Raw genomic sequence first — 72,089 nt, 5'->3', positions numbered from 1 at the left:
AATAGCAATTTGCATTCAAAATTGCTAATAATTATCAAACTGCATTCCAAGTTGCTTATAATATTTTATTTCTAGGGTATCATAATATTGTTTATATTCGGTCGTTTCGCAGGGATTTGTTGGAAATTGTCGCCAATTACTTTTTCTTACTTAATAAACCATTTGCTATAGTCGTAATAGTAGTAGCTTTAGTTTTATAGTAACTGGTCTTGAACAGTACAATGACAATACCCATGATAAAGGGAAATAACCTAGCTAGTCATGTGACATACATGGAAGTTAGCATTTAAAAAAACCGATGCGTGCAATTATACAAAATGAAACATGTTTTGAATTGGAGAGGACTATCAGCGTTGTGAACATCATTTATGAACAAAACTTCATAGTAAGTATAAGACTTTTTGTCAACACTCTGTATCAATTGTTGTTCATGAACTAAGATGCATATGTTATATAACTACACAATTCATCGAAAAGCTAAACGATTAATGTGACATCATTTGTTCTGATTTCGTGACTGTTCAGGTAAACTATGAGTACAGGTAAGTAACGGCAATTTCTGAAATTTTCCAATTCGAATCTACATGCCGCGGAGTTTAAGATTTGTTTAAAAAAGAAATCATTATGGGACAAATATCTTTCAAAATGGACCCCCACAAAAACAAAAGAATAGAGAAAAATTGACAAAAATACACAAAATAAATACAAATGGCGTGTTAAAAGACAAAAGAAAGAAACTAATTTGACAAAAAATAATCAACGAGTTAAACAGATCAAAATGACATTAATGATTAAAGAATACACAAAGAAAAAGCCCCTATATCAATACCCTCTTTCTTTATTTAAAACGATAGTGGTGTGAAAAACCAGCTCTGTAAATACTTTAAATTACGCTAACCTGAATGAATATCTTCCAAACAAAACAAATTTAAAATAGATTTTTAAAGTGTATAATGGACACACCTGACTAGACATAAAAGGTATACAGGTTTACGTGTATCTTAAATAAGATCCACACAATACATAAACCTGCACATGTTGTGAAATGAAGTACATATTAATATCTAGCCTGATCTCCATATGTGAATAACGTTTCGGTGTTAGTATAAAGTTAATTGTACCAAAGCACATGTTATTTTTCCTTACACCTTTAATACAACTGGAAATATCTTTTAAGAATCATTAGGAAAAACAAACACCGTATACGTATTATTTTATTAATTTTAAGTGGCTTCTTTGTGCTTCATGTATTTGCTCATTTTAGGTCAGTTCTTCGTTAGACATTCTTTTGCCCCATTTACGATAGTAGAGGGGCATTATGTTTTCTGATCTGTGTGCCGTTTGTCCGTCCGTTCGTTCGTTCGTCCGCCCGTCTGTCCCGATTCAGGTTTAAGTTTTTCGTCAAGGTAGTTTTTTATGAAGTTGAGGTCCAATCGACTCCAAACTTAGTTCACATGATGTTATACTTTGTCCAAATAATACAAATAGTTTTCCCTGACTAATTATGAAGTCTTTACACTAACATTAATTGATGTTGAGTTTAAACTGATTGATTTTTTTGTGTTATGTAAGATAACTGTATTTTTTGTATAAGTTGTTATTGAAATTAACTAGTGATTAGCAACTCCGAGTACTCTCTGTTCTAATCTTAAAGTTTTTTTTCAGATTGTAGAAATTTATAAATACCCTACACGTCCAGTCTATTACTGCTTTGTATCAATCTGGAGAAGTTACACCCTTTTAAAATTATCTGAAATTTATTTTCATACAGTGTGCTATTACACCAATTTTTTGTGTGTGTCCGAAGTTAGAAGCCTGTAATGCAGTTGTTGTCTTTTGTTGCTGTATTTGTGTTTTGTTCTTTTTTTTTAATACATCGGGCATTTTTTTCGCGTGTGTATTGTTTCACTTTTATCATTTCGTGGCCATTTATAGCTGCCAATGGGGTATTTGATTTACTCTTTGTTATAGCCATATGATGACTTATAGTTGATTTAACTTATGTTTTTTTGGTCTTTATGTTGAGAGTTGTCTCATTTGCAAGTATAACATATCTTTTCTCATACTTAAAAAAATAAATAACATACAAACTATTTGCCTTTATTTGGGAGTTAGATGATAAATAACATTGAAAACTATGTAAAATCAACCAACATAAGACGAGAAATAGAAACAGTTAAACACATTTCCCTTTTTAGAAAATTGGATTTTTGTGAAAATATGATATCTTGGACCTTATAAAAAGCTTCAAAGTCTGTTTGAAAAAAAAATAATGTGATGGATTGAATGATCTTCATATCCATGTTATATATCTTACACTTTGTTCTATTGTATTTGCCCGTTATGTATAATAACTATGGTAGGAAATCAAAGATAAGTAATTATTATTGTAAGAGGAACCATCCGTATTACATAGGTCTCCAACCAGACGTACTGATTGTAAATTATGAAAATCTGAAAATTATTTAGTCAAACTCATCGATAGTACACATAGTACATCCATATATGCAAAGAATTGTGACCTAATCTATTTGAATCGTATGTGCAAACATGAATAAATAAAACTACAAATGGAACAAAAATAAGTTTGAGGTATTGATAGCAATAGACAGTTTATACAAAAAAAACCCGAGAAATCAATTGAAAGATGTGAATACGCGTTAATAATAATAATAATAAAAAAAATCTCAACCTATTATTTAGTTACATATAATAGACTTATTAAAAAAAATATTTTCTTTGGTTACATCTTCTGACATCAGACTCGGACTTCTCTTGAACTGAATTTTAATGTACGTATTGTTATGCGTTTACTTTTCTACATTGGTTAGAGGTATAGGGGGAGGGTTGAGATCTCACAAACATGTTTAACCCCGCCGCATTTTTGCGCCTGTCCCAAGTCAGGAACCTCTGACCTTTGTTAGTCTTGTATTATTTTAATTTTAGTTTCTTGTGTACAATTTGGAAATTAGTATGACGTTCATTATCACTGAACTAGTATATATTTGTTTAGGGGCGAGCTGAAGGACGCCTTCGGGTGCGGGAATTTCTCGCTACATTGAAGACCTGTTGGTGACCTTCTGCTGTTGTTTTTTTATTTGGTCGGGTTGTTTTCTCTTTGATACATTCCCCATTTCCATTCTCAATTTTAAAATTATATAAGTGGTTAAAGATAAATGAAGATGTGGTATGAGTGCCAATGAGACAACTATCCATCCAAGTAACAACCAATATCTTCTTCGTCAGTTTATTGCAAACGGTTATAACATGTATAACTAATTGCGGATAATTTGTCTGGCTTCAAATATTAAAATTTGATTTGTAATTAGCAAGCTTAAAAAAAATCAAATAAAAAATATGAATTTAATTTTCATTACAATTACCTTTAGATAAAACTATATTCATTACCATCAAAGTTAAGGGTAGAAATTATAAGTCAGAGCAGATTCTGGTATCACACTCTTAAACCCTTCTACTGTAAAGAATGAAACAATTCGTAGTGGCAATTGATTCAAAAATACAGTTGTACATGGATAAAATGCATGTTAATGAGTTGTTGGTATTTGTTTTAAATGATTGTGGATTGCAATGGCTTGTTGTTAAGTCTTATTGAATTAAAATGTTACATGTGTGGACTGTGATGATTAAATACATACATGCAATCTAGTAAAATAAATCGTCTAAATTTAAGTAGGTAACAATTCGAATCTTTTACATTGTCAGTGACTTAAATGGTGCTGTGTCAGGTGAAGTATAAGCTCTTAATTTAGGTGAGCCTATTATAAGGTTTCTTTGAAAAAAACCATAATGAAAAATTGCTTTTGATATCTGTGATTGATATGTGTAGCAGATTATAATTTATATTGAAGATACAGACCTAAATTGTTTGTAGAATAATTTTTTTCGAGCGAGTAACTTTATGAGTGATGGCAGTGTAGATCTATTATTTGTTTAAGAATTCATTGTCAACCATTGCCAATGTGCACCACTTATTGTAGACCCGTCACAAGTTTCCAAGTATACCATGTATACCAGTAGAAAAAATAAATGTTTCTGTATTGTTATGAGTTACAAGTTATGACTAAAATCAGCAAAGACCCATCGAAACAACATCCGCTACAGAAATTATAAATATAACGCAACAGACAGACATCTTATTCGTTCAGGTATTCTACATCTGTAATTTCATGTTAATATTGTTTACAAAACACAAAAATGTTGACATGCACTTCAAAAGCTAAAAAAACCCTTTAAACAGACTTATTAAGAAGAGATATACTAAAAGTTACGATACTGTTGTCAGGTCATGAAACATTGCATATATGGCTTTAAAATTGATTCACTTATGGTTTCTTTTGCATCGGGAATAAACACATTTATTCTACCTTCAGTTGTTGACATGATACGGGTTATGTTTACACATATATTTTATGATGATATAATACTAAATCCTTGATGGGAGAGATTATACTTGATACTTATATGATTAAGGCATATTCTATCAATCAGTTTAATTGAGATCTGGATCTGGCATATCAGAAACTGCTTGCAGTTCTTTGTTTATTTTTTAATCATTGTCATTTTGTTTAGTTTCTTTTGTTACCTATGCTGACTTCGTACTCGGTCTTCTTTTAAACTGAGTTGTTATGTGCGTATTGTTATGTGTTTGTTTTTATTAACATTGGCTTGAGATATAGGGAGGAGTTGAGATCTAAAAAAAATTATGTTGAATCCCCGGCATTTTTTATATAAAGACGTACATTATATATGTTATATTACACATTACGGTACTTCATATAATCAAAAATGGTTCAGATATCTACGACGACACCCATTTAAATTATACTGATGGTTATAAATGTTGACTTCAAATAAACGATCGACAGACCCCATATGCTTATGATGCAATACTGATCCCCACTATATTGTGTATAATTATATAAAATGTTTTATAGCAATCAATATGTGACACTTTAATAAACATTTATTTTTATTTTTATAACGTATATTTTTTTTCAATACAGATGTTCAGATTTGACAGGGAATGGTAAACTACTGGTAGATTGGCATATGATGAGGCAAAATGGTCATTCTACTGATCCTGGTAAATGTTTGATCAAAATTATTCTGTGAAGGATATCAACAATTAACTTTTTGACGTCGCAATGTTTTGATTCTAAGAAAAAAACTTGTATATACGAACTCATTTTATCCACTTTAATCTATATCTTCAATAGTAGTATCACTTAATGAAATATACCTTATTCAGTAATTGGAAATTGAAGATTAAGTCATAGACATTGGATGCAATAATATTCACGTATTTGTTACTTGATTAATTGACACAATTCATTTAAGTGTTCGAAAGTTATGTATTCTTTATCAAATGCATTTGTACAAACTAATATTCATATTCAACATGCAGCAAGCCTGATAGTGTTAATAACATCGTCATTATATGTTATTTATTAACTACATACTAGGTAAACTAATATCCGTTTGTGAAAACACGCCATCCTTGATCAATAAATACCAGATGAATACAGTTTACAGTGAAGTCAGTAGGCATTAGATACTTCTACAAACAGACATTACATTAAAGATTAAATAATACAGATACCATCGGCATATACCGCATACATATTTTTTATAAATGCTAAATAAAAAAAAAGGGAGCTGAAACAAATGAAATAGTACAACATGCTTGTTGTTCTGATTTTCAGCATATCACATCGTTTAATGCCATACTGGTTTTCCTTTAATGTAACTTCTTTGTTATATATTATGATTTAAAATTATTGGGTAAAAAAGACACATAGAAGTATGGCCAAATTAGGAAAACATTTTACAAACATTATTTGAAGTGAGGGAAATCGTTAATTCACATCTTTATTTTTAGATAATTGGAACAGTTACTGGATATGACCTCAAATGTCCAGCCAAGGCAGAATGGAGATTGAGAGCAAACGTTTCGTGTTATTCGGCATCCAAATACGTTTGTTTGCTCCATTTACTTGAAGGAAAATACGAGGAGAATTGTTTAGGTTTAGATCAAAGTGCTATAGGTAAAACTAGTTGACAACACGTTTTTTTTCAAATTGATATTTAGTAAATATAGGTCAGTTGTTTAATGGAACTAACTAGTTGTTTATTAATTATTCAATTGCACATACAAATTTTCATTTAGGGGCAACAACGATACATCCAGTTGTAATAGCCCTTATAACTATTTGAATTCCTTAGTAAGATTCCTTGTTTGAATTCTTTGCATGGTGTGTGCTGGTCGCACACGTTTATGTATTTATATAAATAAGGTTGGAACGTTTATTCCCTATAAAACATATGTATTCAATGCTAAGAATGTCTCTTTGTTTGAAATACGAATAAGGTATAAGTGTTAGGATAGCAACGTTATTATTCTTATAGAGCATGTATAAGCAAAATACTTCGGTTTCACCATATTCTCGGATGTTTCAACGTGTGTATCAAATTGGGCCTATGTTTGGAACTTGTTTTCCGGACTACAAATTGTCTCCATGACATTTTGTAACACAATTGTTATTCTGTCTCCTTTAAATAAGTGCCTTATCGACTCTGAGTTTGTTTTGTTATATAAATAGACAAATATAGACAATTGTATTTCGAAAAGGTTTCGAATCTGAAACTTGTAAAACAAATCTAGACTCAAAACAATACTCTAGTATCCTATCAATTTTTTTGGTTTTGTTTGTCACAAAAATAAAGACTACAATACAATAACACACAATAACAATACTGTGACATATATACGTTGTGTTAAATGTTATAAATTATATGGTGTTATTAAAGGAATGATTCAAAGCCAAATATTTCTTGTTTTTTTTCTCTAACATGAGCTTGGTTTGAACAACAGTCAACTAATGTTCTTTTTATTTGTATCATTTAATGTTGAATACAAAGTTAAACTTAATTATTGAAACTGTAACAGTGAATTGAAAATTGTACAGAAGTCTTCGACAGTACACAATCCACAATATAAAAAGAAGGTTTTCTACTTTAAGGAAGTAAGCTAGTGTTCCAACCGTTGTTTAATCTAGCAAACTGTAGTGCTGAAAGATATCAACCTGTTGTATTTACCACTCATGGAAACAGTGAATGTATCCTTAGAAAATCAAAGTGTGCTGGAGAGGGACAGGTTGTATACAGCAATGGGTCTTATAGCATTGATACAGCTTGTCGCTGTGACTACACACGGGGATATGCGTTTGTTTCAAAACCACAGAACAGTTGTTTTTGTATTCCATCCCTTGAAGATTGCTCTTGCTTCAAAATTGAATGTACACAACTATCAGCAGGTAAGTTGTTTTAAGAAAGGTGATGCATATTCATGAATTAAGGAGAATCAATGTATATCACATACAGTTTATTTCCTTATGAAATATCTTTATTTCATCAATTTAGAAATTAAGCGGATTATCAGTCGTTTCACTAGCCTTTGTACTAGTGCAAAGATACAAGGAACAGTTTAAATTGGAGAGCAAACATACATAACTTTTGCGTTAACCACCATTTATTAAAGTATTGTTTGACTATATCAAACGAATTCCATAATTATGAAAAATAAGAATGTGGCATGATTGCCGACCGATGTGACATTTAGCCACCAAATGAAGTAGATCAGTTATAGGCAATCGTTGATCACAGACATTAACTTACAACAACCACTTAACTGAAGGCTTCTAATTAACTTGGGTCTTAACTTATCAGTTCAATACAAAGATGAAAACATCAAGCAAATACTATAGACCGAACGGGAAGGGTATTTATACATTCAAACAACGAAAAAGACACTAACACAATTGAGAATAGAACTATTACACATCTGAGAGTACTCGCATTTTCAGGCTTCCAGTTCAAATAGAACAAATAAAAAAAGGTTAAGTATCTTAGACTAAAATATTAATCAGCACATATCCAACGTCCAACTAATTTTAAAAGTGTAAAACATCATTTACAGTCAAACCTTCGTGATACAAATCATTAAATGAAGTTTTAACATTTACATTCCATTTCAGATTACCAATGCATCCCTGACGGGAAGATAATAACAAACGTCAATTGTGAGAAAATACATCCGCACATGTAAGTTCACTTGTAATTTGTCACTATGAAAAGTTTCCCTCAGATATGGAAGACTTATATTTGCTGTATGTAAAAGGACACAAAAAACACTAAGAAATCATTGAAATCCACACGGAACATAATTAGTATTTGGACATGTTTTGTGCTTTTTGGCGACAAAGACAACTAAGCCAATACATATAACTTAAATATATCACGATAAGGGATACTAGTTCTTAGATATAAGTAAATGCGGTATGAGAAATAAAAGTGATAAAACTCTCCATCCAAGTCACAATTTGAAAACGGAATGATATATATTGCAATCCACTATAAATTGATATGTTTGAACTAAGTCACAATTTATAAAAGTAAATCATTACAGGACAAAGTACAAAGTATTCAACATACCAAACAGTAAGCTATATAGGACCCAAAAATTACTTGTGGTGAACCATTTAATCGGGAAAATCGACAGTTTTATCGGTATATAAAAAAACTAAATACACTTGTGAACCACATCAACAAACGACAACCACTGACCATCTGGTGTCTGAATTAGAATCAGTGAAATTCACATGAACAAAACAGCTTACCTATTCTAAAATATACAAGGAACTGTAGAGAGAACTGTTCTAGAACATTTCAGAAAATAGTTTTAAACAGTGTGTGATAGTCAGTTCTTTTATGATAGGTCATTTTTAATAAAAAAAAAAGAAGTTATTACTGTTTTTCATTTTTTGCTATATAACCATCTATTAGTACAAGCAAGTGCCACTATTTGTTTAAATAGCTACACATGCAGCATTACATAAGAGTTTATCGTGTCGAGTAAATCATTGTATAAAATTCTTTCGAGAAAAAAATGTTATTATACAAACCATTTTACCTTAAATAAATATTCCAAAAAGTTGTCCTGTCATGAGTACCCGCTCCCCTTTGTAAAATATTTAAACTTTAAATAATAAAAACAACTTCTTAAGTGACACAATAACCGCAATAATTAAGCAATTGTATTATTTATAACTATATGTAAGTGCTTTCTCAAAGAGACACTTGAAACAACCAAGTTGGAAGGCCAATTGAATAAAAAAGTGCAATTTAAAAAAACAGTTTTTCTGAGCAGAATATAAGTAAAATTATCGTTTAAAAATGTCCTGATAGGTATCTCTGGTATGAAGACGTTAAAAGGGCTATAGTTGTCGAAATCACGTTCACCGATTTGACTTAAAATCACCTTATAACATACTAAATAAACTCATCAAAGATACCAGGACTAAATTTAGTATATACGCCAGACGTTCGTTTCGTCTACAAAAGACTCATCAGTGACGCTCGAATCTAAAAAAGTTTAAAAGGTCAAATAAAGTTAGAAGTTGAAGAGCATTGAGGACCAAAATTCCTTAAAGTTTTGCCAAATACAGCTAAGGTAATCTATGCCTGAGGTAGAAAAGCCTTAGTTTTTAAAAAAAAATCAAAAATTTGTAAACAGTAAATTTATAAATATAACCATATCAATGACAATTCATGTCAGCACAAAAAGTGCTGACTACTTGGCTTATGATACCCTCGGGGAAATAAATCTCCACCAGCAGTGGCATCGACCCAGTGGTTGTAAATTAACTCATCATAGAAACCAGGACTTAATTAAGTATATACGCCAGACGCGCGTTTCGTCTACAAAAGACTCATCGGTGACGCTCGAATCTAAAAAAGTTTAAAAGGCCAAATAAAGTTAGAAGTTGAAGAGCATTGAGGACCAAAATTCCTTAAAGTTTTGCCAAATACAACTAAGGTAATCTATACCTGAGGTAGAAAAGCCTTAGTTTAAAAAAAAAAATCAAAAAATTGTAAACAGTAAATTTATAAATATAATCATATCAATGACAATTCATGTCAGCACAAAAAGTGCTGACTACTTGGCTTATGATACCCTCGGGGAAATAAATCTCCACCAGCAGTGGCATCGACCCAGTGGTTGTAAATAAACTCATCATAGATACCAGGACCTAATTAAGTGTATACGCCAGACGCGCGTTTCGTCTACAAAAGACTCATCAGTGACGTTCGAATCCAAAAAAGTTCATAAGGCCAAATAAAGTTAGAGGTTGAAGAGCATTGAGGACCAAAATTCCTAAAAGATTTGCTCAATACAGCTAAGATAATCTATGCCTGAGGTAGAAAAGCCTTATTATTTTTAAAAAATCAAAAATTTTTAAACAGTAAATTTATAAATATAACCATATCAATGACAATTCATGTCAGCACAAAAAGTGCTGACTACTTGGCTGGTGATACCCTCGGGGAAATAAATCTCCACCAGCAGTGGCATCGACCCAGTGGTTGTAAATTAACTGATCATAAATACCAGGACTAAATTTAGTATATACGCCAGACGTTCGTTTCGTCTACAAAAGACTCATCAGTGACGCTCGAATCTAGAAAAGTTTAAAAGGCCAAATAAAGTTAGAAGTTGAAGAGCATTGAGGACCAAAATTCCTTAAAGTTTTGCCAAATACAGCTAAGGTAATCTATGCCTGAGGTAGAAAAGCCTTAGTTTTAAAAAAAAAAATCAAAAATTTGTAAACAGTAAATTTATAAATATAACCATATCAATGACAATTCATGTCAGCACAAAAAGTGCTGACTACTTGGCTTGTGATACCCTCGGGGAAACAAATCTCCACCAGCAGTGGCATCGACCCAGTGGTTGTAAATTAACTCATCATAGATACCAGGACTAAAGTAGGTATATACGCCAGACGCGCGTTTCGTCTACAAAAGACTCATCAGTGACGCTCGAATCCAAAAAAATTTAAAAGGCCAAATAAAGTTAGAAGTTGAAGAGCATTGAGGACCAAAATTTCAAAATGTTTTGCAAAATACAGCTAAGGTAATCTATGCCTGAGGTAGAAAAGCTTTAGTTTTTCAAAAAATTCAAAAATTTGTAAACAGTTAATTTATAAATATAAACATATCAATGACAATTTATGTCAGCACAAAAAGTGCTTACTACTTGGCTTGTGATACCCTCGGGGAAATAAATCTCCACCAGCAGTGGCATCGACCCAGTGGTTGTAAATTAACTCATCATAGATACCAGGACTAAATTAAGTATATACGCCAGACGCGCGTTTCGTCTACAAAAGACTCATTAGTGACGCTCGAATCCAAAAAAATTAATAAGGCCAAATAAAGTTAGAAGTTGAAGAGCATTCAGGTCCAAAATTCCCAAAAGTTTTGCAAAATACAGCTTAGGTAATCTATGCCTGCGGTAGAAAAGCCTTAGTTTAAAAAAAAATTCAAAAATTTGTAAACAGTAAATTTATAAATAAAACCATATCAATGACAATTCATGTCAGCACAAAAAGTGCTTACTACTTGGCTTGTGATACCCTCGAGGAAATAAATCTCCACCAGCAGTGGCATCGACCCAGTGGTTGTAAATTAACTCATCATAGATACCAGGACTAAATTAAGTATATACGCCAGACGCGCGTTTCGTCTACAAAAGACTCATTAGTGACGCTCGAATCCAAAAAAAATAATAAGGCCAAGTAAAGTTACAAGTTGAAGAGCATTCATGTCCAAAATTCCCAAAAGTTTTGCAAAATACAGCTTAGGTAATCTATGCCTGCGGTAGAAAAGCCTTAGTTTAAAAAAAAAATTCAAAAATTTGTAAACAGTAAATTTATAAATAAAACCATATCAATGACAATTCATGTCAGCACAAAAAGTGCTGACTACTGGGCTTGTGATACCCTCGGGGAAATAAATCTCCACCAGCAGTGGCATCGACCCAGTGGTTGTAAATTAACTCATCATAGATTCCAGGACTAAATTAAGTATATACGCCAGACGCGCGTTTCGTCTACAAAAGACTCAACAGTGACGCTTGAATCCAAAAAAGTTTATAAGGCCAAATAAAGTTAGAAGTTGAAGAGCATTGAGGACCAAAATTCCTAAAAGTTTTGCAAAATACAGCTAAGGTAATCTATGCCTGAGGTAAAAAAGCTTTAGTTTTTCAAAAAATTTAAAAATTTGTAAACAGTAAATTTATAAATATAAACATATCAATGACAATTCATGTCAGCACAAAAAGTGCTGACTACTGGGCTTGTGATACCCTCGGGGAAATAAGTCTCCACCAGCAGTGGCATCGACCCAGTGGTTGTAAATAAACTCATCCTAGATACCAGGACTAAATTTAGTATATACGCCAGACGCGTATATATATATGAAAAAGTAAACAATGCACAACGCATTAACACTATAATATGTTTCAGCATTTCGTGTGTATTTTAGTAAAGTAAATAATGTTTAATTTTACATCATTACATTTTACTTTTACAATAAATAAATTATTTAAAAGTCTATCATTTTGTATCTTTTTAGGTTATACAACAGACATAACCAAACTGTGAGAATCATTCAAAATGAAATACATCGTAAGTAGAGTTTGCGCAAATTATTGTTCAGTACACGAATATGTGATGCTAGAAATCCAAAACATTTCGTGATAATTTTTGAGAGGAATTTTCCTATGATGAGTAAATAGAGAGAAAGGGTTTGATGGCTACCTTATATGTTATATAAAAGAGCCAATTTAACAACAGACATGTTACGAAAAGGTATATTCTCGACGCTGAGGTTGACAAATTAGACTTAAAATTTGGGGACGATGTCAAAACATTGATTATAGATTTAAATAGGTAAAATTTAAATCCTGTGCGTCTTGGGCCGTGTTCACATTGACCTAAATTCGGTGTTGTGTTAGTGTAACTCACGTGTAAACTCAACAACATTACGTTCCCATTGATAAAACTCAATGTTTACATGTAGTTTAAATCATGTTTTATCTACACACAGTCGATAGTCAATGTAGGCCTTGTGTAGGTTAAGTGTACACAAAACTAGGCATTTAGGACATTAGTTTTACACAAATATATATGCATTGTATATATTTAAGGAGGAAACTATTTTTGAGTAAAATTGATATTTTTTATAATTATTAGTATAGTTCTTTTCAGAAATTGTTGTCTAAGGCCGTGTTCACATAGACCTAAACTCTGTGTTGTGTTAGTGTAACTCACACATAAACAAAACAAAATTACGTTCCCATTGATAAAACTCAATGTTTACATGTAGTTTAAATCATGTTTTGTCTACATGCAGTCGATAGTCGATGTAGGCCTTGTGTAGGTTTAGTGTACACAAAACTAGGCATTCAGAACTTTAATTTTCCCATGTATATTTAAAAATGAAACAATTTTTCACAGAAATATTTGTCTAAACTTGATATATTCATTTGTTATAAAAAAAAAACAAACTTTACGCAGCCTTTTTAACCCCTAATCAAGACTCAAATCCATTATCATTGCCGAACACATAATTCATTTGAAATGGTCTTCCCGAATAGATTGGATGTACACACTGACAGAAATATTTGCAACTGTTCTTTTTCCTCAAACAACATTCACTCATAAATGCATTACTGAAAAAGGGTGAGGTTAATTGTTTTTTTTGTGTAGTATCTCAGATCCGTTAAAATACAATTAGAAATTAAAAATTAAAAGATGACCCCTCCCTTTGCCAAATACTTCTTGGAAGAAAAAAGATTCAGTTTAAACAAACAGAAATAGAAGTGGGACATTTAAAGACGTATCGTATCCGTTTCTGATACGTTGACGTATCTGAGAAAATATCTATGTGTTAATGTTTAATAGATTATTTTCAGGTTTAAATATATGTCTTTCTATTTTTGATATCTTTCTTTCATTTATACCCATTGCTACACTCTTTTTATTACATGATAGTTTTCAATTTATGAATACTCGTGTATATCTAATCACTCGATATTTAAACAATCACCACTTCTCCGTCGTGAATTTAATATTTATGAGTCCTTCTGTAGCCATGTGTATTACGATAGTGTGCAATAAAATCAAAACAGCAATGGTACAATAGAGATTTGCCATATGGTGCATATATACAAAGAAAACTTCGTTCAGAAAATCGCGACTTTGTGGCAAATATATTAAAATCTACAGACTTAAATAAAAAAAAAATATTACAAAATTTTAAACAGTTTACACACTTCTTAATGTGCTAGCGTTTATTGTTAACAAAAAGTAATTACAACTATTCAAAAACAAAACTCGTATTAGGTCCGAGATTAAGTCACTAAAGTCGAGCGCACCCTAGAAGGTGTACTTCACACTACATATTTGAAAAAAGGATTGCCTGCTACACTTTAATTTATAAATTTAGTTTAATGGTATCAGTAATCAATTCGACTCATATGATGTGGATGATTCAATTCCCTTTTATTAGCAAATCTAGTAAGTGTATGAATATTGTTAACGTTACTTTTATTTGTTTTAAATTTCAACTTCACGCCTGGGTAGTTCTAATGATTTAAATATCAAGTTTCAAAACATATACAAGTATATAGATTGACACGGAAATCATGTGATTGTTATATGTACGTAAATGTTAGCTTCTGTTGTCGTCCGTGCAATGTTTTCATAATTGTATTATAAGTACTGAAATAAAGTAGAAACATCACTTTTAGCGCAATAAATATAAGTAAGTCCAGATTTTGACATTCAAGAAGCAAGTATGTAAACATAACTAATACATACATTAAACAATTATTCAACATTATTAATATATCAGAAATGAAAGAGATAAAAAAAAATATACATTGCCCTTTCCTTTTCCCCCAATCTCTTTTCCCTTTTCTCGATTACTAATACTATATTTTAAAGCACATAAATAATAACTTGAATAATAACCCATATATACGTTTAGATACGTCAACGTATCAGATACGGATACGATACGTCTTTAAATGTCCCACTTCTAATGATAGAAATGCAGTGATCCTTAACATCGCAATTCTTTTTTTTCGTCTGTAAGCACGCTGATGGCGAGCCAACGTTTTAATGCGATACGACACATCTTTAAACTACTGCAACCACTTTACTTCCAAAAGAATTGGGGAGGGGGTATGAGTCAGATTTGTTTTGCGCGAAAGTTTATAATTATTTTTTTTCGATGGTACCAATTCAATGTTAAACACTGTAATGTATGGGGAAACTTTGGATTCAGAATATTTTTTCATTCTTATCATCTGAATAACCCGATTTTTTTTTACTCAATTTGTGGAAAAATCCACTCCCCATTTTTTCAAAGTCAAATGGTCGTTCCCTAACTGCTAGACAAGTTGTTCAATAATTTGCATCGGTTCTACGTAATGAACATTTAAATGACATATAGTTTACAATGTGAACAAAACTTATGTACAGGTACCTAAACAAGGTGTATAGATGTGAACAAATTTAATGAGAAACTAGTGCAGATTACATTAAACAAAATGTAAACATGTTTACCGTACACGGCGTTTGATGTGAACACGGCCTAAATTTTACACGTACTTTATTAACCCCTGATCAAGACTCAAATTAGCATCATTGCCGAAGAACCCATAAGGCAGCAACCAATTGATTTTACGGGGGGGGGGGGGGGGGCTATTATAGTTGAGTATAAAACATAAAGGCAAGGAGTGGGGGTGGTGAGCTAGGGATTTTGTTTTTGGAAGCAAAAAATGTTTCCAGTTTTTAACCCTGAATTTTTTTTTGTTTGTTTCACTCTCAGATGCCACTTTATATAATGCTAAAATTGATTTCGACTTGTCACCAAAATTTGTCCTGATAAAAGATCAATAGCCCACGCCCCTCTATCCCCCCCCCGCCCGCTCCCCTCCCCAAAAAATTAAGTTAATAGTTGCTGTCTAATTCATTTGAAAAGGTCTTCCCGAATCGACTTGACGTACACAGAAATATTCGCCACTGGTCTTTACTTAAACAACGATTCACGCATAAATGCATGACTAAAAAAAGTGTGGGGTAAATGATACGTTTGTCTAGTATCTCAGATCCGTTGAATAACACTTAAAATAAATAAAAAAAAACGTTGCCCTATTCTTTTACCAAATACTCCTTGGAGAAGAAATACCATTTGAAACAACATAAAAGATAAAAATGTAGTGATCCCTAATATCTCAATCCTTTTTTTCGATGCTGGTGATCAAATACATTTTTTTTCAATATTTAACTATAATGATTGGGAAACTCTTGATTCAGAATATTTTTTAATTATCTGTATGACATTTTTTTCTTTTATCAAATTGGGGATCGGAATATTTCCATTCCCACCAACACCACCCTTTTGAAGTCAAATGGTTGTTCCCTTAATGCTAGAAAAAAAATTGAATTCAGTTCTACGTAATGAACATTTAAATGACATATGGTTTACAAGTGGGAACAAATCTTATGTACAGGTAGCTAAACAAGGTGTATAGATGTGAACAAATGTAATGTGAAACCAGTGTACACTACACTAAACTAATTGTAAACATGTTTACTCTACACGGCGTTTGGTGTAAACACAGCCTTGGTTAATTCAAATAACATTTACCTAGAACATCATTATGTATTTAACATCTTATACGACAATTGCTTTTGTGATATCATTGCTGCCTAAAACATGTCATAAGACATAAAAGGTGTTACTGTACGCGCGTAGGAGTGGGTGGTCTAGAAAAAAAGGGGGGGGGCTGAGGGTTATACAAGTTCATTCAATTCTAGATCGATAATATTAAAAATAGTAAGCAATTTAATTTTATGTTTTTTTTGGCCAAGTTACTCATTCCGCCTTTTCTTAACTCAAAACTCCCGTCCTGCCCTTTTCAAATTTAATCCTAGTCCCCCTCTCCCTGAAAATAACAACTGGTACCTCCGTAGGGAAGTAATAGATACCCATTTAACAGATTTAATTTAAAAAAAACTAATATTTGTTTTAGAGATTTAGAGAAACTCCTAGCAGGAAAGACCCATCGGTCATCGGTGTCACTTTTTTTTCATATTCTCATTTTCTTATGAAACGGTTGGCGAATTTCCACAAATGTTTTAGGAATTTATGAAATACAAAATATCTGCATAAGGTGATTTTAAGATATAAATGGAAATTTAAGTCATTATGCGATGCTTTTGAAACTCTGCAGGGTTGTTCAACTGACGAGAAGCGAGTCATATTTTACACAAACCTCTTCTAGTTCTAAACATACATGACATATTTGCCGCTGAACGTTAGCAATCAACAATCAATCAATCACAAACTATTATACAGAAAATACAAAATGAACTGAATCTTTTGAAATTGAGACAAAGTTGGAAGGAAATAAAGAGAGTAAATACATGCCTTCGAAGCTATATGACCGGGCGAAATTTTCTATATAGTGCAACATGCCTCAAATTGAAATCGTGTTTTAGCTGTTTTAAAACAGACTCCGTTAGATAACAATTTAGGTGGTAAACAACTGGATCAAAATACATGCACTGTTTTTTTTTTAAACTACATAAAAATGATCATAACATAGATATTCACGAGAAGGTATACAGATTAAAATACTTAAGACTATTTGCAAGACAAGGGCTCGCCAAAGAATTCACACACGTATGTACCCCGTATCTCCGTTGCCCCGCACATCTACTGCATTAACATGAACTCCCCCCCCCCACACACACATTTGTTTTGCAGTATTATTATAGTTACTTAAACAGGTCGAGAACTCTAAATTTTCTGACGTCAGAATATATTTGCATAGTAATTTTCAAAACACAAGGCTTGCAAAACTGACCAATCGACTCAATGAACTACAATGCATTGTGGGCTACTACGAGTAAACTACTACTTAAAACACGTGGAATTAGTGGGAAAACAGTCAACTAATATATTGTCTTGGACTCTCATTACCAATGTTTTTATTCTGCAAATATATTTAATGTAAAATATATAACATAATCCTCAATGTGCATGCTCAGATTAAAAAAATATTGTTTACTGGCTTCACGATTCGACTTTCTTTTTCGCCTTGCAAAAGTAGTTGAACCGGTTTTGTGCATTGTTATGGATTGAACCTACATTAATTTCACGACATGAAACAGTGAAATATATCCAATGAAGTGACCACTGTCCAGTAAGAAAAATTTTATTGAAACACTTCTTTCTGTACTAAATGTGTAATTTTTTTTTTCAGGACCTGAACTTAAAGTAAAAGTAAAAACATCATAATATTCCGTATGCTTTAAATTAGTTGTTATGAAAGCGGCAGGAGCGGATCCAGCAATTTTAAAAAGGGGGTCCTAACCCTGGACAAAAGGGGAGGGGGTTCCAACTACATGTTCCCATCCAAATGCACTGATCCTTCAAAAAAGTGGTGTCCATCCCCCGGAAATCCCCCCCCCCCCCTGGATCCGCCACTAAGAGGGTACGGTATATAGCTCAATACATTTTTTATAGTTTCATCCATCGATAACATCCGTTTGTTGCTAATTTTATCACAACATATCTCCAATATTAAAAGTCTCTGGATCATAGTGGGTGCCATATTAATACCTATTATTTTTTTTCTAAAACGTGCTTTGTATATAGAAATAAGAAGATGATGTATGAGTGACAAATGAGACATCTTTGCAACAAAAAAATAATTTAGTAAAGTAAGCAGTCATAGGTTCAGTGGTGAAAAGTAAGCCATAATTGACCCAAAAATGACTTGTGTAAAACAATCCCAAAAAAAAAGGACTTAAACAACGGCCCAATTAAATATATAAAAGGAGAAAAAATCTATCCCATCAAAAGAAACATATTGTACATGAGCCTGTATTTCAGTGGTTGTTGTTTGTTTATGTGTTACATATTATTTTTTTTTTATATAGTTAAGGCCGTTATTTTTCTCGTTTGAATTGATTTACATTGTCATATCTGGGCCTTTTATGGCTGACTATGCGGTATGGGATTTGCTCATTGTTGAAGGCCGTACGATAATCCAGAAATGTTAATTTCTGTGTCATTTTGGTCTCTTGTGGACAGCTGTCTCATTGGCAATCATACCACATCTTCTTTTTTATTATAGATCCAACGCTGCAATTTTCACAAAACATATCAAATTTTCCACGTTGTCGCACATACACATGGATAACATCATTACAGCTTATTTTCTGATGCATGTAGAGCCAAACTTTGGTTAGCTTGCTTGCTTTGCTTGTATATTGTACAACTGAATATAAAATATACAAGTTAAACTATGTCTATTGTTTAAAGATGTCAATCTTATTTTCAAAGCTTGTATACACAACTATACAAACAAAGCAAGCAAGCCAGCCAAAGTTTTAATTTGCAGGTTTAAGAAATCAGCTGTAATGATTTTATTCAATTTGACATATGTTCGAGCCCGTTAAAAAACGAACAAACTGAAACTGCAGTTGCTGACCTTAACTACCTTCAAAACAAATGGAACAGTTTGGAAGTCCCATATACTGAAATGTGAAAAAAATAAATACTTATAGATTTTGTGAACACTGCCATGTATGTAAATACTTCTTCGTCTTTTTTACGAACACAAAATTCAAGAATCATGCATTTGCCTTTAATCATCTATACGAAAATTTCTGTACCCGTGAATTTCAGCACCGGCTGTTATCGACGGCTTACTTTACACTAGTAAGTTTGTCTTATGGGTAATTGTGTTTTTCGCTGTTGTTTTGTTGTTGTCTAGTGGACAAATACACGAAATATCTGTGCCATCATCAAACATGTTAATGGCTATATATCGGGTAATTCAAACCCTCTGTTCATCGCATAGAAACAACTCTTCGTTAATCTGAGCATGGAAGTAATACTTTATATCATTAATTATAAATGAGGATACACAAAATGAAAAACTAAGCGAAATTGTGAATCCCGCATTGCACGAAAAAATGTGATGTATTTCAGTAAATAACACGTGTTCTTGGTTGATTGTAAACACGTAGTAGTCCATCATGCATTGTGACTCATTTAGTGGATTGGTCAAAAACCTAGGTAAAAATAAATTGCGTCACATGTAAATAAACGATTACATGTGCGAGAACATTAAGTATGCTAATTTCTGTATTTCCATATAAGGTAGTGGTCCCGACCTGTTAAAAGTATAATGGAAAGTATTAATATCTATTTCTTTTATTTCTAATCGTATGAATGTAATTGAATATTCGTTCCATACGGAATTGCCTGCGAAAGGATCAATGCAGTTTTTAAATAAAATACAAAGTATACACAGGTAATATCTTTAGTGTTGTGACACAGTCCCCACATTTAAAGTGTAAATTGTCAACCTCAGCGTCGTGAATATACCTTTTCGTAACATGTCTATTATCACGAGGTGCGCTCATAAAGAACATGCTATATTTCACATCAAGGTGGATTGTATGAATATATGAGAGGTTTTATTGGATATCAGCCACATTGGGCATAATGCATATTTTCAATATAATTAATTTTATAAACTAAACAGCTTTGAAAGGTGGTCAGATTGACAAGCATATTCTTTGGTCAATATGTACATGTTATTTCAGTTAGTTGATTATGATGGCATGTTCTTTTGTCCTCGACGATCGACACCTTGTATATGTACGATGGCATATTTCAAAGCTGAGATATTTTTCACAAACTTCTGTTATTACGGGTTTGGGATACGAAGTGTTTGTAAAAAGTAAAAACACACAAATACTTAACTCCTAGGAAAATTAAAAAAGGAAAGTCCCCTATCAAATTGCTAAATCAAAAGCTCAAACACATCAAATGAATGACAACAACTGTCATATTACCGCTGTTCAAAACTCATAAATCCATGGAAAAAAAAACAAAATCGGGGTAACAAACTAAAACCGAGGGAAACGCATTAAATATAAGAGGAGAACAACGACACAACACTAAAATGTAACACTCACAGAAACGCACCATGCATCAGACGAAATCCCACGATAATAACAAATATAACATCAAAACCAAATACATGAATTTGGGGTAGACAAGTACCGTGACACGTCTTATTGCAATGTGAATTTACACTAAAAAATAAGAGAAAAATAACGACGCAACGTTAAAATGTAACACACAAAGAAACGAACAATAATATAACAATGATCATATTCCTGACTTGGTACAGGACATTTTTAAAGGAAAAAATGGTGGGTTGAACCTGATTTTGTGGCATGCCAAACCTCGCACTTTAATGGTAATGTTAAATATAACTGTTACATTGAAATGACAACATAATATTACAGGATATTAAATGTAAAGACATTTGTGATACATTCGTTTTGTACATATTAAGATTTACGAATATGCGGTTTTTCGCATATTTTACACCTGTATTATAAGGTCTTTGCTTATCAGCTTTGTACTAATAGGAACCTCTATCGCCAGGAAGTCTAATGCATCCTACTTCTGTATCGCTAGCCTGTCAACAACACTTATGCTGAGAGTTCGAATCAAGCATGTTGTAGGGGCAAACAACTCCAATCGTAAACTATGTTTGTCAGGTTTTATACCGGATGTCAGTTGTTTTTCTTCTGGCATTTTTGTTCCCTCCATCTGTACAAAGATAACAATAATGATACAGTGCAATGATACAGAAAGTGGCGATAATTTTGACGATCGATCGATTATCACAAATGGTTTAGCTTAGTCACTAGTTACACATTAACATATGTTATATATCACTGCACAGAGGTTTTGATTTACCTATTACATTTGAGTATCAAAATTTTAGGCGCGTAGGAAATATTGTTCTATATATATTTTATGCATTACAAAATACTATTAGTTCATTGACTATTCATATCTATCAATTATGTATGGTTTTGAAAACAAGAGGAATTTCTCGGCATCAATCCCATCAATCATGTCAAAGGGAGATGGCTCTGAGATGAGATGCAGTCGGGAAAATTCCTTGAATAAGAATACAATACAAGTATATAAGCCATGTATCGTTATTTTTGTGGAGAAAAAAAATACGTTAGCTAATGTCCTCGGCATGTTTACCCTTCTCAGTAGAGTAGCTTGAAATGGTAAATGATCTTGAAAAACGAGAAAAGGCAAATATTTAAAGAATAGCGATAAATCAAATTGCTCATCTTGAAATATTTATCATGCACTTTTAATTATATATACGAACAAAAAGGTCTTTACATTTTTCATTCACACACATTGGCTGAATAATATAACGTAATGGTGAATATTGTTATTGAGTTCTATTGATATAAAATAACATATTATGATTAAAGGATACTTCAATGCACGCCTTGTCAGTGACATCATTTGGATCTTTTTGGCTGGTAAGTAACAACACATATAACCAAAATGATATTCTCGTTTAGTTGATATACAACTGTAGTTGTATTCTTGTGAATAATTGGCTAATAAAAACATCAAGTTGTGAATTTTATATCTCTGAAGTGCTTATCTGGATTTACCTTCCCCATAAATGCTTTAAGTCGAATATTCGATAGCCAATGCTGTATGACACATGTTACCATAGTACATGTGAAATCTGCACACGTACATAATATATACTGTCAATGAAGATCACTATAATAAAATTGAGAATGGAAATAGAGAATATGTCAAAGAGAAAACCATCTGATCAAAGATAAGATAATAGGTGAAGGCCAACAATGGAACGCAGCGAGAAAATCCTGCACCCGAAAAGGGTCATCAGCTGACCCCTAAATAAAAATGTGTACTAGTTCCGTGTAAAATGGATGTCATACTAATCTTAAAAACACATAAATGAACTATATTAAAAAAACACCATACAAGATTAACAACGGCCAGATAATCCCGACTTGGGTCGGACGTAAAAACATGTTTTGTTCTATCTAAACCCTCGCCATTTACATCTTGCCAATGTAAAATAAAGAAACACACAACAAAAAGATGAGTAAAACTAAGTTTAAAAGAAGTCCTGGTCCGATTTCAGAATAGGTTACAAATAAACTCAGACGATCTGTCTATATTTTCAACTATAAAAACTCAAAATTTCTGAATGAACTTTTGTCTGACAGTTTGTCGGTCACATAGAGTTTGGGATATACTGCTAAGCAATTGGACAATGATACATAAATTAAGAAAGGACTACTAGCAAATACTGACATGCCAGCTGTAGACCTCAGCTAAACTGATTGACAGATTATGTCATATTATCATATGAAAATCAAGCACACTCTTTCCAGTTAGTGGTTTAGTATCATACCATTATATCAAATATTAGACGAACATTACCAATATCAAGCCAACAACAAGTGTTAGAATACCTTTGTTTATTTCCGATGCAAAGACGGTCACTTCTTAAACAATTTATCATAAAGTTGTCTGAAATGTAAACAAATAAATCAACTTACATTTTGAATTTTATTTTGCAGTTTATTTAATGGTAGCGGTGATAACAGTTATTGCCATTGGTATGATTGGTAAGGTCTCTCTTTTTATCATTCCAATTTACAAAATGCATACATGAAAAAGAGAAAATAATAGCTTTTAATAGACGAAACTGCTTTTAGCATGTATAATGCAAGCAGTCTTTGTTTCTCTACAGATACAATTTGATTGAAACAAATGTCATTGTCATTTTATTTAGTGTATACAGTTTTCAATTTTATCAAAACGAAGCAATGCATTTGTTTTACGCTTTATTTCACTAAAGGAGTATTGTTTGTTTCCCTTCGGACTCAGCCATATTCAAATAGATTTAGCAAATCATTATGGACCTTTAAGTTAATATGAAATTGGTCGTATAGATGCATATAAAGTTCATATGAAAACACTGTTTTTTTATATTAATATTATCTCTTTATCCATCAACTCTATATCGCATGAGGGAAACATGAGGCATAACACTCTTATAAGAATAACACATACAAGTATATATTAAACCTACACGATCCAAAAACTAGAGCTTTCTTCTGGGCATAAGTGATAGATAGTGAGGAGGTTCTTTAATTATTATTCCTGACGAATTTATAATCTTTAAATACGATAGAGGAAATAACGCATCAAAATCTAAGAGGCAAAAGGGGAGTGAAGTGACCTGGTATATACATATGAAAGGTCATCAGTTACATATAAAAGAAGAAGATGTGGTATGATTGCCAAAGAGACAACTGTCCTCAAGAGACCAACATGAAACAGAAATTAACAGCTGTAGATCACCGTACGTCCTTCAACAATGAGCAAAGCCCTTACCGCATAGTCAGCTATAAAAGGCCCCGAAATGACAATGTAACAATTCAAACGAAAAAACTAACGGCCTTATTCATGTACAAAAAATGAACGAACAACAAATATGTAACACATTAACAAACGACAACCACTGAATTACAGGCTCCTGACTTGGGACAGGCACATACATAAATAATATATTTGTTTTAAAACAAATATCACTGTTAAGAATATTGATTTTAATTTCAAACTCAACAATGATAAAAACTGCATCAGTTTCTTTACATCATTTTCACAAAAAATCAATGGCTTTAAACTATTTTTATGTGGGTATCATACTTTTTCTTATAAGAATATAAAGACAGAAAGAGTAAACATCTTAAAAGTAAGGGTAAGTACTTCTTGATTAACAATTTGTTTCGAAAAAGACAATGTCAAAAACGGGAAGCAATAAACATTGAGAAACAATTGATATGCTTTGATTCAGACATGAATGTTTAATATAAATACTTACAGGTATATAATATTTATGATTTGACATAATATGTAAATAAAGCGAAAGATATCAGAGGGACAGCCAAACTCATAAATCGAAGAGAAACTTAGAACGCCATGGCTAAAAATGGAATAAGAAAAACACACATTTTATAGCACATGGAAAACTAAAGACTGAGCAACACGAACCCCACCAAAAACTAGGGATGATCTCAGGTGCTCCGGAATGGTAATCAGACCTGCTACACATGCAGCATCTGTCGAGTTGATCATGTTATTACAAACGGGTAAATAGTCTAATTCGGTTGGTCACATTCATGAAAAGGGAACGGGATTAACTTACGACGCAAGAAACATATCCGATATCATATATCCGATATCATATATGATATCGGTTATATGATATCGGTTGATATCGGTTATATGATATCGGTTATTCCATAAGGGTCAAGCAAATCATGATGGCGTCCGTAAAATTTACGAAGGCATGAATTCAGCTTCACCATTTGGAACTCTTGGTTTAATAGCTTCCTTGTGAGAAGCAACACTCTATCAAGGAAATCATGATAGGAAATACAAGCATGGGAATATCGTATCAATTGGGAAATATATATACTCCGTATGCAGACGCTGTTGGAACGTTGCAACATAAAAATAGAAAGTTTACAATTGCAAAGCTGAAATCATTTCGTGTGTCGTACAGTTTTGTTTTCAACAGACCCTCATTGTCAATTTTGAGATGTAAGTCAAGATATGAAGCAGACTTAAATGTATCTCTTGTGTCCTTTATCTCTAGTTCGATGTGATAGATGCGTCCAACATAGTCATCAAATTTTGAATTATTTAGTGAGAGAAAATCATCTTTATAGCGGAAATTAAAGTTCAAGTATATAACTCTTATTTTGTCATCCTAAGAGATTCTGTATGAAATCAGCTTCATAATTATGTAGAAACAAGTCGGCAAAAAGAGGGGCACAATTGGTTCCTTTTGAAATGCCGACACTCTGTTAATAAACACGTCCTCCGAACGTAACAAATATGTTGTCAATCCAGAAATCAAGCATCTTGATTATGTCTGTTTCAGAGAATTTTTTGTTTGACTCAGTGTGATCTTTAACAAAGTAGATTTTATCCCTCCTTATCACAAGATGCTTGTATGTTCGTTGGCCATTTTTTTTTTATGAAACATAGTTTGTACATCATTGAACTTTCAAACTAGCTATTCGTGTATTCTCCCAAAATTACGGAAATCAACACCTATAATTGTTTTTTTTTTTATACAATTTGACTTAGATACAGAATTGTCTTATTGTCTAATTGCACTCGTTCCAAATCTTCTTAATTTTAAAATAAGACTTAGTATATTTGATAAAAACAATTCTGAGATTAGAAATTAGTGAACTGACAACAACATATCAGAAGTGAAAAAGACATACCCAAGTTTTTTTCACAGTACGGCCTTTATCAATTAGTAAAACACTCACCGTTTAGTATGGTTGATAATGCAACATAGAAACAAAGTGTAAAATAATTCCAACAAGACAAATATCGGCCTAATGTGAAATCAACAAACGAAAACCAAACATGACAAACAGTAACCAACGACCAAAACTGATGCGTTGGTCTGTGACGGACTCATACAACATAAAAGGGGGAGGCTTTGTTTTACATATTCGATAAGTTTTTATTATTTCTTATATTTTTACATTAGATGACGAGAAACAAAGGTTCATACAAGAGTTATTTCTAAAAGGTGAATGCGGAAAACATCATTTTGCAAGACTCATTTTCATTGGCAAAAATGGAGTAGGAAAAACTAGTTTAATGCGAAGATTACTGTGGAAGAATAAGAAAGATGTCATTTCAACACTGAGTACAGACGGCATTGAGGTTGAGAAATGCAATATAAATATTAAAAATGGAAAATGGAGCCCATGTGATGGTAAGAAGCTTTTTTTTTTATTTCATTTTAGACTTATCCTTTCAAAATCTAACTTTTTTTTAAAGTCAGGCTTTTCTTTGAGTTCTATGGTCGTTGTTCATAAATTCTATTTTAACAACAAGCTTTTATTGCTAACATGATCTATAATTGAGACATGTTTTGTGGCTGCATGTGGTGAACAATCAGTCGGTAACATGATATATACTGACTTTGCATAATCTCTATCCCACTATTGTAATATAATGTGTAAATCATTCAACAGCTTCGGAAAGATACAAAGAAAATTCAACCTGCTGAACTATTCAATTTGACTTACAGATTTTATTGTCGTTCTGTACGTTCATCAACAACCCACACATTCGTATATGCTAGTATCTGATATATCCGTGAAGGATACAAACGATTCACGAAGGTCTGTATTTTAAACGTAGATTAATTACTTCAAGCTTAGGTTCTAACCAGTAACTGTCCTTTGCCCAATCGTTGGACATTATATTTCTAGTAGTGTACTGGCCGGACCAGTGAGTGTAACCAAGATGGCTGGGTTTATGTAAGATAAACAATCAGGAACTGACTTTTATTTTACTACCAATCCAAAAGGTGAAAAACTGAAAATACAAATATAAATACAATTTTACAATGTGTTCAATGATAATCAAAGTCCATTAAAATACGGATAAAAAAATCGTAGATATATAAAGCGATTAATGTTCTTTATAATAAAACATAGATGAATATTCTTGCACACGTCGGGTTCTGTTTTGAATTTAATTGTGTAATCGCAGATACGAACAGTTTAAACGGTGAAATGTTCATAGTTTCTTTATAACATAGGAAATATATAAAAACAGTTCATCGCTGATGTAAAAAAATTATTTGTAATAATCTTAATGTAACTCACGTTATGGTTAGCAACGAATTGTTCCTTTAGACAACGTGACCGCTGAATGTTCCTTGCAGTTGTGCACAGGGCCTGCTGTTTCCGTCACTCAGTAGAGAGGGGAAAGTAAGACGGATTACTACACTTTCCTGTATAAAACTCCTAAAACTGAATCACGCAAAACTATGTACGCAATGAAACATTAACTATATAAAATGATGATCAGATGAAGAAAAAATGATGAATTAGTTCCAGAACAAGTATTGTTGTCAACGGTTAACCGGTCGAATGACCGAATACCGAATACTAAAAATACTAACCGGTTAACCGGACATTTTTCGATTTTAATAGATTTGATATAAATTTGTATCCAATTTATTGAATAGTTATGTTTGATTTAAAAATTGTCGTCGCGGTAATTAGTTTGACAGATCAATTGTCGAGTCTATTGATTGCTATTGTTAATCCGAAAAACATTAAATTTATTAGAAATAGTCGCTCAGCTAGGGGCAAGATCTTAATGAAACATAATTAGTATACATGTTATTTTAACAGTTACTTTAAATCAAGTGCTATACTGTTTAAAAATAATTTTGACTATAAAACATACAAAGTTCAAAAAGATGGAGATTGCAATCTGGTGGGACTAGATCTTAATATTGAAGACAATACATTTACTCTGATAAATGTTTATGGGCCAAATATTGATACTCCCTGCTTCTATGACAAATTGAAAGAAATTATAGATTTATTTGGAAATCAGCTCTGTATTATCTGTGGGGACTTCAACCTTGTTGAAAATTTCAATCTTGATACCCAAAACTATATAAATATAAACAATCCAAGATCTAGAGAGAAAATTTTAGAAATTAAAGAACATAAGAATCTTGTCGACCCATTCAGAGAAATATATCCTGGTAAAAGGTTTACATGGAGAAGGAAAATCCCTTTTAAACAATCTTGATTAGATTTCTTTTTTATTTCTGAAAGCCTTAAAGTTGACATTTGTGAAGTAAACATTGGTAATAGCTACATGTCAGATCATTCACCAATGATTTTGACTTTAAAAATAAATGAGTGTTTAAAAGGTAGAGGTCTCTGGAAGTTTAATAACTCTCTCCTTCAAGATCCTGAATATGTAAAACTAATAAAGCAACAAATTACTAACACAGTTGAGCAATATGAAATGTTAGTGCATTGAATATGTTGGCGACCCTTCTCCTTGATATTAGAGGTAAGACTATTTATTATTCAACATTTTTAAAAAGAGAAAAGACAAAACAGGAAATCCAATTAACTGAGGAGATTCAAAATTTAGAAAATGAGGTAAGTACAGAGGACTTGATGAAATAGAAGTAAAAAAATGTCAACTTAGAATTTTGAGACAGAATAAGGTTAAAAGTCAATATGTTAGATCAAGAAACCAATGGATTGAAGAAGGAGAGAGGCCAACAAATTTCTTTTGTAGTTTAGAAACAATACACTTTGTCAATTAAACTATTAAAAAACAAGTAACTGATTAAAATACTGTAGTAGAAAATCGAAAAGAAATCTTAAAACCCATCAAAAGAATTACCATATTTGACATCTAAATTAAACGATAACGAAAATGAATCAATAGAAGGTAACATTTTGTTTGCTGAATTAAACGGTGTAGAGTCAAACCTAGCAAGGAATCCTCACAGACAAGCCTTATAATACTGAAGGATACACTTCGATCCAAAAAGCGTAAATTTATTATTTGGATAGAAGGTTGTCACATTGACCCTCATACGACATCTTATAGCTATGTGTAGGGTACTAAAGATAAAAGGTTTTTAAACACCAACTTAAACTACCACATAACCTGTTAATCGGTCGAACGATTATCCGAGTAACCGGTTAGGCAATAGTGTACGATTTGACAACACTAATTTCTAGTGTAACTCCATTCATAACTGTATGTTTACATGATTGCACTTTTTATACAAAAAATATCTCAGCAGATTTAATATGATGAACTGAACGTCTGAAATCGATACTATCGACACTACGTAAAATTTACAAATATTACATTGAATTGTGTGCCTGAATTGTCTGTGTAGTTTACAAGGAGCAACGTGTGTTTGGTTATAAAGTACAAATTTGACAATTTTACCATAGACAAATTTGAGAAAAGCAATTGTTGTTTTACTATTCTAAGGTTGAATTCATAGGGTTTTTGATTACATAAGTAGTTCATACAGCACTATCTACGAGATGTATAAAAAATCTAACATCTTTTCTTATAAGCAATTTTGTCAAAATAAGCCAAAAACATTGATTTTGAATTTTTCACTTGCAAGTGAATAATTCGACCTCATTGAATGGTCCGTATTCATGTGAACTTCAAATTCACCTCTTAGCTTGATTTGGACAACACGTGAATTGTATGTGTAAAGTTATTTCAAGGAAACTTGTGTCAATATAGAAAGTGAAACAGAGGTAAATCTTTTGATCGACTGATTCGATCCACAATTTTTTTTTAGATACAACTAAAACGATGATAAACATTTATTTTTCATGAAAATAAAATTAAATAGACGTAGAATAATCCAACAGCAAAAGTTCGGTTAACCTCCTTATATTTATATTTATGTTTGAATCGCTTTATGGTCATCGCATAACTTGAGAGGCCAACTGGATAATTTATTAGATGACGTCTGGACTACAATCCACACGAAACGAAGCGACGTATTTTCATGCTCAAGCCCTGTTGATTTTAATTTTTTACTTTGAATATTTTTAGGTAAATGTTTTACATTGTTATATATAAAATATGACCTAGTGCCCCTTTAAGTTACGAACCAGGATCACAGCAATTGTAGCCAACAAAAGACACAAATTAATAATAAAATTTAACAAGATTTATTAAACAAAATTTTTCAGAAAAATTGTACAAATACTACTGTCAGCTTAACTGTAAAACAATGAGTCCAATCTTTTAGCTTTATCTGTATCCGGAAATCGTTCAGGGAATCCAATCAATATATTACATCTACTACTCAGTTCTGGTTTGATGTTGTCGTTGTAGAATACAAGTGTCAATCTAAATGCTGTGAATACTTATGTATATCGATGTCTTAGTCAGAAAGTTTAACATTATAGTCTGTATATATATCATGTATATAGTTGTCACGGAAGTCTTTAAAACACTGTAGAAACAGAATACCTTGGATTACTAGAACTGAGGATTCTAGAAAATTGCACAAGTTGTAGAAGTTCGAATAACGGATCTTTTATTAGGATCATTCTGGAATCATTATGTAAGTTGAATGGAAAGTTCCAATCATTACATCCGTATCTATGAGTATTCCAGTGAATTTTAAACTGCACATTTATAAGATTTTTTGTAAAAAACTTTCAAGCCACATAGCACTTATTGGGCCAACATAAATAAATATAATAATTACAATATCATAACAACAGGTAATAAAGTATTACCATCACTTCCTGTTTACTCAAAGATTCTTTTGGCCTCCAATCATATTTTTCTTTAGAATAATTCAATATAATTAGTATGTATTATTTCTATATATTCAATTTTGTCTGAAATAAAGGAGATCAATGCCAAGTTCACATTTAGGAAATGTTTCATCCTGTGTCAAGGATTAAAAAATACATGGTTTTTATCTATTGTTTGGTTGTAAAAAGGGAGATTAATAGCTACTCCCAGTTTGAAAAATGCCACTTCTGGTCTTACATGATAACTTAATTATCCATGATACAAGAAAATTAAAATTTTATATACATGCTGCGAATAAGAAAATAACAATGTGCTACTTCCGGTTTGGAAAATGTCATTTCCGGTTTCAAACGATAGGTTTGATGTCCATTCAAAAGGTATATGGTTGTTAGGGACAATTTCACAATTCCATAAAATAAGTGAAAATATTACTACCTTTATTTCATTCCATGTCACTTCCAGTTGACATTTTTCAAGGTAACATGGCACTCAAAAGTTTGAAAAATACCGTAATCATGTTAAAAGCGTCGTCATGCACCTATCTGGAAAATACAAATAAATAAACATTTTAGGGTCATACCTCCTAGAAGATGTCATAAGATTATTCCGGACCAAATGTGATATACCTCAATCGCAATGAGGCAAATATTTTGCAAAAGTTTTTTTTATAATAAACTTTAAAAGTATCCGAGAAAATGCAAAACCAAGCTGAAGTAAATATTGAGAACAAGGCCTTGACCATTGACCTTGATCATTCTTTTTTCAATCAAGGACCGACATACCACTTAAATGTGCAAGGTTTATACCTTGCAGTGAATGATTCACTAACACATTACACAACATCTTTTGTTAACTTATATAAGATTTTACTAGATGGCTTTGATCCGAATCAGGACAGATTCAATAGGCCTTTCCACGGAAAGTTGAAAAGATCTCATAATTGTAATGCTAATTATCTATCATCAGACAAATTATAATAAGGCTTTTCACAGAAATGTCGAAAGGTGTTTCATGTTTATCAGAAGAATATATTGAAGAATATATTATAAAATATCACTATACACTATGTAATTTGGACCTTCAATATGGAAAGTTATCCACACATATAATCTTCAATATGCAAAACAAAAGGATCTATTAAAAACAAGGACTCACTAGTAGCACGATTTCAGTCTGAAACGGTCATTTTGGTCTGATCACATCTTGATTGACTGGATTTACCGCTAGAGGAAATCGTCGAGACTTTTTAGACCGTTAAGACTCCGTTACGATCGATAGTCTCATCAGGTAAATCAGTCCGTTTAGGCATGTCAAGATTATCAAGACTGAATCTCCTAGCGAGCTGTTAAGATCCGTTACGACAGTGTCAGACCAAAACAGACCATGGATACAAAATTACGTTAAGATGTTGTCAGACTGTGTTCAGTCTTGTCGCATTTTATTAATTTGGACAGAAAACGGGTAAAACTTTCCCACTGTTTATCAGGGGTTGCTCCCCTTTTAAGAATAAAATTAAAATTCAAAAGAAGACGGTTTATGTAAACTGAAAGTCTGCCATGTTTTAATTAAATAAAGAAAATAATCAATTCTAATTCATACCTCTTCCTATTTAATTATTTAACATTTTCTATATTAAAAAAAACAACATAAGTGGTTCAAAGTCATACTGCTGCGCAAACCGTGGTGAATTGAGTTTAAAATCAACAGATTGCCGAAATTAGATTTAATAATTATTCATTATTCAATATAGACAACAAAAACTTTATATTTAATGGTTTACAAGTGATTGTAAATAAATATTTATGCAATTACAGACTGGTGCCGTGGGGGAAAATGTGTCAACTTGACGTTACAGATAATTTGTATACCCTTAAAAATTACGGATGTCGTGATTAACACTTGAAAACGTAATCTAAATATGTTTAATTTATTAAATTGTTAATGTAACATTTCTTTAATATTGTAAATAATATGCATTATCATTCAACTTTTCATGTTTTCTATATAAATTTCATTTAAGTTATTGTAAATTTAAGACAGGGAAAAACTATAACATTACTATGTATGTCTTTTGTCGTTTTCTGTTTATTGTCATAGCATTGTCCGTTCATTTTTGCCAGACTTGTGCGTTTGATTTCCATAATTTGTTTTATTGTGTCTATTATCCAAAACCCATTTATAACTTTCTTACAAACCAGGGGTGGTGTTCTCGAAGCTATCTTAGGATTAGGACGTGTCCTAAGTCTATCTTTTGACAAGTCTTTGTCATAAGTCGTGTGAAGCTCTCTTAACTTATGGTATATCTCATTTTTCGTCCTAACTATAGGACACCAATAAGGTGTCTTAAGATCATCCTATCATCATCCTAGCATAATAAAGTTTGGATTTCGCTTTTTGCTTATTATTTTACATGAAAATGGACATGAAATGAAACGCACCATCGGTAATTAACTCGTATATAAAGAAATTGTGCATGATTTTAAACTTTGAACTTCGTGTTTCACGATACGATTACACTACAAATTTAATTCTCATTTCAAAACAAATTGTTTTCTAGTTTAAATTACATTGGTAATTATGCCTTTCATTCTATACATGTTATTATAAAATTCGTAAACAATTTTATTAAATAATTTCGTCATAAATAAATGTTTTACCAAAAAATTACTTTAACGATTTAAAATTTCGACTTGGGATATGTTTAGGACATCCTAACATAAGATTCGTCTGAGAGAGCTTCGTGACACAACTTAAGAGTGTCCTAAGTCGATCCCAAGTCCATCCCAAAATTGGTCTTATCTATGACTTGGGACGAATCTTAGGATACTTTTGAGAACACCACCCCCGATTTAGAGGCGTTCGTTAAAAGATAAAGGTTTAATATTATTGCAAAAGTCTGTGAATTATTGAAAATATGACGTTCCGAAAACACAAAGCGCTATATTAAATGCCTGTAAATCTCCATTACATGTGGTACGCTCTTCTTCAAATACCTTTCTGTTACATAAAAAAGTGTAAAAACAGTTATTGGAATCCAGCTGAAAAAAGGTAAAACGAATAGCAAGGACTTATATATACATGTATATACGTCCTTGCGAATAGTGACTATCTAACTTATTTTTCAAATATCGAATACACAAATAAATCTCTAACCATCAACGCTTGCAATTTGTTTTTACTGACAAGTGTCTGCTGGCATTCGATTGGATATCAGTTTTATGTAGGCGTAACAATTCATCACATTTATCCAATCAGCTGTCTTGTGTGTGATCTCATAAGGTCCACCCTCCTATCCTATAAGTATTTGCTTTATCAATAAGAAAGTTTTTAGTGTTATTTGTCTTCTAGAAATAGTAACAACGTATACTGTATGTACGGTAGAGGATGGTACAGTATGCTATTAGCTTTTTACAACAGACTTCAAGTAAATATTTTTTCGGAAGCACTCAAGTCCTCATTCGGAACTTGACAGCATCATGTTTATGAAGCGGCCATATTATCACTGATACTACGGTTGGAACCCAAATAAAGCAGAGAGTCGTACATTTGTTTATGGTAAAGCTATCCTATTCTGAGGATTGCAATTAATTATAATTATTATAAAGAAAATATAAAGGAGAACATGGTCAAAAGTTTTCGTCACCTAGACATCTACATCAACATTTCATATAGAAACACATTTTTTTCAAAATTATATGGAATGACATGGTTGTATTTTAACAAATAAGGTGTTGAAAGACACATTATCGTGTAAAGAATTATTGTGTAATGCACTACCGTCTAGTCTACATGGTCTAGACCCCTCATTACGCGTTGAGGGGGGGGGGGCATGGAAATACCAGGCGTCCGCCCGTCAGGTCGTGTTCTGAGACTGATGTGCTGTTAGTGCTCTCACAGTCAGGTCTGTACAATTGTAACCACATTTGATATAACTTATACTCTAGGTTAATAACAACAATATCCCTGACAAGTTCTAAAATGGTGGGCAATCAACTTTTTTAAAGAGTTATTCCCCTTGGAAATATTAAATTTATAGAAAATAGCCTTGCTAGCACTCTAACAGACATGTACTACAGTCGTACAATTCTTCTCTGATTATTTTATAAAACTCATCGAACTTAAATTAATATCTGCAAAATCTTGGACAAGGTCCATAAAGGTTTCCAATCATCTTTTCTCAAAGAGTTATGCCTCTTGGAAATATTAAATTTATGGAAAATGGCCTCGTTAGAGCTCTCACAATTACAATTCTTGGCAGATTTTTACCAAACTTAATTTTTTATAGACTAGTATCAACATTATCTTGAACATGTTTTATAATGGTGGCCCATCACCTTTTTTTCAAAAGTTATGCCCCTTGGAAATATTAGATTTATGGAAAATTCCCTTGTTAGCTCTATTACAGGTACAATTCTTGCCAGATTAGATAAATCTTATACTATAGGTTATAAACATTAATATGTCAGAATAGTTCTATAAGGCCCAAAATATATATATGTCTGTTTTAGGTTACATGCTTTAAAAAAATAGGGTAGTTAGGTCGGTATTTTCATTTTATTTTATATTTTTCATTTGATTTTTTGTGACATGATTTTGAGTGTGCGGTTTCATCTTGTTGTGGGCAAAGTTGATCATGGCTGAGTTTACCCGTATTTTGAATGAATGGATTATATTTTTTGTTAATTTATTGATTTGAAAAAGTGTAGGCAAAACGGTTATTTCATCACACCACTCGCAAATTTCTTTAAACAGCTATCATATTCATGATTATGAACATTAGGTTGTATCAGGCAACATTATATTCACTTTTAACACAAGTTCAGTTTATTTTTCATTTTATGATGGAAATAAAATGGCTTAGGTTCAGTACATGGTCGGGTAACCGTAAACAGACAAATATTTTTTGTTTGGCCTAATGGTGGCTGTTCCACTTTTTATGCCTCTGATGTAGCGGAGAGGCATTACGTTTTATGTACACTGTATATATGTCTGTACATCAGTCCGTCCTTAGTTCCCATAGTTGGTTTCCATTCTCCAACTTAAGTTTGCCTCATCCAAATTTAATGAAATTAATACACAATGCTAATTACCACAAAACATAGATCAAGTTTGAATTTTATTGGCATCACTTTAACCCTCTTGCTGCCAGAATTACACATATGTCCATACTGACTGTGTCAGAGGGTCAATTATGTCCATATTTCAATTTATTCATTTCGCCTCAGTGCTGTATCTTTCAAAATGAAAGACTAAATTTTAAACATGATTACATATTTCATCAATGGATCCCAAATGTAACAGTCTTTATGGAATGACATTATTGTAGAGTGGACATCTTACTTCATAGACATTGAGCTGCTGGCACATGAAATGCAGCCTTCAAAAACAATGTTTAATCCCTCAAGAGTTATGTTGGTTTAAAAATGGAAAAAATGCTAATTATTTTGTTTCTGTCCTGTAAATTAGCTTGGCTTTACCAAATAGTATGAAACTTATACCTAATACTCTAGTTTAAAAACACATATCATGTTTAAATTCTGTTCTTCAGTTATTTTTGTTTATAACTTTATATGATATGCAAGCCTCATCCCATGGATACATTTCCCATTTATGTTAAAAAGTGTTACATGTATGTCTCTTGGAAGTATCAAATTTATGGAAAATGGCCTCGTTTGCCCTCTCACAGCAGACATGATTTATGCTACTATAAGTTCTGAATTCAGACACTTTAAAATTAGGAGGTGTGCTGTGGTATGATTACAGATGAGACAATTCTCCAACACAGACTAAATGACAAAGAAGTTAACAACTGTATATGCCATGTCAGTTAACTGCTAGTAGTCTGTTGTTATTTATGTATTATTGTCATTTTATTTATTTTCTTTGGTAACATGCATCTTCTGACATCAAACTCGGACTTTTAATGTGCATATTGTTATGCGTTTACTTTTCTTCATTGGCTAGAGGTATAGGTGAAGGTTTGAGATCTCAGAAACATGTTAAACCCCTCCACATGTTTGCGCCTGTCCTAAGACAGGAGCCTCTAGCCTTTGTTAGTCTTGTATGATATTTTAATTTTAGTTTCTTGTGTACACTTTGGAGAGTAGTATGTTGTTAAGGGGCCAGCTTAAAGATGTCAACGGGTGCGTGAATGTCTAGCTGCATTGAAGACCTGTTGGTGACCTTCTACTGTTGTCTGTTCTATGGTCGGGTTGTTGTCTCTTAGACACATTCCCCATTTCCATTCTAATTTTGATACATTGCCATAGCTTCCTGTACATGCTGTATGGCCTTCAACAATGAGTTAGACTTATACCGCATAGTAAGCTGTAATAAGGCTCTGAAAAAAAGAATTTAAAAAGAAAACTAAAATCAGTGATTAATGTACAAAAAAATAAATGAAAAAACAGATATAACAGACATTTATCTAGGTTTATTTGGCATAATATTGTATAACAAATGTATATTTAAGATACGATATATTTGAAATCCTACATGTGGCTTCCCATTATTTATGGTTCTCATGTGATTATAAAAGAACAAGGATGATTGTACCTGGGAATTTTGATGACATTGACATTAAGTTTCTAGGAAAAAAATAGTCTAGGGACATAAGTTGCTGACATCAGACTATGCTAGTAAATTCTGTAACCATGGACATTTTACACAATAAGTTAACACAACCATGACTAGTCTACTAATATTTGTCTGTCTGGACACATTTTAACAAGACTTATTTATCTTTTAAATATGAAAGACACTGTAATGTACATATATGTCATGTATAGATGCTAAATAATATTCAGAGGAATTACTGTGGATTCAGTTGTGTTTTTAGTGGGTTCCAATTTTCATGGATTAAAGAAAATTTGCATGTTTGTGGATGTTTAATTGCATGGTTTGGCCAATGTGTGCTTAGTGATGATACAATTCTATAGAAATTTGTTACTTGCTGAATGTTTGATTTTTGTTGTTTACCTGTACATACGAAATCAATCAAAATTAGTATCCAAAGAATAATAATGATTCCACAGTACATGCAGTATATCGAAACAAAGACATCAATTTTACAATAATCTTTTATTAGGTACCATGCATGATGCTACAGATGTATTTAGATATGAATCACATTCATTGAAAAACTCATCTTTACCTAACAACCATTACTTGGAAGAAGAAGATATGACCACCATAACCATGTGGCATTTGCTAGGATGTTGTCTGTTCTAGATGATGTGTGGATAAAAACCCCAGCATCATTAGGAAATGTGATATTGCACCTCTTAAAGAACATATTAAAGTATACAGTACATGTATAGCTTAACTAGAGATCCCATGCTTTTGTGTCTTCCACTACTATTGGAGAATTTTCAATGTGGGATAATATTTTATTAATTGAATTGCAAAACATTTTATTTCCTTTCTGGTTTATTAATGGTGGAAATTAATTAAACAGAATTGTATATTTTATTAGGAATGAACTAATTGAAAACTGTTTCTTGGTCTTTTTCATATTTCTCTTATAAATATCTGCAAATTTAAAAAACATAATATGTGATAGTTTATTGAAAGTTTTATCTCCTTAGATGCTATGAAATGGAGAATTTCATTATTATATTATTCAACTTTGTACTTCATTTAGCCCTTTACGGGAAAATGGTAGTATTACATTTTCCCAGCATTAGGTTGGCCTTTTGTGTACCCAAGACAGGTGAAGGAAGTCAAATTAGAAGAGCTGTGATTGGATGTAAGGGTACAATTATTTTTTTTATTTATCTATGAATAACTACAGTGTGTAAATTTACCATATAAATTTTAAAACCTATTGAAATATTTTCTAGAGAATTATTCGAAAAGGCTTCCAAAATTTCATAAATTTGGTGCAAAATGACGGTGGGCATGGATAACATAAACAAGCTCCGTTGGAAATTGGTCATGATACTATTTGGCTTCAATTTTCAGAATAATGTAATAAAGTACTAACACCACACATAATTGTTTTATCCAGGTTTTTATTGTAAAAACTGGTAAATTTAGAAAATGTTAGTAAATTTGTCGCCTATGGCAGAATAAATAGTACCGTTTTCCCTTAAAAAAAAATATTTTGATCATCACTGATGAGTCCTATGTAGAGAAAATATGCATCTCTGGTGTACAAAAAAATATAAACATGATAAACCAGCTTTTATTTCTCAAACTTAATTTGTGGTAAAATTAAGCCATTTCTAGCATGTCTTGCTAACTACAGAAATAAATTTTAATTTTTTTTTTAATCAAGGAAAAACGTAATTTGAAGAAAACAATATGACATTTTGAGAAGCGTTTTTGTTACAAGTGTGAAAAGCTATATATTTGATAAAGAATGAATGAGGAGTTTGTATTTCAATTTGAAAATACATTTATCATAAATTTTAAAGTCTTCAACTAAGTTTTTTTCATTTGTTTCAAGTGTATTTATCACATAATTCTACAATAAAAATTCCTCGCATCTTCGATAATTCCACATCAGAAATGACTGCACTAACAGTGATAATTCATCGCATCTATAGTTAAAATGGATCGCTTTCAATAATCGATATGCTATATTATGTTGCCTTTATAACACTTATTTGAACTTTAATGCCATGTGTGTACATAATATAGACATATCACAATGAAAATATGTAAAAACTTTCCTTCAAATCAATTAATTTGGTATTTTCAAAACGTAAACAAATACAGTTTTCCCATGATCCCCAAAAAACTTCTTTATTCTGAAAAAAACCCACATTAATAGTATTTCCACAACAATTAATTTATTAGTAACCAACTTTACCAATCTTGTCCATTAAACACAACAAATAGCATGATTCCCGTGTAATCAGTAATGTAATTTGACACGTGTCAAACGGTTCATTGATTTTCGGCACATCAAAGAAATACAGGCACGTGTCTAAATAATGTTGAATATCTTATTTATCTATGATTATTTTTCTACAAAAATTAAAATTTATGCATTAAATATCATTCTCTACCATAATATGAAAAGAAATTACATGTAAAAAGTTAAATCACAAAAATACTGAACTCAGAGGAAAATCAATTTGGAAAGTCCATAATCACATGGCAAAATCAAAAAACAAAACGCATCAAAAACGAATGGACAAGAACTGTCATATTCCAGACTTGGTACAGGCATTTTCAAATGTAGAAAATGGTGGATTAAACCTGGTTCTATAGCGCTAACCCTCTCACTTTAATAACAGTCTCATCAAATTCCGCTACATTTACATGATGTGTTAAATAAACAATCACAATAAATAAAATAGTCAAAATATGGGTACATCAGTCATCATCGTATAACAATTTTAAAAGGAACAATTTAACAGGACACAAAAACATTTACTATCTACAAACACATGGATTGATTTGAGTGTCTGACGTCAGAAAAATTATATACGTCACATGAATTTGTCGTTCAATGTGCATACAAACAATTTTAAAATTAACATAGGCAATGTACGCATACAGGGTTAAAAAATCAAAAGTATGTAAGAATAAATTACAGAAATAGACTGAGATTCAAACTAGTCCAAAAGTTATACATATAATTTATGAGAATCCAAAACTTTTAAAAGAAACAATTTAACAGGACACAAAAACATCTACTATCTACGAACTCGTGGATTGATTTGAGTGTCTGACGTCAGAAAAATTATATACGTCACATAAATTTGTCGTTCAATGTGCATACAAACAATTTAAAAATTTACATAGGCAATGCACGCATACAGGGTTAACAAATCAAAAGAATGTAAGAATAAATTACAGAAATAGACCGAGATTCAAACTAGTCCAAAAGTTATACATAGAATTTATGAGAATCCAAAAATTTTTAATTCTACTACGCCATTGATTGATTTTGACGTTTGTGGTTCAACGTATATAGTAATTCATAATTGAAATATATCATAATGACATATTATAGACAAATATCATACTGACGGGATCTTTTAAAGTACAGAGTCACGTTATAAGCACAAAAGAAATACAAAGAGTCACATATACAAAACAAATCACAAAAAAATGAAAGCCAATACAAACACATTGACGAAATGTATAAGTACCGAGCCACGTCAAACGGATATCACATAAAACCATTTAACAGTAAAAGTAATCTTAATAATAGAACAAAAACAAATAAAAGAACAATAAAACATGTTGTTAAGATGATACACAACATCAGTACGCAGAATCTATACATCAAGACCATCGTGTATTATTTGAGAAGTTGATACGGAATATTTATCAACAAGGTCTTGGTACCTTCCGATGAACTTTTTTAGAAAAAGGACGAGACGTTCTTTGACATACCCCTGGTTCTTCAACTTTCTACTCAGACACTGATGACGTTTAACAAAGTCTGAGTAGGAGCTGCAAGCTCTTGAATATCGAATAAGTTGGGAAATATATAACCCATATGCAGGTGAAGTTGGTATATTGCTACTAAGGTGGGAGAAATTTATAATTTCGAAATTAAAATCGTCTCGTTTGTCATATATTCTGGTACTGAGATGACTGTGTAAGTCAAATTCGAGATATAAGTCTAAAAATGAGGCGGAGGAAGCCGTGTCTGTTGTTTCTTTGATCTCGAGTTCTGGGGGATATATTAATGGAACCCAATCAGAAAAGTTCGGATTGTGTAAGGAAAGAACATCATCAATATATCTGAAAGTGAAATTAAATAATCTGGCTTCTTTGATCCTCTTGTTTTTGACAAGTGTCTGGAGGAACTCCGATTCATATGAAAATAACAACACTCCATCTAGTCCTTAGTGGCATGTTATAAGTCCTTAGTGCACTAAGGACTCCTTAGCAGTGTTTAGACGCACCCAAAAACGTCGATTTTCCAGTTAAAATTTCAAATATAATTGTCAAATACGTGAGAAAATACGTAACCCTACGACATAAAAACTTTGTTTGGGTATTTTGATTTAATTCAAGATAAAATAAACACTTGATCTGATCCAGCATGTAAAAAATCTTCTATGAAAATGAATGATATTTGTGCAAAGGTCGACTTCGTTCTCTTTTCCTATTTTTTATTGTGAAGAATTAGTACAAGACAACTGTTTTTGTGTCAAATACAGGTGGGATACGAAATAATAGCTTAAAACCTTTCAAACTATTCTAGTAATCTCTCCATGCCGTATGGCATAGGTTATGATTAGCCCTCGGGGAAAAACAGTCAAATGTAGGGATAATTATGACAAGTACGTGTATTCCCGACAAACAATAAAAATTACCACATTCGTTTATTACGTGTACATGAATGCATTTTGTATAACCATTAAATCTATATATATATCGCTGGCCATGTGTTACCTTTCCACGTCAGTTTTAATCTAGCGGCGTACTACAGTACATGATATATAAGGCATGAACGGATGTTATTGTTACAGATCAGCTAAATTATCTATAGTAAAGGATCCTACAAATCAATGTAAGATACAGTCACAGAAAATAATTATATTCATAAGTACGTCTGAGTCAGTGACAACCCTACAACAGATGTATCCATCGGATCGCCATCAATGATGGTGATACATGGCTGTGTACATAATGTATATACAACTCGTCTAAACATCAACCCAACAATGTTAGATCTGTAAATTTGCTTTATATATATATAACTGTATAAATCACCCATGCAGGAACATATTTATAAATAGTTAGATTTACTGTTTCCAGATTCTTGACACGTGTGTTGTGAAGTTGATTTATTTTGAATAACTAAATAGATAAAAAAAATTAACGAATAAATATTACATAATTGTAGATAATACAAAACTTGGCTGTATGACATTATAAGTAATAACACAGGCCATGCTTGTAAAAACTGTGTGATAGTGGTTAGTTCGTATTTTAAGTCAACGTTCGGTATAAGTCAGGGACTGACTGTTTAACACCAGGAACGGTGAAAACTAAAGACATCCAAAACCTTTGATTTTGAAAACATGGAACTATTTTATTACCCCTTTTTTGGCCGAGCAATGCATTTGAATAGAGCATATACTTTTACTCTGTGTTGGGACCCCCCTTTTTTAAAATGGCTGTATCCGCGCCTGATTGCAGTACACTGCACTGTGAGTATTTGTTAGATAATCACGCGCGATTTTATCATTTAAAGGAAATGTTTCACGAAATAACTAAGATCAGTTTATTTGTACTCGTAACAAAAAGGAGAAAAGATTGGGCTGCCTCTCTTCAATTGTGTCTAGTAACCATGCAAGGTAAAATCAAAATTTAATTCTCTGACAATGTACATGGTGATATATTGTATATGTTATTCCAACACTAACTCTTGTTCTTTTATTTGTGTGGCTATTTAATGACCATTTTATTTCAAACCTTGGATTTGCATCCTTCATTTTCCAGTACTCCATAATTTCTACATACATATTACAGTAAGTAATTAAAATTGTGTGTTAAACGTCAATGCGAAAGCAAAAAATCCATAAAAAAATTTGGAGAGCACATATGTTTCTTTCGTCTGACAGCAGGTATACACCACAGTTATCGTAAATTATATAAACATATATAAAAAAAATCGAAAAGAAAACATTATTTTTTTTAACACAAAACAGAGAAAAGAACTGATAAGTGCGGGTAATCCATGCGCCTTGCCTCCCCGATGTTTCGATATTTTAAAAATAAATTATTCTTTTATCCATTTTAACACGTGAAAACTACACCAGTGAGTTCCATATATGTCATAAACTTACAGCTGGTCCTGAATATGCATGAAGTATTTGCCACTGGACGTTAAACAACCAACAATCAATCACACTACAACTTATAGTATATATAGTTGTGAAATACAAAATGTATATAATTATAATTATACAATTAGCCAAATAAATAGAATACATAGATACAGTGGAGATCACTTCTAACCTCTCACTAAATCTGTCAGAATCTGTCAGGAGAACTGTTCTAGGACAGTACGTAGAACTGTCAGCCTGACACCTTTTAGTCAGTTCTAGGTTAGAACCGTTCTAGCTAGAACTGATTTGGTCAGTTCTACCTAGAACTGATTTGGACAGTTCTACCTAGAACTGATCCTGACAGTTCTACCCTAGAACTGATTTGGACAGTTCTACCTAGAACTGATTTGGACAGTTCTACCTAGAACTGATCCTGACAGTTCTACTCTAGAACAGTTTTAGTCAGTTCTACTTCTAGAACAGTTCTGATTACAAATTCTACGGCTAGAATTGATTTATAAATTCTACGGCTAGAATTGATTTTTAAATCCGACGGCTAAAATTGATTTATAAATTCTACGTCTAGAATTGATTTATAAGTTTTAAGAACTCTTTGTCTAAATATAAAAGCTTCGGCAAAATAGCGATTAATATTATAAAGAGTTTTGCTATTTGCCGGTTTTATTTCAAATTTTTCGTCGGCAGGAGAACATGTTTAACCCCGTCATATTCTGCATGTATATGACTGTTCCAAGTCTGGAGCCTGTTATTCAGTGATTTTCTTTTGTTGATGTGTTACATAAATTATTTGTTTTTCTTTCATTTTTGAACATAGCTTAAGCCGTTAATATTGGGAAAAAGGGGGGGATTTATATTTCAATTGTTTTACATTTGTCATTTGGGGAGTCAGGATGGCTCATTTTACATAAAAAATTTATTTGACCTTAATCTTTGTATAATATGTTATTCTGGCCCAAACCACCAGGGACGGATCCAGCAGTTTTAAAAGGGGGGGGGTCCAACTAAATGTCCTCATTCAAATGCATTGTTCGTCAAAAAAAAGGTTCCCTCACCGCTCTGGATCTGCCATTGAACCACTATTAACTTAAACTGATCATATTTGATTTCATCATATACATGATATAAATCTATATACATTCAGCTGCAAACTGCAGGAATCCAGTTTATCTTTAGGCAAGGATACCAATTATATTGGAAAACATTAATGATTTCAAAATTTTATTTGCACTCAATTTATAGTACTAGCATGTCCTCTTTTTATTTAAAATATTGAATTGTAAACAAATGTGATATCTTTTTACAAGTAGTTTTCATACCTCGGACGGACCTGTTATACAAAAATCTTTTGACTGCATCATTCTAAACTGACCTTATTTGCTCTTTTTTCCTGCAAATCTATATAGCTGCACAGTAATTCAGTTATAAATTTAGGTCAAGAGGGACTGTAATATACAAGTTACAGCAATATTGGAAAACAATGACCTCAAAATGTTGTTCACATGAATTTAAAGTGCTAGCATGACCTCTTTTTATTCAAAGTATTGAATGGTAAACAAATATCAGTAGTTTTCATACTTCAGACTGAGTCGTGTAATAAAATATTTTGACGGCACCAATCTAAACTGACCTTATTTGCTCTTTCTTTCTACAAATCTGCTTAGTATATAGCTGCACAGTAATTCAGTTATAATTTTAGGTCATGAGGGACTATAATATACAAGTTACAGCAATATTGGAAAACAATGACTTCAAAATTTTGTTCGCATGCATTTATAAAGCATATCCTCTTTTTATTCAAAGTATTGAATCGTTAACAAAGATCAGTAGTTTTCATACTTAAGACTGAGTCGTGTAATAAAATCATTTGACCGCATCAACCAAAAATCACCATATTTTCTTTTTTTTATGCAAGTCTATATAGTTGGACAGTATATCAGTTATAATTTTAGGTCAAGAGGGACTGTAGTTTATAAATAACTGCAATATTAGAAATCAACAACCACAAAAAAAAATCGCATTGATTGAGAGTGCCATCATTTCCTACTTTTATTCAAAATATCCATAAAAAAAAACATCAGCTAGTTTTCATACCTCAGACTGACTCATGGAACAAAAATATGTGTCTGGGCAACAACAACCCAACCAAAGAGCAGACAACAATCGATCACGATGTATTGTATAATTCAAATGACAGTGTGTCCTCTTTTTATTCAAAATATTGAATTGTAAACAAATTTCAGAAGTTTCAATATATCAGACTGAGTCATTTTAATAACAAAATTATTTGACCGCATCAACCAAAACTGAACATATGGGACCTTTTATAGCTTGTTGTTTTCAGTGTAAGCCAAGGCTCAGTGTTGAAGGGCGTACATTGACCTATAATGGTTTACTTATTTTTAAATTGTTATTTGGATGGAGAGTTGTCTCATTGGCGCTCACACCACATCTTCATGATCTTCCTATATCTATATATTCTTTTTCATGTCAATATATATGGCTTCATTGTAAACCAATAATATTTCTAAGTCAGGACAGATATTGTATGATAAAGAGGACACCAAATTTTATCCACATCATTTTAGAGCGCCATTATTTCCTCTCTGTATCGAGAATATTACTATTTAAGGAATGACTGTAATATTTTTTCTGTCTATGAAGAAATAACATAAAACATTTGGTGCACACTGATAAATGCGCGTAGCGGGTTTTTTTTAACAGTGTGCACCACATTTTTTACGTTATTTCGAATAGACAGAAAAAATATTACAGTCATTTCTTATAATTAAATTCTACATTTCATTTTAACAAAATGTTTAAACCTTGGCAAACCATAAAAAAAACTTTGATGATGTTACGTTCACATGACTAACTTATGTCTATGGGTGTTGATAACAAAATAACGTCAGAAGACCCATTACATCCAAACTTAAATTATTAAATATTGAACCGTCACAAAAGTGACTTTATAAGTCAGTAGTTCATGATGGTTTTTTTAAACAAAACTATTTTACGGCATAATCCAACACTCACATGACTGATTCATATACTTTATTTTAAAATGAAAAGTACATGTACATGCATGAGAAGTTCTCTTCTTGGAATAGTATACTGACTATACTTTTAATATATAATTTGAAGAAGGTCAATGATTGGTTTTGTTTGTAGCCTTACGTCCAGTGGCAAATATTTCATTTATGTTCAGATCGAGTATATTTTTCAGACTTTCAGGACTCCCAGATATTATTCATAATCGTTATGGATACATTTTTGTAAGTTTGGCAACGAGCTAATGCAAATGTACATAGTTTTTTTACGTTTAACAACACTGATTTCAATAATCCCATAATCCATCCACTGCACAATTTTCGTTTGAACATATGTCAAAACAGAATCCTAAATCATGAATGTAAATCCAAGGCAAACAAGGTAAATTCAGATTAAATTTCCATGAATTAAATGCAGAGTTATATTTATGAAGAGACTGTTAAAAACGGGGAACGAAGAAACGTAAACAATGATGTTTCATTTGCAACGTTATAAAAATATTTCTCCGATAAGTTGGATAACCTCCTATCCACTTCGATATTTGTACATGTAAATTTTGATCAGTAAAAATATAGAAAAATCCGCTATCATATAAAGTAAAGTAATTGGAACTGATTTTTTCTTCTAAATTCTAAAGTGCCCTTTCTGCAGTGACGTCATTTAGAACTGTTCTTCAATCCTGACTGATTTGGTCAGTTCTGCTGACAGTTCTACAGTTAGAACTGATTTGGTCAGTTCTACCTAGAACAGTTTTAGACAGTTCTACCCTAGAACTGATCCTGACAGTTCTACCTAGAACTGATTTAGTCAGTTCTACTTAGAACTGATCCTGACAGTTCTACCTAGAACAGTTCTGAGGTAGAACTGTTCTAGCTAGAACTGTTCTAGGACAGGTTAGAACAGTTCTATGACAGATTATTCTGACAGTTCTAATGAGAGGTTAGAACTGATCTCCACTGTACACACTACTTTATATAACTGACACAATTTAAAGGAATACTCTCTAAACTATACAAGTAGAGAAGCGAAAAGTTTCTTTTGAATAGTAAACAAACTTCCGAACAGTACATGTTTGTTAATGGTTTTCCCTGCGGCGCTCAAATATTTTGCATGGTCTTTTAATGTTTAGACATATATGACATTGTAAGAACCTTTAACGTATAATAGATTCAAATTCGTTATTTTGCTCAATAAAAAAAACCCAAAGACATGTATATTAAAAACTGAAGGTCAGACATCACTAATACGTGTATACACAAATTCATTAATTCTTTATTAACGTTTAGCCCTACGGCACATTTTTATTAAGAATGATGATGAGAGTAATTGTAAAATATAATAGGCATGTTCTTTCTTACGTTATGGATCATTGATTTTGTCACCTGTTGACCCGGTTAGCACGTGCCATTGAACTCGACCATTTTAACTAACACAGATTTTTTTTAAATTAACGCCATACATTTATACTAAGTACTATATACATATTATATGAATTAGAAAATAAATATTATAAGGATACAACATTGTTTGAATGAGCATTTTTATACGGTGATACTTTAACACGGTCCCGACAGAGACTGAATGCAGTATCATGATCAGATTTCGGGATCCGGGAAGTCTTTTTTTTTGAATTTCTGGATGTCGAAAATATTTTTTTCCAAGTTTAATAGAGTAATTCGCACGAAAAAAAATAAACATACAAAAAGCAACAGCTTCCACGGTAAACTATGACATATATCAACAGATAGCGAATTAAAAAAACATAAAACAAAAATATGCATGTGTTAATTTGCCTCCGTTGCATTTCTGTGGATTGTCTCATTAGCAATCATACCACATTTCCTTAACTTTTTTAGGTAACGTTTAGGATTTTCCGTTACTATTTAATCTTCAAATACGAAAAACATTTTCACCGGTGTTCACAACATTTTAAGGTTAAATTTATGGCATACATTTTGGTGTGTATACAATAAACATACGTCCTTGCATATAAACTAACATTTATTAAAAAATAAACAATAATATAGACGAAAAATTTATTAATTCCTCAACAAATCAAGAAAAGAAATAAAGAATCAACAGTAGATTTAACCTTTATTTGTCTTTTTAATTATAACCAAAATATACTTCAAATTATAATATTAAAATACATATATACATATTAATCTAAAATGCATTATCGAGTAGAAGGGGTGCAACTCGTGGTATCAAACCGATATACTGAAACGGATCTTAACAGGGTCTGCAAATTTTGAACGTAATTTTGTATCCATGGTCTGTTTTGGTCTGACACTGTCTTAACGGGTCTAAACAGCCCGCTAGACGAATCAGTCTTTCCCGTCTGAACATGCCTTAACGAACTGATTTACCTGATGCGGCTATCGATCGTAACGGAGTCTTAACGGTCTAAAAAGTCTCGAAGATTTCCTCTAACGGTAAATCCAGTCAATCAAGATGTGATCAGACCAAAATGACCGTTTCAGACTGAAATCGTGCTACTAGTAACTTGGATCATAAACTTAATCATTCTTAATTTGTTTCCTACTTACAGATCTAGACGATGATCTAACAAGATTAATTCACCAAGTTTATACAGAGAAAAATATAATTGATAAACGGATAGCTAGAGAAAATATTTCAGACAAATTGCGGTTTGAATTTACTACTGTAACAATAGAAGCATCAGACACAGATGAGTTAGGAAGTTCACACGAAAATGATTACTTTGGCAGTTTAAACGTAGATTTTGACAACGACAGTATTAAAAGTGAAGAGATGCACACTAGGATATCAAGCATAAATCAACTGATGACCGAAAATATAGATAATAATGTAACAGAAGATATCGATTTCAAAAGAAAACAACTGAATAACATTAAATTTCAAAATGAGTATGACAATAACATTAACAACAAGGCAACTGCATCTGACCCTGTTAATGACGCTGATATTAACCAACTGACTTCTACAATAATGAAATCTTATAATCAACGTAGTGGAAAGGAACCGGATGATACGATGGCGTTCTGTTGGTTGTGGGATTTTGCCGGACAGAAGGATTTTTATGCCACACACCAAGTCTTCCTGTCGAATTGTGCAGTTTTTTTGCTAGTAACAGATAGTTTAGAATTCAGCACTGCTGAGAAGCCAGGAATTGATTTTGAAGATTCAACACGTAAGTTTAGAATTCAGAAAATAATTCTTCTGTTTGTTGATTATTTGTCTTCAAATATGGGCCGGTTTCTGAAATGATTAAAAATATACAAGCTAAATGTAAATTTGCTAGAAAGCACATACAGGAAAGGCAGTTTGTTTCAAATACTGACGTTGTAATGTTAATGATGACGTCAAACAGGTACATGTTTTTTGTTTGCAAAGGAAAAGAAGAGCGACAATAAGAGTTCGAAAATAATTCTTGCATGTCATTTTCTATGCTTATTTTCAACGTGAAAACAATAAAACACATTTAAAAGGCAGCAATTGTTATTTAATGACACCACATCGTTATAGCAAATCAACAGATACATGACTGTAAACTTCTATTGGAAAGATTTCATTTAAATATTCATGGCAAGCGACACCAAAATAGATATTCATGTTGATATCTGGTGTTGTCCAAAATAAACATTTTCAATTGACTCTGTAATTTAAATTGTGATGTCCATCTTGTGCAGTGCATGTTTTATTAGAAAATAGAACATGGCTTTTTTAACCAAGCAAAATAGGAACGTGTTTTGACAATATATTTCGAAATATCTGTATTGTTGACAGAAAAAGCAATATATTAAAGTTTCAAAAGGTAAATGTATCCCCATATTGTGTGCTTTTTGTTTTTTAATTTTGTATACACGTTTTATTTACAGAGTATGTGAATTTCTGGTTTGACGCCATTCATTGTTATTGGTCGACTACGAAGAAAGGCCGATTAGACCCTCCAATAATTGTTGTATGTACAAATGAAGATAAACTCAAGGTATATATGTTCAATCTTGCAAACATTGTGTTCATGATATGTAAAGTTATGTAAAAAAGACGATAAACGGGCGAATCAGAACACACAACATTAATTATGATAAAGAAAAAAAAAAGATAAGAATAACAGATATCTGTACAGATAATTAAAGATTAGGCATCATAAACTAGGATTTTACATTTATTCCCTGTAAACCACCGTGTCAACAAAAATAACAAATGAACCTATTTATTTACAAAAATAATCACCAATCTTACATCGAAGGATGTTGAAATCAGGTAATCTAAAAGGTCAACTTCTCATGAGCCAAGAGAAGCACCCATCGTTTGGCTCTTCTGAGTCAATATTTTGATGATAAATGCTAAGCTATGTGGTAATCCAGCATAATGAGTGCAATGAAATAATAAATGCAAGCAGTATTCAGATGCAGTTAAAAAGTTACAAATTAACAATTGAAAATTTTAACGGGGAATTAGCTAAATATATTGAGACAAGAAAAGACATGGACTCATAATGTACTCAGATTGAAAATAGTCTGAGTTAATGCTATTGAATCAAGTATTTGACAACATTAATCTAAACAAAAAGACTACCAGCCTATGCATTGAACCTGTTTCAGGGTCTTTCAGAACAGAAACAACGACATGAAAAATTTAAAGAAAATTTAAGGAAAAATCTGAGAGAGCAGAAAAAGAAAAATCACTTGAGGGAAATTTATTTTGTTTCAAATACTGAGGATGATGATAATGTGTTTGAAGAAATAAGACATTTCATATCACGACAAGCTATGCAGATGCATGATTGGGGTAGAGTCTGTCCATTAAAGTGGATTTTGTTCCAACAAGTATTAGGAAAGCTAAAGGAGAGTGGTGTGCCAATTTCTACAACAAAACAATTATTGAAAATTGCAACGCATGACGATATTGGCATATCCAATAATAAAGAATTCAAGCTTTGTCTGCAATACTGCCACGATAATGGAACAGTTATATACTTTGAAGAGGAGAATTTAAAAGATCATGTTATATTGGACCCTAAATGGCTGGTTGATGCATTTAGATGTCTTGTATCTGATAAGATTGAAACTAAAATAAAACTTTCAGATCACTGGCAAAGCCTGATCGAAACCGGCGAATTGACGGATACACTGATAACTGCTTTGTTTGAGAAAGAACCGCACTTGAAATTTTTAGAGAACAAAATACATTTATTAGAAGTAATGAAACGTTTTGATATTATTGTTAGTTTGAAGAACTCAAGTGCATTGTACATGCCATGCATGATGACACCCTGTACTTTTGAAGAAGTAAGAAAATATTTTATTGACGAAACTCATTTTTTCTATAGAACTAGTTGGTTGTGTTTAGATTTTGAATTTCTTCCTCCAGCTTTTTTCAATCACATTCTTGCATGGTACATTAAGCAATATTATGTGAGTGCTATAACAGAAAAGGGAACACGTAACGAAAGAAAAACATTGTATCGTCAGATTGGTGTCTTTAATTTAGATTCGTCCGGATGCGAACAATTAGTAGTTTGTGAAGGACCTAATGTCATAGCCCTTCAGATTTGGAATTCACGGATATCTGACCAAGCGTATGTTGATTTCAAAACAAAGTTATGTCAATTTGTTGATACATTACGTAATCGTTACAAACTAAAACTAACATTTACAATAGCGTTTAAGTGTAATGATGGGGATTTTACAACCAATCGACAGAAGATGAATATTTTAGAAACTGCAGTTTACCGTTGCTTTGAGCATAAAACAAATCACATATCGGAAGATTTAGTAAAGCCTTGGTATGTCGATGAAGAAATACGGTAAGCACAACTTTTACTGGTAGAGTGGATCATTTTTTTTTAGTTTTTACACAATATATAAAAGAAAAAAAAAACCCAAAAATTGCATATCCGTTATAACTGAATAATGCAAATTTATATTTTTCACTGTTATAAATATTTGGTTTCGAGTCCAGTTTCAAATGACGCCACAAGCGTTTCTGATAACAAAGGTGACGTATAAGATTCTCTTAGCACATACTTACAACTTTTCGTCCAATCAAATTTCTTAAATTTGTTTTCTAACTTTCATAGTACATACTTTTTCGTGTACTAAGTAACTACGCATGAATGACCACATGAGTAAGATTTCATTATATCGTAATCAAGATATTGAAAAACACAATATACTGGCTATTTTTAAAAAAAAAGGTTGTGTTCCAAATTAAACTAAATAGTTTGTAATTAGTTTTCAAATTATTTTTTAAACATCCCACTATTTAAACTTTGGATCAAAAAATGTTTTTAACAATTAAAAGTTTCTCTCAATTTTAATGAATAAAGAGTAACACATATACATTGTAGTTCATTATAACTTGATTAGAGTACAATGACATCTAAAATTGTAATCATGTATAATATCTTCCATGTAATTACTTTGTACACAAAAATAGAGTGAACCATGAAACCTTGTTAAGAGAAATAAAAGCAATTTGATATATTTCGTCATGAATGGATTTTTTATTGGTTGCTTAATGTCCAGCGACAGATATTTTACGCATGTTAACTATTCACTAAACTACCTATGGGTACATACAAGAGTCAAATTCATCCATTTTTCAAGGGATTTCAGCTTAAAATAAAGGGGGAGGGGTTAAACTGAATGTTCTTATTCAAAGCATAGATCATCCCCCAAATAAGCGTTTTCCACCAACCTCTGTTGGGATCTGCTACTACAAACTATCTATATGTTTTGAAATGTATCATGTTTAGTAAAACACAGCTTTATACAATTAAGAATACTTACACCAGCACTTACAATCTTTTCATTCTAAAGTTAATATCTTACAATGATAACAGTGAGTAGATTTACAAAACTATGTAAATGAGCTACAGCTAGTCAGCCAAAACATATCAATAGACTAATTACAGGATTACTCAAGTTGTAAATAAGTGTTAAATTGGATAGTGTTAAGAAAGGTATATACAATGAAAATAAGAGCTCGGGGCAAAACCCCCCGCTCTTATTTTCATAGTATATACCTTTCTATACACTAACCAAGACGTATTGTATGCGATTTGTACGAGGACAACAAAAAGTTTTGAGACATTTGTTTTTAAAGCATGTTTAATACATTATTACATTCAGTCGGTTAGCTCACCGGTATATTTTAATATGTTATCGCGATATTTAAACTAATGGTTTCAAGATCAGTATTTATCTTGTGTCGTTGTTCTCCTCTTATATTTAATGCGTTTTCCTCGGTTTTAGTTTGTTAGTTGTTACCCCAATTAAGTTTTTTTGTCCATGGATTTATGAGTTTTGAACAGCGGTATACTACTGTTGCCTTTATTTAAAAGTGGTATATCTTTTTGAAATGGCATATTAGGTCTGCTTTGTATCTGAATTTGCACATACAATATGGCAATGCATATAGATTAAGGTATATCGACTTTTCGCAACAGATCTAGAGATGATCTTAGCTTCAAAAATGTGAATTTATGCAACATTTACGCAGCGCCTGCGCACAGAGTATTTTACTTAAAATCGGCAAGATATCAAAACGCTTATAATGCTATTGTTAAATGAGATCATACTCAGTTTAAATGAGGTTTGTATAATCAATCGGTAGTTGACCATGTGAGGTACATTGTTGTTGTTTTTTAGCATTTCTGTGTTGTCTTTGATATAATGTTGGTGGTTAAACTTGAAATGCTTAAGGTATGTGTCGCCTATAAATCAGTCAAATATAATTTAAACATGTGTAGCCTTATACATATTAAAAAGTTCAAAATGTATTCATCTGTATCAACCAGTGGTTGTAACATGAAACATCGAATGATAGATGTATATGTATAATTATACAGCAGCCACCTGTGAGGTCACTTGTATTGACTTGTTTTGTAATGACGTTATCCTCTAAGTACAGATAAAACATTTTTTACTTATTTTTAAAATCTTTTATTATATCAAATCAAATTTTTACAGGCATAGAAAAATTGCTATCATAAAAGTGTGAGACGCAATGTATCATAGACGGATTAACTTATTATTAGCTCTCTATTATTTCTAACATTAGAAGAGAAATTCTGTCCATGAAATCAGATATATATTCAGTAACATGTTATCCATGTCACTTGTGGTATAATGATCATGATGTAAATCAAGAATACATATATATAATACATTCATCATATATAATCCTTTTAATGAATTCAGACAGGAAAAAGCGTGAGTAGTGATATACCTAAATTTAAGCTTTATTCGGTGACATTGATAAACACTGTAATTGACTTAAATATAAATCAATCCTCCGACTTAAGTAAACATGGCAATTTTAGAATACATTAAGAGTGATTTCTTTCCAATTAATCTTCTATCCTCGAGATACTGTTAAGTATACACTAAAATAAAATTTCATTAATGAATATATAATTTTTGAAAGCATCTGAACTTTTCTATCTATTTAACTCCCTTATCTTAGTTTACGTCACCATTCACATTAGCTTCAAATTTTTCTACGGCTGTTATTAGCTTTAGCAATACAACGATATTACATGAATATGTTAGACCTTTATGGCTGTTGAGGTTTAAGAGATGTATAAATAAAACCAATCGATATTATACAGTTTTTCGTTATATATCATAGAAGGATTTAATATATAGTTTATTCTTTTTCTATTATTCTAAACATCATTTAAAGACCAAACAGCCTATTCATTTCTACCAGTGATTTTTCCTTAAAATTTTGTGTGAAGGTAATTAATGATTTGAGGAACAAAATATGATGAAAAAAATTGGGGGTCACCGACTTAGTTTTGTCGCTATATCAACCTCAGTTTCGTGTTTTCCCGAATATTAACATAATATTTGCTTGTTATATAAACTCTCAAAAAAAATACTTTATATCAAACCTACAAGCATAATTCTTGTTTCACGTTAAACAGTAGATTTGTATCTAGCTAATACAGGTTCAAGAGTTTAAGACTCATATTGTTTTGATCTTTAAAAATATGATTTATTTCATTCCCGCCAAAAATAAAACTTAAAAATGAAAAACGTTTCCAGTATTAAAAAATATCTACCAGTGATTTCTTTATAATAATTTCAAGAAGGAAAGTGCCATGTGCACTTTTCAAAATAAAGCAAAAAAAAGTGTATGTCACCGACCTTTCAAAAAAGTTATGAGTAATTTTCATGTTTTTTTCTCTTTCGTTTTGAAGAAAAGAGTTGTCTTTCTTCAGAACATTGCATCTGACGTCATAGTACAAAACTGTCCTTGCTGGCGCGCTATTTGAAAAAAATCGCAAATTGAATGTTTGAAACCCACATTTAAATTTCCAAGAATAACAACTTAATTCACCTACTTTATTATCCGGTAATACAAGAGATTATGCATGTGTCAGTATTAGATCTTATGATGTTGTTTCCGCACAATATTAACGTCCAGAAACATGCACCATCCGTCGGAATGGAAAATTGTTTGAAATTACCTTTCACGCCGCTTTTGTTAGAAAGTCTGTTTTTGTCCTCTGCCCCTCATTAACAAAATTATTGAAAATAAAAAAAGAAATGAAAGATGGCACTTGCTAACTACAGAGTATTTGACTATATCAGACTAGATGTGTGTGGGTTTTTTTTTTTCGCGTTAATTTCAGAAGTTTGCCGTAACGAACTCATTTGCTACTGTTGACAGACGGACATACAAAAGCATGGACACCATTATATTTTCCTGACTAAGATGAACGTATAAAATTTATTCCATCTAGTTTGTGAATTCATTATTTCTGAATATTTATCTTTCGTCCCTCTTTTAAGATGTAAGGAAATTAAAATTATAGGTATAATTTATGAATTAAAGATTTTGATTCTAAAACTTTATACATCTATCATAAAATGCAATCCCTGTTATTACTACCTCACGTGTTTTGAATAAACTAGACAGTAAATATAAAATACAAAAAGTTTTTAATTTAAAAATAATTTTCTGTAGAAAATTACAAAGTAAGATTTCTCCAACAGGATAAAATATTATAAATCTAAATTGCTAATTTTACACTAAGGTTGTTGCCGGCATTGAAAATCGAAATTTGTTTTCAATCTTTTCGCTCATAGTCGTAGCTAAATGAAAGGGAGAGATTTTTTGTTGTATATTATTCTTGGAGCAATTTTTTTGGGTCATAAGTTAAATTTACAACAATTAAGTTTTAAACACCGACCATTTTGATTTAAATCATATTTGCTGAGTATTAATTTGATTAATATGTTTTGCCTTACAGCTAATTTCCGAATGCAAGTAGGGTAAAACTTTGGTTGGCTTCCTTGCTTTGTTTGTATGAATGTTTATTCAAGCTTTGTAATTAAGATTGACATCTTCATATATAGGTATGTAAACCTGTATATATGATATTTAAATTCCATTGGACATTATCAAAATAAAATTATACAAAATATACAAACAAACCAAAGTGTTGATCTACATACATTAGGAAATTAGCTGTAAGTTTCAGTCAGATCAGCCGAAATGTTTATCATTTCTTCTTAAGACAATTTGAAATGAAACAAATGAAACACGACAATGACCCTTTATCATAATTTAATTTTTATTATGAGATTTTGCCAAACAAGCAGTATAAATAAATTTTAACTTCATTGCCAGTTCGGACATTATTTTACGAGAATCATCCAGATATCAGTTACATGCATACGTTGCAAGTATGTCAAAACTTCTAGAAATAATTTTTTATCGGCCTGACCTTCTGAATACTCAATTTTTGATATTTTTGAAAAAATGACATTGAAATTAGAAGGATCAAATCATAGGTAACATGTGTACTTAGTTTTAAGTTGACATGCAGGACTTCAACTTCATCAAAAACTACCTTGACCAAAAACTTTAACATGAAGCGGGACGGACAGACGAACGAACGGCCAAACGAACGCACAGATCAGAAAACATAAACTGGACATAAAAATAATTTTCACCCCTGTAATCCGTACACAATCGGCGCAAATGAAAGACAAAATCTACACAAGTGAAAGAATAAAAACATATGAAATGCAGATCGGCGCAAATATAAGACAAAATCTATGCGCATGTGAAAGAATAAAAAAATGAGATGCAGATCGGCGCAAAAAAGTCGTGATCAAAATTCATATTTTATTATTTTTATTAAAACTAAGGTTAAATATAGTGTAGTATCTTTTGTGTCCATTTGTGTTAAATTTCCACAAGATATCAGCGCAACGCTTAATTCCTCTTTTCTTGGGAGACGTATTTTTAAAAAGCGTACACCATGTTGGAATTCCGGCGTGAAAAACGCGAAATAGGACGTTATAATTTGACGTTTTCTCATTGCTAGAAACAACGTCATAGAGCTTTTATGTCACTACCAAGTTGCGTTAGTTGATGCGCATAAACAATAGGCTGTTTGGTCTTTAAGTAATACTTTTCAGGTATAAACATATCTGTATTTAGTGACATATTATCATTGAATTCATATAATGATTAGTATCGCGTCTGAAATGCAAAACCTGTGAATGTTCACACATTACACCATTCTTTTAAATCTTCCATCCTAGAGTTGATTGTTAAGAATGCTTAAAAAGAAAATTACAATAAATATGTAATTTATTTAAAGCAAGGATTTTTTTCATGTCCATTTAACACCCTTTACCTTGGTATGTCTTTTAAATGTTTGGGATTCGAGCGTCACTTATGAATCTTTTTGTCTACGAAACCCACGTCTAGCGTAAAAACAAAATTAAATCCTGGTATCTATGATGAGTATATTTAAATACATCACTATGTACACATGGTAAAGTCGCTTCATAATTATCTTAAGAATTTTATTTACTTGAGCAATATATCTGTACTGCATGAACATGTAACATCATTATGTATGTGAAGTAGATATAAGGGACGGTAAAAGTATATGAAGACGTAATAAAGCTTGTTGTCGTCATGTGTAAATCTGTCACAAGAGGTGGAACGATGTTAAAGAGCAATTAGCGGAGTCTAAGATTTTCTACGTATAGATACAATAGAGTGTCGGTTCCACGTTAAGATACTTTTTCTCATTCTCTGCGATTTTGTCGTTTCAAATATTTTCAAAATATCCGAATTATGAAATACATTTCCGCTTTTAGAAATTATTTATATAACAGCCGTCATTATTCAAATCATTTAAATAAGTATTCATGTGAACTTTAATTTTAACATAAACGGGTATGGCATAAACATGTTTGATTATCATAAGAAAATAATGTCAACAGTTGGATTCGGCAGACTCGGGGAAGAATTTTGTGTTGACTGATTTTGTCATTTTGAAAACCTCCAAATACAGATTTTCAAATCTATGATATCAAAGCAAACAGAAATTTAATCATTGCTATTATAACATTCAATCAGTTTCAATTATCTTTTTCTTCAATCAGAAGAATCAAACTGTCCATGGAATCACATATCTTTATTAAGTAACATGTTAACATGCCATTCAGATAATGCACCATACTGTAGATCAAGATAACATATTTAATTTATTAATCACCGATTATGTATTTTATGCTGTAGAAAAAATGATTTGAATAAAATTGAAGATGAAAAACATATTTTATTAGAATGCCCATACTATGCAGATTTGCGAACGATATATTTCAACAGTGTATGTAATATAGAAAGTAGTTTTAGTAATTAAAGTAATGAAGAAAAGCTTTTATTTATGTTTCATTATGATATAGTGTGTTATTTTACAGCCAAAATATGCCATGAAGTACTTTTGAAGAGAAAGTGTATTTTATACTCGTAATACGTGTTTATAATGTTGTTTGTTTTCTTTTGTATATTTGTTTTTAATAGTATGGTTTTTTATGCTATGATATATTGATATATGTAATAGATGTAATATAAATGTATTTTAATCTGTGTTTTTACAGTTTCTCATAACTTTTTTAGAGTGGCTCTTTTATAAATTGTTAATTTTATATTGTGTTGTATATCAAATGTTTAAAAGAGGTGAGACTCTAATAAATCATTTGTTTGTTTGTTTGTTTGTTTATATAATTTATAAATCGTACAAATTACTTTTTTTATGATTTCAGGCGGTTACAAATTCAAATGTGAGTAGTGATATAAGTGAGAGTATTGTTAAGAATAGTTAAAAACAAAATTGCATTATTGATAAATATTGGTATATATATGGTTTGCAGTCAATAATTCAACTCATTTGAACCCATATACATGGGAACTGTAGTTGTAACCTAAATGGGGATGGGATAAGCATGTTCAGTTATTAAAGTAATGTAAACAGTGAACTACCGCACCCAGCGGGAAGACCCGCTGTTGACTTTTTTGTAATAAAATAATCCTCTAAATACAGATAAAACGACGGTTCAATTATCAAGAATACTCTGCAACAAAATTTCATTATTGAAATATATATTTTATGTTGAAAGCAACTGAAATTTTCTATCTATATAACGCCTTTATCTACGTTAAAGTCACCATGTACATAAGCTTCCTTTTTCTCTACGGCTGTTATAAGCTTCAGCAGTATAACGGTATTACATAAATCAGTGATGTCATTATGTCTGTAGAGAAGTTATTAGCGATGTCCAAATAAAACCAATCAGTATTATACAATTGTACGTAATGTATCATGGAAGAATTAGGTTATTCTCTTTTTATTATTTTAAACATCAATATAGTAATGATACTCATGGAAATACATATCTGTATTTAGTAACATGTGAACATTGAACTCATACTGTAAATTAAGGTAACACGGTATATAATTTATTAATCGTGGAAAATACTTTTTATGAATTCAGGCGGCTAACAATGCACCAGTGCGTAGTGATATGTTTAATTTCAAGCTAAATTTGTTGACAACGATAAAGATTCTGTAATTGACCTTAAAATAAACGGATCGCGTCTGAAATGCAAAACCTGTGAAAGTGTCACACATTACACTCCTTTATTTTTAGTTAACATGGCCATTTTAGATATCTCTTAATATTAAAAATGATTAAAGTAATGGTGTTTACTGTTTTTGGTGACATGCAAACAGTGAACTCATATAGTAAAATTAAAGTTACATAATTATATAATTAATAAATCATGGAAAATAAGCAAAATTAGTGATTGATTAGGATGTACAGTCAACAACGAGACACGGAAGCAACCGGAAAGACCTTGTGTTTACATTTTTCGTAATAAAGTAGTCGTCTAAATACAGACGATACGATGGTTTGATTATTTTTAAATAAATTTAATTAAACAATCATAGAAAAATTGCTATTGGAAAATTGTTACGTGATATATCAAGGTAAGATTATTTTTTTTTATCATAAGAGTCATACTGTCCATGGATTCACATATATGTAGTTAGTAACATGTTAAATTGCTTAATTTCAGGGTGAAAGACCATAAAGGGTGAGTAATAATGTTTTTAATATAAAGCTCTATTTGTTGATTATGTCAACATTTCTTTTATTGACATTAATATCAATCAATCGCGTCTGAAAAGCAAAACCTGTGAGAATATTGTTAATAATACTTAACAAACAAATTAAACTATTAAAATATATGATTTATTTAAAGTAACGATTTCTTATTATCTTTTCAACGCTTTTACATTCGTATACAACACCATGCAAAATCTCAACATGATTTCTAATGGCTTTTACTTGCGTGAGCATTATAACGGTATTACATGAATCAGTGACGTCATTATATCTGTGGAGAATATATCATAGAAGGCGTTAGAAAGGTTGTTTTTGTCATGTGAGAAACTGAGAACGATTATCGTTTTTTCAGATTTTCTTAGTATATCACTCGATATGATGTGAAGCTTGTGGATCTGTTTGTACTCAATAATTCATCACATTTGGATCTGTTTGTACTCAATAAATCATCACATATAAATCTGTTTGCACTCAATAATTCATTACATTTGGATCTGTTTGCAGTCAATAATTCATCACATATGAATCTGTTTGTACTCAATAATTCATCACATTTGAATCTCTTTGCAGTCAATAATTCATCACATTTGGATCTGTTTGCAGTCAATAATTCATCACATATGAATCTGTTTGTACTCAATAATTCACCATATTTGAATCTCTTTGCAGTCAATAATTTATCACATATGAATCTGTTTGTACTCAATAATTCATCACATTTTGATCTGTTTGCACTCAATAATTCACCACATTTGGATCTGTTTGCACTCAATAATTCATCACATTTGGATCTGTTTGCACTCAATAATTCATCACATTTGAATCTGTTTGCAGTCAATAATTCATCACATTTGAATCTGTTTCCATGTAATCTTCAATTGAAACATTCACGGCAAAGAAGCATTCATTCTAAAAATATTGAAAAGACATGAATGTTGAGTGTGCAAAAGGGAAGCAAACAGGACGACCTTTATTTTGAATGTTTTTTTTCAATGAATGAATATCTTAATACACATAAAAAAATTTAGAACGAAAGTATATATTTAAATTTTGAACCTATGAAATGAAAAAAACAGACCTGGAAAATGCGGCATTATTCCATTCCACGTGATATTTCAAAGAAGGTTGAACTTAATCTTATCTATCTATTACTTTTTAAATCAGAAGAGTCATACTGTCCATTGTATCACATATCTGTATTTAGTAACATGTTAACTTGCTGCTCATATAAACATCAAAATGTATCAAAATGTATCAAAATGACACTTGCATATGTTAGATATGTATGTTTTGTGAAACACTAGATACTTCTAACAGTATGACATGTTTTAAAACATCCTTAATGTTTTCTTCAACCTTTGGATATAGCCAGAATCAACTGTTATTTTAACTAATAATGTTTTTAGACCTGAAATAGGACTATTATTTTTACCATTTTTTATTAGGATTTATCACTTTTTATTGCATTTTGATGCATACAAACATTTTTTAATTATTTTGGAGGTGTGTTTTATTTCACCGAAAGGAAAAGTGTCATTGTAAAACTCAATGATGTAACCAAAAGACAAATTGGTAGGGTAAGAGTTATCTTTCATAAAATTTCAGCGATTGCAAAAGGTTCTCCCTTAGCAATATTACCTGTAAGCATGTTATGCAAAAGAAAACAAACATTTATGTAAAACATTTAGTGAAAAAATCTTAAAAGAAAGTAACAGCTATATCACAATTGAAAAAAGTGTCCCCTTATTAAAATTATTTTGAAAATTTTTCCTGAACTTTAAAATATGAAATATATTGATTATAGAAATATGCACCAGTAACAACATATAGAATAGGGGAATTGAGCACTTATTTCGTAACTAAATCTTAAAATACACCTTAAATCATTGGTGTTACTGTCAATGGTGAGACCATTTTCATAAAATAACACCATTGACCAGTTTAGTAACACCACTAAATATATCATGACAATTAGCATTGTTTTGTGTTTCTTTCATGCTTAACAAGAGAAACATCATATTATTTATGAAAAACAATACTTATTTAAAATTGTGACAATATCATGTATTACATATACAAAGTTTTCAAAAGCTGATGTATGCTGGTAACACCTATGACACTATTTCGTAACACTATCTACATTTTTAATTATTGATGCTATATTATATAATTTAAGATACTTTACCCTAAGAATTATTTTTTCATATTTTATTTTGCTTGGTGTTCTTGGCTTTGTGTTCAGGACTCAATAAAGGTAAAATTTTAAATGTTATGTCAATGGTGATACTTTTGTGTCATTGGAGTTACTGGAGGATTATATCATTCCCGCGGCACGCAGTAAAGCGTGAATTTATTGTCTTCTCAGTAAGGTATTTCCGAGGCGTAGGAATTTTTGGCGCCAAAAATTGTAGTGGTAAATAGATAGTTATATGAGTATCATTTCTAGCCTTGCGTTCGTACTGTGTACATCAATTTTTTTCTGAGTGCCAGTTCCTCATAATGGACCCCATGGACATTGAAACTAACGTTAAGATGATAGTTGGAGAAGAAATTCAAAGGTCTCAAAATGATTTCTTAAGCAAGTTAGATTGAATATTCACGTCAAGATTGCAGGCATTTGGCAACCAACAAAAAAAGCGTTCGGAGGCGCAGATGTGTAAACTTCAAACTGACATTTTAACGGAAGATACATACAAATTCCAGAAAAAGAGCTGTGAAGACCAGTTCAAGTTCAACAAGAAGATGAACGTGACACTCAAAGAAGCAGAATCTTGTTTTGATTCTTCAGATGACAAGTCCGCTCACTCTAAACAGAGAATTAGTGAAGGTATAGAACTTTTAGCTTATCGTCAAAAACTAGTTAAAATGGCTGATTCGTCTGAACATGGATGGAGTTTAGTCCAAGAATACACTTCAAACCCGCTGACCGATGATTCGGAAGACGTAGGAAGATCATGAGGGCAACATCGCGTGCAGAGAGAAAGGCGAAAGTAGAAAAATCCAAAAAGAAGCGTTCAACTCCATATTCTAGATCTTCAACTTCAGTAGATATTGGTAACAACAGTGGTGGTGTAAAGTCAGTAAGGAGGCCAGGAGTGTGTTATAACTGTTATAAACCAGGCCATTGGCAGTTTGAATGCCCAGAAAAGAATAAGAAGTTAAGTACACATAGTAATTTATTGTTATATAATGATGTGTATAGAAATAGTAATTCTTTAAGTTTTTTCATTGATGAAAGTTTAACATTGAAAACAGCTAATTTGAACAAAGCTCACTTACTATATTCTGGCAATGATAGTATTTGTTTACTCAACCGTGAGGAATATGTAAATCAATTGTTTAGACATTTAAATACACCCACGAAATTGATCAGTCCCGTAGGTAAACTCAGCTCATCGATACACAAATGGAAACAAGCGGTTGCGACTGATTATATTTTACAGGTAATAGAAAAAGGTTACGGTATACCTTTTAAAGAACTTCCTGAAAATGTATTTTTGTCTAATAACAAATCTTCGAGAGACAATGGATATTTTGTTGCAAGCGAGATATCCAAATTATTAGACAAAGGTTGTATTTCAAAGGTTGATAATAAGCCATTCGTTATTAATCCGCTTACGGTAGCTTTACATAGATTACAAAAACCTAGATTAGTGTTAGATTGCAGGCACATTAACAGTTTCATACACCAATTTAAATTTAAATTTGAAGATGCATCGGTGGCAAGAGAATTATTTGAAAAGGGAGATTATCTATTAAGATATGATTTAAAAAGTGCATATCATCATATTGAAATAAGAGAGGAGCACGAGCAATATTTAGGTTTTAGTTGGGTTATTGACGGAGTGACTAACTATTTTGTTTTCAATGTTCTTCCTTTTGGTATTGCAAGTGCAGGACATATTTTTACAAAAGTTTTGAAAGAGGTGGTTAAGTACTGGAGAAAACAGGGATTAAAGATAATTATGTATCTTGATGATGGTTTAGGTGGAGCTAGTGATTTAGTTTCTGCTAAAAGAGCTAGTGATTATATCAGAAAGAGTTTGTCTGATTTTGGTTTTCTTATAGCTGAGGATAAATGTATGTGGTATCCACAAAAAAACTTGATTTGGATAGGTTAAGTGTGGGATATGTATTTAGGTAGAATTCAGATTACTCAAGAGCGAGTGGATAGGTTGTTATTAAGTATTGTAAAAATTCTTGATGGTGTCAGTAAAGGGAAAATTTTATACAGAGCAAAACTGGTTGCTTGTACTGTTGGACAAATTATTTCAATGCAAGTTGTTTTTGGAAATCTGGTAAGATTAAGGACAAGGGAATTATAACAGTGTATAGTTCTTAGAGCCAGTTGGAAGTCACTGGTTGCTTTGACAGCTCCAGCGGTTGGTGAGCTTAGATTTTGGTTAAATTCAGTAAATGATCTGAATGTGATGGGTGTGAATCTGCATGAGTCAGATTTGTATGATCTTAAGGCTTATACGGATGCATCAGATATTGGTTTTGGGGGATTTGTAATCCCTGCTATTGATAGCAATAGTGCTGAGTCGGTCTGTGACTCTAGCGATGTTCAGATGAACAGTAGTCTGATAACGCCCAGAAATAGTTTGCACACTGTAATGGGTAGTTGGGCAGATCATGAGAGGATCAAGAGTTCTACATGGCGTGAACTCGAGGCAGTCAATAGAACAGTTAAAAGTTCTCTGCACTTGCTTAAAAATCAGACATTACAAATTAATACAGATAATAAAAATGTTACTAGCATAGTAAAAACGGGAGTAGGAAAACCGACCTTTATGTTTTAGCATGTGAATTGCACACATGCTTTGAAAACAGTTGTAAAATTACGACACAATGGATACTTAGAGACCAAAATAAAGTGGCAGACAATCTGAGTAGATACTCAGATTGTGATGACTGGGGTATCAGTACTGACGTTTTCAATAGCTAAGATAATATATGGGGTATTCATACAGTGGACAGATTTGCCACAGACTATAACACTAAATGTACAAGATTTAAATCTAAATTTTGGTGTAATTGTACAGAAGCAGTAGATGCTTTTAAACAAAGTTGGAAAGGCGAAAACAATTGGGTCGTCCCACCGCCTAATTTGGTTTGTAAAGTTATAAGAAAAGTTTTGTATGACGAAGCAAACGGTACTTTAGTAGTTCCTTTTTTGGAAATCTGCATCTTAGTGGGTGTTATTGTGTGAATCAAACGGGAATTTTAAACGTTTTATAAACAACAAAAAATTCTTGACAGAAGAGAAATTCTGTTATTACAGGGAGAGGTAATAATGGTTTATTTGGGAAACAAGGAACATTTACGATGCTTGCATTTAAGATAAGATTTGATTGATGTGTTTTTATTTTTGAAACAGGCTTAAACATTGAGCAGTTTGTGCAAGAAGCCGTGGAGGACAGTGGAATTGAAGAGTGACATTCGTTACATAGTTTAGTGAGGAGTTTATCTACACGGCTACTAGATGCCAGAAGTGAAAGTACTGATAAAAAAATATAATTACGGTTTTATGAAATGGAAAAGATTTTGTATAGAACATAGTTTGCTTTCTTCGCCAGCATCGCCAAATCATATAGCTTTATATTTTGTACATTTATTAGATAATGGTGGTACATTTAGTACTGTTAACACTGCTTTTTACTCCGTTAAGTGGGCTCACGAAATTTGTGGTCAGTTAGATCCAACTAGCAACACATTTGTGAAAAATTTACTCGAGTCTGCTAAGCGAACTGCAAAAAACCCTGTCAACAAGAAAGATCCAGTGTCGAAAGATATTTAAATTGATTTATGTAGTATGTATCAATATTCCAATGATTTAACAGTTGTACGAGATCTTGTCATGATTTTGTAAAGTTTTAGTGCTTTTCTACGTTTTAGTGAATTGAGTCAATTGAAATGCAATGATGTCACAATTAAAGAAGGTTATTTAGTTCTTAAAATTAGGAAGAGTAAGACTGACCAGTATAGAGATGGAGATGAGGTGTTGGTATCTAAGGGGCAGTCTTTAGATTGTCGTTATTCTATGTTTTTAAGATATCTTGGTTTGGCGAATATTGAAATATCCACTTACATGTATTTATTTCGTCCTTTGTATAGATCTAAAGACAAATGTGGTTTGATTAAGGTTAACAAGCCTATAAGTTATACTACTGCAAGAGAATGTATGATAAAGCATTTAAAAATGATCGCCCCAGAGCTTAACCTTGGTTTACATTCTTTACGGTCAGGAGGAGCCACTTTGGCTGCTAATGCAGGTGTTAATGACAGGTGTTGGAAAAGACACGGAAGGTGGAAGAGTGATTCAAGTAAGGATGGTTATGTAGGAGATTCGGTTGCTAACCGATTACAAGTTTCAGAGCATTTAGTTTATATATTGTTATTGTGTTCAAATTTTTTGCTGTTTAGCTGTCCTTTATTTGAAGGTTTTTGTTTTGTACATTACTGTGATTATTACCAATTGGTCAGTTTTTTCTTTATACTCTATCTTTGTTGTTCTATATACGCAGCGAGCTAGTCAACAAACTTAAGTTTGTAGTTGAGTTATTTTTCTTAGATGCTAAGGTACATGAGTATAGAGAAGACTAGATAATTCCCGCGGCACGCAGGAAAGCGTGAATTTATTGTCTTCTCGGTAAGGTATTTCCGAGGCGTAGGAATTTTTGGCGCCAAAAATTGTAGTGGTAAAAAGATAGTTATATGAGTATCATTTTTAGCCTTGCGTTCGTACTGTGTACATCAATTTTTTTCATATAAGCATAAAGAATGCTCAATTTGACATTTGTTAATTGTTAATGGTCTGTTATATATAGTTTTTATATATATGGTATGGCTATATAGACGTAATCGGATTTGGATTATATGTTGTCTTATAAATTTTTTATAGCCGTAGTCTTCGGACTAAAACTCCCTTTTATTAAGTTAGATTGAGCATTTTTTTGTACATGAACTTTTATGTTATATGAGTGCGGTCCAACACTTAGTTTCGCATGGCATTGACAAAAGGACGCAGGTTTCAAAATTGGTGTTTGCCTGATCGGCCACGAAACAGTATTTTGTGTGTTCTGAATATTGATAATTTGGAAGATGATGGCAAATAGTATTTTGTATATATGTTATGTTGTTATAATATTGCTGTATTGTAATAAAGCGGCAGCTCAGAAAAGATATACGCAGCGAGCTAGTCAACAAACCTAAGTTTGTAGTTGAGTTATTTTTCTTAGATGCTAAGGTACATGAGTATAGAGAAGACCAGTAGTGTTATTATATACAAATGCGACATTTTTTATTTTTTTATTCATAACTGAAAGTATTTTTAGGTCGTTTGCGAAGGATTAGGTATATTTTTATCATTAATCTTTTACAATTTACATATATTCAGTGTGAGTGTATTTTTTTAGTATTTACAACGGCTTTAATTAGGACAGCCAACTTTTCAAGACAATGTATTCTGAAATGTATGTTTGAATAGAATGCACAGCTATATGAAAAATGTCAATAAGTCGTAATTTAAACCTGAACAACAAATTGGAAGAGTTGTTTGATGTAAAATAATAATATTTAGTACCTAAATGTATGCTATTAATTAGTAACACCATTGACCCGATTCTATCAAAAAATTACCGAACATTATTAAAATTGAAAGTACTCTTTATTTTTCCCATTGCATATTTCTGAATATCGTTGCTACCATACTACAAAATAGCGGGACACAATTAAATGTTTTGAACAAAAACGTCATAATTCAAAATATTACCTCGTCGGAATTTGCCCTTTTTTTATAATGACCCGAATATGTGAAATCATTAGGTCTGTGGAGAAAATTTAAGCGATCTCCAAATAAAACCAATCGGTATAAACCAGTTGTATGTGACATATCATAGAAGGGTTTATATTATCTTTGTATTATTTGAAAAATCATTAAGTAATGATATTCAGGGATTCAAATGTCTGTATTAAGTGACATGTTAACATGAAATGCATATATTTAATCATACTATAAATCAGAGTATCATGATTATATAATTTATTAATCGTGGAAAATACTTTTCATTATTTCAGACTGAAAGACCTTGAAGAGTGAGTAGTGATATATTTAATTTCAAGCTTTATTTGGTGACAACGATAATAATTCTGTCATTGACCTTAATACCAACCAATCGCGTCTGAAATGCACAACATGTGAAAGTGTCCACATATTACACTCCTCCATTGTTAGCAAACATCGCCATTCATGAATCTAATGATAGTGGTATATGTTTTACATTCCATTCTCGGGAATATTGTTAAGAATACTTTATGTAATAATGTTTGATGTAACAAGTCTTCTGATTGGCTGCATTGTTATGTTTATCAGCTCATAGACACAATTTTTCCATGCGACCGTAACATCATCAACGTTTTTTTTCATAATTTACGCCTGATTAAAATGGAATTCAGAATTTTAAAAAATGTGGTGCAGACTTATAAATAACCAGCTTCGCGGGTTATTCAGTGTGAACTACATTTTGATGTTATTTTAAATAGACATTAAAAATATTACAGTCAATCCTTAAAAAACAAAATGAACTATTGAAATATTTAAATTTTAAAGCAACGATTTTTTTCTATCTTTTTAACGCCTTTATCTTGGTATGCATCACTATGTACAGTCGCTACACATTTGTCTATTTTTTTTTACTTGCATGGGCAATATACCGATATTACATTAGTCAGTGAGAACATCATGTCTATGGAGAAGATATTAGCGACATAAAAATGTATAAGAAGACGTTATGAAGCTTGTTGTCGTCATGTGTAAAACTGTCACAAGAGGTAAAAAAATACAATGTAAAAGAACGATTAGCAAATTCTCATATTTTCTGCGTATCGATATAATAGAATTTCAGTACGATTTGATGCTTCTTTCTTCATTCTCTGCGTTTATTGTTGATTCAAATATTTATAAACATCCAAAATATGGAATAAAATTCCGCAATAAGACGTTAGTTATAGAAAGGTGTCAATTTCAGCTTACATCGATGATGTATTATTGGTTTGCAGTTTATAATTCAAATCATATGAATCGGTATTCATGCAACTTTAATTGAAACACGGTTGTGATAAGCATGTAAGTATTGATAAGAAAGTAATGTCAACAGTGAGGTACGTCAGCCACCGGGAAGACCTTTGTGCTGACTTTTTTTGTAATAAAACATTCCTCGAAGTATAGATGAAATAAAGATTTACTTATTTTCAACTCTGTGATATGAAATCAAACAGACATGGATAAATTGATATCATAAAATTGTATGTGATACATTGTATATCATGGTATGATTAACTTATTTTTTAAATCAGAAGAGTCATACTGTCCATAAATCATATATCTGTATTGAGTAACATGTTGACATACTACTCATGTGATGGATCATAATATAGATCAAGATAACATATATGATTTCTTTATTACTGATTATCCTTTTTATGTTTCAGACTGAAACAAGAGTGAGTAGTGATATATTTAATTTTAACTTTATTCGATGACATTGATAAACATTCTGTCATTGACAAACTGTCGTGAGAGGTAGAAAAATACAATGTAAAAGAACGATTAGATTCTCAAATGTTCTACGTATAGATATAATAGAGTGTCGGTACGATGTTAAGCTTCTTTTCTCATTCTCGGCGATTTTGTTGTTTCAAACATTTATAAAACATCCGAATTATGAAATAAATTTTCGCTATTAGAAGTTAGTTACAGAACTTTTTCAAATTCAGCTTAAAACATCGATGATGAATTATTGGTTTGTGGTCAACTCATTTGAATCGGTATTCATGCGAACTTTATTTGAAATCTAAACGGGGATAGGATAAGCACTTTTAGTTATTGATAAGGAAGTAATGTTAACATTGAGAAACGGGAAGACCTTTGTGTTGACTTTTTTTGTCATAAAATAATCCTCTAAATACTGATGAAACGATTGTTTACTCATTTTCTAAACTTATGATTTGAACTCAAACAGACATATCAAAATTGCAATTATACATTTGTACTTGGTATATTATAGTGGGATCAACTCATTCTTATCTATTTATTTTTTTTTTAAATCAGAAGAGTCACACTGTCCATGAATTCACATATCTGTATTGAGTAACATGTTAATATGCTACACTACCAACAATTTGACTAGCGTTTACATGTACATTAAATGCCGCTATAAAAACAGTACTTTTAGGAAACATTACTAATCAGTACATTAAATGCCGCTATATAAACAGTACTTTTAGGAAACATTACTACACAGTACATTAAATGCCGCTATATAAACAGTACTTTTAGGAAACATCACTATTCAGTACATTAACTTTTAAATCATTTTCAGTAATGTTGGGAAAAAGGTGATTACAGTACTGAAAATTTCAGTCATTTATCAGTACTGAAAATTTCAGCCATTTTTCAGTACTGAAAATTTCAGTCATTTTTCAGTACTGAAAATTTCAGTCATTTTTCAGTACTGAAAATTTCAGTCATTTTTCAGTACTGAAAATTTCAGTCATTTTTCAGTACTGAAAATTTCAGTCATTTTTCAGTACTGAAAATTTCAGTCATTTTTCAGTACTGAAAATTTCAGTCATTTTTCAGTACTGAAAATTTCAGTCATTTTTCAGTACTGAAAATTTAATTATTTTACAGTACTGAATATTCAATCATTTTTAAGTACAGAAAGTTGTAGTCAAATTCAAGACCTAATAAAAAACTCGGTTATGCTATCACAAAGGGTCCTATCACAAATATCATAAGCCCCAAGGGTGAGTTGGGAATAGAAAT

The 72,089-nt window shown here is 31.7% G+C and overlaps 1 protein-coding gene across 1 annotated transcript; it reads left to right on the top strand.

Moving 5' to 3' along the window:
- The first annotated feature begins 24,925 nt into the window (after positions 1-24,925).
- Positions 24,926-52,621, top strand: LOC134727519 (uncharacterized). The gene is made up of 5 exons (XM_063591900.1): positions 24,926-24,986; positions 26,411-26,641; positions 49,372-49,995; positions 50,684-50,793; positions 51,530-52,621. The coding sequence occupies exons 1-5, from the start codon at positions 24,926-24,928 to the stop codon at positions 52,619-52,621; spliced, it is 2,118 nt and encodes a 705-aa protein (XP_063447970.1).
- Positions 52,622-72,089: the final 19,468 nt, after the last annotated feature.

The sequence above is a fragment of the Mytilus trossulus genome, chromosome 8 (genome assembly GCF_036588685.1).
Source record: "Mytilus trossulus isolate FHL-02 chromosome 8, PNRI_Mtr1.1.1.hap1, whole genome shotgun sequence".
NCBI classification, from domain to species: domain Eukaryota; kingdom Metazoa; phylum Mollusca; class Bivalvia; order Mytilida; family Mytilidae; genus Mytilus; species Mytilus trossulus.
Note: the sequence above shows the minus strand (reverse complement) of the source record. Positions and strands in the feature narration are given on the sequence as shown.

Coding starts and splice junctions, on each gene's coding strand:
- LOC134727519 (XM_063591900.1), top strand. CDS start 24,926: ATGGTAATCAGACCTGCTACACATGCAGCATCTGTCGAGTTGATCATG. Junction 26,642..49,371: donor AAAATGGAGCCCATGTGATG/GTAAGAAGCTTT, acceptor TCCTACTTACAG/ATCTAGACGATGATCTAACA. Junction 50,794..51,529: donor CAAATGAAGATAAACTCAAG/GTATATATGTTC, acceptor TCAAATACTGAG/GATGATGATAATGTGTTTGA.